Source organism: Pristiophorus japonicus, chromosome X, assembly GCF_044704955.1.
Source record: "Pristiophorus japonicus isolate sPriJap1 chromosome X, sPriJap1.hap1, whole genome shotgun sequence".
In the NCBI taxonomy this organism is placed as follows: domain Eukaryota; kingdom Metazoa; phylum Chordata; class Chondrichthyes; family Pristiophoridae; genus Pristiophorus; species Pristiophorus japonicus.
In genome coordinates, this window is record NC_092010.1 from 31,634,659 (window position 1) to 31,706,747 (window position 72,089).

At 48.3% G+C, this 72,089-nt stretch overlaps 1 protein-coding gene across 1 annotated transcript; it reads right to left on the reverse strand.

Annotated features, from left to right (window-relative positions):
• Nucleotides 1-3,716: 3,716 nt before the first annotated feature.
• On the reverse strand, nt 3,717-40,542 carry prph (peripherin). Its single transcript, XM_070869341.1, has 10 exons — nt 40,028-40,542; nt 25,846-25,906; nt 21,023-21,118; nt 15,987-16,148; nt 15,016-15,141; nt 9,373-9,593; nt 7,182-7,233; nt 6,757-6,760; nt 6,353-6,426; nt 3,717-3,950 (listed from the first exon to the last, which is right to left on the reverse strand). Exons 1-10 carry the CDS (start codon nt 40,540-40,542, stop codon nt 3,903-3,905), a joined length of 1,359 nt encoding a protein of 452 aa, XP_070725442.1. The 3' UTR covers nt 3,717-3,902.
• Nucleotides 40,543-72,089: the final 31,547 nt, after the last annotated feature.

Sequence of the window (72,089 nt, forward strand, 5' to 3'; positions counted from 1 at the left end):
GGTATATCAGATTTGGGGATTTCTTATTTAAACACTGACATTAATTGCGTCACTGGTCACATCATCTTGGATTCCTTTACACACCTCCTGACTCCCCAAAGCCTTTCCACAAGGCACAAGTCAGGAGTGTGATGGAACACTCCCCACTTGCCTGGATGAGTGCAGCTCCAACAACACTCAAGAAGCTCGACACCATCCAGGACAAAGCAGGCCGCTTGATCGGCATCCCATCCACCACCTTCAACATTCCCTCCCTCCACCACCGGTGCACCGTGGCTGCAGGGTGTACCATCTACACGATGCACTGCAGCAACTCGCCAAGGCTTCTTCGGCAGCACCTCCCAAACCCGCGACCTCTACCCCCTCGAAGGACAAGGGCAGCAGGCGCATGGGAACACCACCACCTCCACGTTCCCCTCCCAGTCACACACCATCCTGACTTGGAAATATATCGGCCGTTCCTTCATCGTCGCTGGCAGCGATGCCCACATCCCGTGAGTGAATAAACAAAACCACAGGATAGTCAATCGTGTCGTGTGATTGGCTGAATGCCCTCGGGTTCATCCACTCAACAGCAGAGGGCTGTGAACTTCCATTCAGTGCCCAGCAGCTCCAGCGAGGTACGGAATCCCACAGCCACTCGTCGGGGGAGAATTAGCAAAGTGAGACGGCCGTGCTGTCTGATGTCCCAAACAGTGCCCCACCCTCCGTGGGGCTCCCCCCTCTACCTTCCCCCAAACCACCAGCACGTTCTCGTCTCCTCACCGCTACTCTCCGTGTCACGTCATGGACGTGACCTTCACGCAGTCTGCAATGGCCGTGGTTCGTGACACCATTTTGCACTCCGAGCCAAAGCGCCCTTAACCTGCCCCTTCCACCGTGGGGGTGCGGGGCTCCGCCACAACTGGCTGCACGTTTCGCAACAACATCGCTTTTTGATTTCAACTGGACCTCTTTTAGGAATCATCTGCGGCCACTTGCTCTCCTCTGAGGCTTCCCCCCTAGGTTTCTCCCTTCCTCAAAGCCCTTCATGTATCTAACACACTTAGTGTCGGCCCTGTCACTACAGCGGGGGGTGCTAACGAGCGCACGCTCAACTGAAATTCCCCTCGGTGCTTTTACAGCGGAGGTGTGAGCCCCTTTGGTTTAAACGTCTCAACATCTCCGCTAAAACAGCAGAGGGATATTTCAGTCAAACGCCATGTACAACAGTAACAACGCGCGTTCAAACACAATGTGACACTCGTACCCCACGGAATCACTTCAGGGCCGATGAGGCTCTGCTTTAACCGCTTGCGTCCAATGTTCCCTCTCATTTTTTTCCCGTGCGCAGTCCCTTTAAGTCTGCCGCGCGGTATCTTTTCCAGCGGCAGGAGCTGGTGAGCGGACTGCACGGGACCTCCTGATCGATGTGTGGCCGGGAGGCGGGGAGCGTTGGTTGCATTGTGATTCCCCATTCCAGCTCAAGCCCAGAGTCTGACTGTAACACACTAAAATGTCGTGAAAAATGTCTAAAAAGTACTTGGATATGCACTTGAAGTGCCGTAACTGACAGGGCTGCGGACCAAGAGCGGGAAAGTGGGATTCATTGGATAGCTCTTTTATCGGCGGTGGGGACACAATGGGCCGAATGGCCTCCTTCTGTGCCGCAAACATCGATGATTCTGTGAAAAGCAGCACTTCATTCATGATGAATGTGACCTTTCGTTTGTTTATTTGCTTTCGCAACTAAAATTCCACTTAAACCGGACACCACATAAATGTGTACGTCACTCAAAAACGTAACAAAGCTAAACTGAGCGGATTCATTAAAGCAACATAAACTCTTAAAGGCTTTTTGCTACGTTCAAAAGCACTCTCCAAGCAACAGCAAGGCAGAACGTTGTCCCAACGCACTGGCTGCTGCTGGTTGGCAGTGCTCAGCTTCTTAGCTACAATCCTCCAATTTGACAATTCCCCGATTTCCGTCAAAGAATCGTCGGAAAACACCGAGACATTTCCTCCCCCGGAGAGGAGGGAGGGACCCTTTTTTTTTTGTTTGCTATCTCCTGAAGACACTGGCCCTTGCTTGGGATATGGTGCTATGGGGATACGGGAGCATAGTGATGATGTTACTGGCCTTGTAATCCAGAGGCCTAGACTAATCATCTGGAAACCTGAGTTCAAATCCCACCAGGGCAGCTGGGGAATTTAAATTCAATGAATTAAAATAAATTTGGAATAAAAGTATCAGTACTGTTCCTGTTCCTGTTAATGTAAAAACCCATCTGGTTCACTAATGTCCTTTAGGGAAGGAAATCTGCTGCCCTTCCCCAGTTTGGTTGATTTGTGACTCCAGACCCACAGCAACGTGGTTGACTCTTAGCTGCCCTCTGAAATGGTTGAGCGAGGAGACACTTAGTCAAGAAGGCGGGTTACCACCACCTTCCCGCGAATGAATTTTAAAAAAAAATGGATCCTGTCCGCTCATGGCATGTGAGCCTGAATGTTGGGTGTCAGTCAGTTGTTAACCAGAACAAGGGGGCATAACCTTACAATTAGAGCCAGGCCGTTCAGGGGTGATGTCAGGAAGCACTTCTTCACACAAAGGGTCGTGGGAATCTGGAACTCTCTCCCAAAAAGCTGTTGAGGTTGGGGGTTAATTGACAATTTCAAAACTGAGGCTGATAAATTTTTGTTAGGCGAGGGTATTAAGGGATATGGAACCAAGGCGAGTCGAAGAAGTTAAAGTATAGATCAGCCATGATCTAATTGGATGGCGGAACAGGCTCGAGGCACTGAATGGCCTTCTCCTGCTCCTATGGTAACAGGCTCAAGAGGCTGAATGGGCCTCCTCCTGTTTCAAGGAAACAGGCTCGAGGGGACTGAGTGGCCTCCTCCTGTTGCTAAGCAACAAGCTCGGGGGGGTGAATGGCCTCCTCCAGTTGCTAAGCAACAAGCTCGAGGGGGAGTGAATGGCCTTCTCCTCTTTCAATGCAACGGGCTCGAGGGGCTGAATGGGCCTCCTCCTGTTTCAATGAAACAGGCTCGAGGGGGCTGAGTGGCCTCCTCCTGTTGCTAAGCAACAAGCTCGGGGGGAGGTGAATGGCCTCCTCCAGTTGCTAAGCAACAAGCTCGAGGGGGAGTGAATGGCCTTCTCCTGTTTCAATGCAACGGGCTTGAGGGGCTGAATGGGCCTCCTCCTGTTTCAATGAAACAGGCTCGAGGGGGCTGAGTGGCCTCCTCCTGTTGCTAAGCAACAAGCTCGGGGGGGGGGTGAATGGCCTCCTCCAGTTGCTAAGCAACAAATTCGAGGGGGAGTGAATGGCCTCCTCCTGTTTCAATGCAACGGGCTCGAGGGGGGTGAATGGCCTCCTCCTGTTGCTTGAGGGGCTGAATGGCGGCCTCCTCTTGCTAAGCGACAGGCTTGAAGGGGCTGAGTGGCCTCCTCCTGTTCCTATGGTAACAGGCTCGAGGGGCTGAATGGCCTCCTCCTGTTCCTATGGTAACAGGCTCGAGGGGCTGAATGGCCTCCTCCTGTTTCTCGGCTCCTTCCTGTGACTGTTCTGCACAAGTTGCAAGCGGAATATCCACCTGCTCTTTGAAATTAGCTGCTGAATTCGTGACATCATTGAGCGGACTAGTTCATCGGAGATGAGGGGAGCAACATATTTTGAGAATTCCACTTTTTTTTTTAAAGTGTTTGAATAAGGAGCCCATTAGCTGCTTGAGTGTAAAGTGTGTGTCGGGCCTTGGGTTGACTTGCTGCCCAGGGTGAGTTTCCAGGGTTGCAGTGCAATGGAGTGATTGGGAATTGTTACCATTCTGAGCTTTAAATAAGGATAAATGGAAACGAAAAATCAGTCTTCTCTTCTGCTTTGCTCAGCCTGCAAATTCAAACTATCGCTGGAGGCTGTGGCTGTTTAATGATCACGCTCGCTTTGCTGCTCCTTCCTGGATTCACTTACCACCTGCAGAACCATAACACAAAATAAATTACATTGAACAAAATAAGCACCTACAACAGGCAGCAAGTCAAATGAAAGAATCCCGAAACTGCACACAGTTCCTGTAAGGTCAAAAGTCAGGAAATGCTTGGCAGTGAGAGTTCTGATTAAAGAGAACAAACCTATTCATAATCCCAGTTAAACATGTGGGGGGTAAATATTCTGTCTGTGAAACAAAATCGTAAACCCTGTCATTCTTTTCAGCTGGTCAGCCAGAGGGTCCATTTTCTTGATGACTAAGTGTGAGTGTGTTTGTAATTATCTGTTGGAATTCTCCTCGCTACTGCAATGTATTTGCTTCATGGATTCTTTGCTTAAGAATTCATAGCAGCACATTGGCCCAGAAATTCCGGTTAGCCGCTTCCCGCGGGCGATCGGGTAAAAAAACGTTAAAAAGAAGCGCACTTACCTGTTCCTGCTGCGCCCACCCGAGTTTCCGGTCCTGAGGCCCCCACTGACTGCGCGTCGCAGCGCGTGCACATCAGGACATGCGCAGGCCTGGAGCTGCAGTCACATGGCTCTGGGCAGCCAATCAGGTCAAGTATGTTCTCAGTCATAGTAATGGGAACTCCGTAAGTTGGAATTCCCATTGTTATGAATGAGAAACACCGCCCCCCCCCCAAACACACAAAACATTAATAAAAAATAGAAAAAATACACAACATTAATTTAGATTAAAGTTAGTTAAGTATTATTAAAAATATATATTTTTCCGATTTTTACAAAAGGTTTTAAAAATTATGCTTTGAAATAAATCTAACGTAGTGGGCAGGGTTTTAAAAAATAAAATGTGTTTTAAAAATGTTATTGTTTACGTTTTAAGTGTGTTTTAAAACTCTTACGCCTGTAACAGTGGGTGATGCGCGGCTTTTATCAGGCGCAAGAGTTTTGAGGGCATTTGCTGGGCAAGATATGGGTAAATACCGCAATCTTGCCTTTGCGAATGTCCTGGCTGCTGAGATACAGAAGATCAATCAAGCTGGAGCTTGTCAGATCAGAAAAGCCAGTTTACAACGCATGTGCATTGTGCGCTGAAAACCGGCTTTTGCAATGCCTTCCCGGGTCCGTATACACTCCGTCCAGACCCAGGAGGCCTGAATTTCTGCCCCATTGCTATTAAGAACTAGTTGGTTTATTAGCAAAAGGTTTAACAATCACACTACACATTGCCGGTTCATCCACCAGGCTCACAACCACCTGCCTCATCGTGGATCCCCCGAACCCAACTGGCTGGGGTTTTATTGAGTCTTGTGAACATCATGTGACTGGCTAAGCCACTCCCAACTCAACAGCTCTACAACTATTTTGGTATAAAACAATAAATCAAGTGCCCCCTTATTAAAACCGACAAATTAAACAAATTAACCTTTTTGAACTACAGTCAAATTAAAACTTGGTTGCCGGGGGTGATGATGCACTCCAGTCCCTCCGGCGCCCACCTCTCGCGGAAGGCCGCGAGCGTACCGGTGGACACTGCGTGCTCCATCTCCAGGGACACCCTGGCTCGGATGTAGGCACGGAAGAGAGGCAGGCAGTCGGGCTGAACGACCCCCTCGACCGCCCGCTGCCTGGACCGGCTGATGGCCCCCTTGGCCAGACCCAGGAGCAGTCCTACGAGGAGGCTTTCTGATCTTCCCGCTCCCCTCCGCAGAGGGTGCCCAAAGATCAGGAGCGTGGGACTGAAGTAAAGCCAAAATTTGAGGAGCAGGCCCTTTAAATATTGGAATAGGGGCTGCAATCTCACACAGTCAGCGTAAACATGGAACACGGACTCCTCCAGACCGCAGAAATTGCAGGCGACCTGGGAGTCAACAGCTCTACAAACCTGTGAGCATACTCACAGGTGCATACATTGCACCTATCAAGCATCAGAGAAATGGATACCTATTCAAGGCACTCTTGTCTATATCCTGGAGTTTGGTTTGGTGAGTAGAGAGGTTTTGTCCTTTAAGATGCTCCTTAAAACCTACCTCCTTGACCAAGCTTTTGCAGCAATATCTCCTTATGTGGCTCGGTGTCAAATTTTGTCTGGTGACACTCCTGTGAAGCACCTTGGAATGCTTTATACTACATTAAAGGTGCTATGTAGAGGCAAGTTTTTGTTGCATCTACAGCAGGTATCTATCTTGCTGATGGTTGGTGGAGGTATATCTATATCCACATTTTGATGGGTGTGAATTAATCTGAACTCTCATCCCTAGTTTTAAGTTTTGGGTTTGGTTTTGCTGAAAAAGGAAGGCCCTATTCCAGGGAAACGAATCCGATTATTGACATCCCCCAAAAAACCAACATCACTTTTTAAGCATTCCTCGATTCTCCAATCAAAGACAGGAGACACAACAGCTCTTTCAACTTGTAATTCTCACCTTCCCATCGCGGGACTCAATGGTTTTAATTAACACAGTCTTCCTGCTTTGACTATCCGCATTGTGATCGTAGTCTAAAATAGGACAACCAAACACAAACAGGAATTAAGAAAGCAAATGGTACATTGGCCTTTATTACAAGAGGATTTGAGTATAAGAGTAAAGACGTCTTACTGCAATTATATAGGACCCTGGTGAGACCTGTGTGAGTATTGTGTACAGTTTTGGTCTCCTTTCCTAAGGAAGGATATACTTGCCATAGAGGGAGTGCAACAAAGGTTCACCAGACTGATTCCTGGGATGGGGGGATTGTCCTATGAGGAGAGATTGAGTAGACTAGGCCTATATTCTCTAGAGTTTAGAAGAATGAGACGTGACCTCATTGAAACATACAAAATTCTTACAGGGCTTGACAGGGTAGATGCACGGAGGATGTTCCCCCTGGCTGGGGAGTCTAGAACCAGGGGTCACAGTCTCAGAATAAGGGGTCAGCCATTTTGGACTGAGATGAGGAGAAACTTCTTCACTCAGAGGGTGGTGAATCTTTGGAATTCTCTGCCCCAGAGGGTTGTGGAGGCTGAGTCATTGAGTATATTCAAGATAGAGGTCAATAGATTTTGGACTCTAGGGGAATCAAGTGAGATGGGAATCGGGCAGGAAAGTGAGGTTGAGGTTGAAGATCCCTCAACCTCTTATTGAACGGTGGAGCAGGCTCGAGGAGCCGAATGGCCTACTCCTATTTCTTATGTTCTTATGTTATCAAACGGTCTCCAGACACGCTGATGTGAAAGGTGACCATCTTGAACATTTTATGTTTCTAAACCCTCACAGACTCACCTCTAAAGTTGAGAGAAGAAAAGGACTGCACTGGAACTGAAATCCTAGTGAGACAAAGAAAGAGACAAATTTGAGAATATTTTACCTCAAACTTAGCTTCAACAACAACAACTTGTATTTATATAGCGCCTTTAAAGTAGTGAAACGTCCCAAGGTGCTTCACAGGGGTATTATGACATAAAAAATTGACACCAAGTTACATCACATCGGAATTAAGGCAGGTGACCAAAAGCTTGGTCAAAGAGGTAGGTTTTAAGGAGCGTCTTGAAGGAGGAAAGAGAGGTAGAGAGGCAGAGAGGTTTAGGGAGGGAGTTCCAGAGCTTGGGGCCCAGGCAACAGAAGGCACGGCCACCAATGGTGGAGCGATTATAATCAGGGATGCTCAAGAAGGTAGGATTAGAGGAGCGCAGACATCTCGGAAGGTTGTGAGGCTGGAGGAGATTACAGAGATAGGGAGGGGTGAGGCCATGAAGGGATTTGTAAACAAGGATAAGAATTCTGAAATTGAGGCGTTGCTTAACCAGAAGCCAATGTAGGTCAGCGAGCACAGGGGGTGATGGGTGAGCGGGACTTGGTGCGCGTTAGGACACGGGCAGCCGAGTTTTGGATCACCTCTAGTTTACGTAGGGTAGGATATGGGAGGCGGCCAGGAGTGTGTTGGAATAGTCAAGTCTAGAGGTAACAAAGGCGTGGATGAGGGCTTCAGCAACGGATGAGCTGAGGCAAGGGCAGAGACGGGCGATGTTACGGAGGTGAAAATAGGCAGCCTTAGTTACGCTGTGGTCGAAAGCTCATTTCAGGGTCAAATATGACACCAAGGTTGCGAACAGTCTGGTTCAGCCTCAGACAGAAGTTGGGGAGGGGGATGGAGTATTGCAAGGAATTGGTGGGGGATCGGACATCTTTTGATGCTTCCGATTGTGCAACATTGTTGGGTCACAGGTGTAAATCCCCAACTACATAACAGGATCTGTGGTGCTCGGGGACACCCGATTATGATGTCCAGCATTGGCTCCCTTAGGTGTCAGGCCCATTCAAGTAGATTGTTCTGATATATCACAGCACCTTAGGGACCACAATCATGGTTTAATTCACAATCTTTACATTTTCAAACTTTTAGACTGTGCAGGGGCACTCCTGTTATCAACTCCAGCGCCCATAATCTGGGCTGACACTTCACTGCAGTACTGAGGGAGTGCTGCATTGTCTGGGGTGCCAGCATTCAAGTGAGACGTTAAAGCGAGGCCCTGTCTGCCTGTTCAGGTGGCTCAGGTGGATGTTATCGAACCCGTGCCACGATTTGAAGATGAGCAGGGAGGTGGCCTGGTGGTGAGCCGCCTTCTTGAACCGCTGCTGTCCATGTGGTGAAGGTGCTCCCACAGTGCTGTTAGGGAGGGAGTTCCAGGATTGTGACCCATCGACGATGAAGGAACGGCCGCTATATTTCCAAGTCAGGATGGTGTGTGACTCGGAGGGGAACGTGGAGGTGGTGGTGGAGGCAGGTGCCAAGTTTGAGCAGGTCTGTGCCGAGTTAGAGACAATAGGGGCCCAATAGTTGGCAAGCAATTGGAAATTTTGTGCCTCTAGATGTCAAATGGAGACAGTTTGGCCTCTCCATCGCCAACTAGTCTGCTGACACATATCACCTTGGCTCACACACGGAGAATGTCCTCTTAGGCGCGGTACTGGTACAAAGCAAGCGCTCTACTCGGAACTCCTTCACGGCAAATGAGCCAAAGGTGGGCAGAGGAAACGTTACAGGGACACCCTCAAAGCCTCCCTGATAAAGTGCAACATCCCCACTGACGCCTGGGAGTCCCTGGCCAAAGACTGCCCTAAGTGGAGGAAGTGCATCCGGGAGGGCGCTGAGCAGCTCGAGTCTCGTCGCCGAGAGCATGCAGAAATCAAGTGCAGACAGCGGAAGGAGCGTGCGGCAAACCAGTCCCATCCACCCCTTCCCTCAATGACTATCTGTCCCACCTGTGACAGGGACTGTGGTTCTCGTATTGGGCCGTTCAGCCACCTAAGGACTCATTTTTAGAGTGGAAGCAAGTCTTCCTCGATTCCCAGGGACTGCCTATGATGATGGAGTGGCCATCCCCATCGCAACGGGGGCCTGAACCACTAACTGCCATCTAGGATGAAGACAAGTGCAAAGATTGCCCCCAAGCAGCCCAGCTCACCTGCTCTCTTCCCCTTCCAGCAGCTTCCTGTAGGTGGCGATCTCAATGTCCAGGGCCATCTTGACGTTGAGCAGATCCTGATACTCCCTCAGATGCCTCGCCATCTCATCCTTCATGTGGTGAACCTCTTGCTCCAGGCGGCCGATGGTATCCTGGGAGCCAGACGCTTCGAGGGAGAACTGCTCCTCCATCTCGCGCAGCTGCCTCAGCAGCGACTCGTTCTGTGGACAAATACTCAATGCTGTCATCCAAAACGTACGAGGTAGATTCACCTCAGATCGCGCTCGCTGAAAGCATGTACCGCACCATGGGAACGGGACGGGCCTGAGAGGCTAGGAACCAATTGGAAGCCCCGATGAACTCGGGTTGAACTGATCCTATTAACATGCAAGTTGACAACAGCAGCTTCTTTGCGGCCTAGTTTCAATCTGGTGGACCAATAGGAAAAGGCGTTATTGCAGCCTGCGTACATGTTGCTGGTACTCGGGGCTAAATATTTGGTACCAGGGCGGCGGTCACACTCGCCAGGCGCAAAAGTCTTGGCTCTCGCGAGAAATTGGGGTTACCACACCCGCAAGGAAGTGTATCGCAAAATCAAGCGCCCCACTTCATTTCTGGAGCATTAGCGGGGCGCACAGCTCGGGAGCGGGGCGCACTGGGCCGCATCGCGCTGCCGCATAGGAGGGGCTCTTCCCTGAATGAAAGGGAAAGGCCCAAGCTAAATACTCGGCAGGAAAATCAGGGTCCGACCTGGACCACCGGGGAGTGCAGTCCCCAACTGAGCGATTTCCCCGTGCGCCCCCGTTACCATCAGCTGCCACTTCCCCTTTAACTTTCGCCCAGTTAGCGGCCAGCCGGTACGCACCCCCTGAACCTGTCGCTGCCATCGGCCAGAGCAGCTTCAGGGGGCGATGCCCAATATAGGGTCTGGGGCCAATAATGGGGCGAGGGTGCTACCCACTGAGCCATAGCTGACACTGATGACCCAATTTATACTGCCAGTGTGGAACGCTGCCCCCCCCCGCCCCCCACAGCTCGGACTGGTGCAGTGACCCCCCCTCTCCTCCCCCCCCCCCACAGCTCGGACTGGTGCAGTGACCCCCCTCTCCCCCCCCCCCCACAGCTCGGACTGGTGCAGTGACCCCCCTCTCCTCCCCCCCCCCCACAGCTCGGACTGGTGCAGTGACCCCCCTCTCCCCCCCCCCCCACAGCTCGGACTGGTGCAGTGACCCCCTCTCCCCCCCCCCCCCTACAGCTCGGACTGGTGCAGTGACCCCCCTCTCCTCCCCTCCCCTACAGCTCGGACTGGTGCAGTGACCCCCCTCTCCCCCCCCCTACAGCTCGGACTGGTGCAGTGACCCCCCCTCTCCTCCCCCCCCCCCACAGCTCAGACTGGTGCAGTGACCCCCCTCTCCCCCCCCCCCCACAGCTCGGACTGGTGCAGTGACCCCCCTCTCCTCCCCTCCCCTACAGCTCGGACTGGTGCAGTGACCCCCCTCTCCCCCCCCCTACAGCTCGGACTGGTGCAGTGACCCCCCTCTCCTCCCCTCCCCCACAGCTCGGACTGGTGCAGTGACCCCCCTCTCCTCCCCCCCCCCCCACAGCTCGGACTGGTGCAGTGACCCCCCTCTCCCCCCCTCCCCCCCACAGCTCGGACTGGTGCAGTGACCCCCCTCTCCCCCCCCCCCCCCATAGCTCGGACTGGTGCAGTGACCCCCTCTCCCCCCCCCCCCACAGCTCGGACTGGTGCAGTGACCCCCTCTCCCCCCCCCCCCATAGCTCGGACTGGTGCAGTGACCCCCCCTCTCCTCCCCCCCCCCCACAGCTCGGACTGGTGCAGTGACCCCCTCTCCCCCCCCCCCCCACAGCTCGGACTGGTGCAGTGACCCCCTCTCCCCCCCCCCCATAGCTCGGACTGGTGCAGTGACCCCCCCTCTCCCCCCCCCCCCCCCCCACAGATCGGACTGGTGCAGTGACCCCCCTCTCCTCCCCCCCACAGATCGGACTGGTGCAGTGACCCCCCCCCACAGATCGGACTGGTGCAGTGACCCCCCTCTCCTCCCCCCCACAGATCGGACTGGTGCAGTGACCCCCCCCCACAGCTCGGACTGGTGCAGTGACCCCCTCTCCCCCCCCCCCCCCCACAGCTCGGACTGGTGCAGTGACCCCCTCTCCCCCCCCCCCATAGCTCGGACTGGTGCAGTGACCCCCCTCTCCCCCCCCCCCCCCCCACAGCTCGGACTGGTGCAGTGACCCCCTCTCCCCCCCCCCCCCCACAGCTCGGACTGGTGCAGTGACCCCCTCTCCCCCCCCCCCATAGCTCGGACTGGTGCAGTGACCCCCTCTCCCCCCCCCCCCCCCCACAGCTCGGACTGGTGCAGTGACCCCCTCTCCCCCCCCCCCCCACAGCTCGGACTGGTGCAGTGACCCCCTCTCCCCCCCCCCCATAGCTCGGACTGGTGCAGTGACCCCCTCTCCCCCCCCCCCACAGCTCGGACTGGTGCAGTGACCCCCCCCCCACAGCTCGGACTGGTGCAGTGACCCCCCTCTCCCCCCCCCCCACAGCTCGGACTGGTGCAGTGACCCCCTCTCCCCCCCCCCCCCCCCACAGCTCGGACTGGTGCAGTGACCCCCCTCTCCCCCCCCCCCCACAGATCGGACTGGTGCAGTGACCCCCCCCCCACAGATCGGACTGGTGCAGTGACCCCCCTCTCCCCCCCCCCCACAGATCGGACTGGTGCAGTGACCCCCCCCCACAGATCGGACTGGTGCAGTGACCCCCCCCCCACAGATCGGACTGGTGCAGTGACCCCCCTCTCCCCCCCCCCCACAGATCGGACTGGTGCAGTGACCCCCCCCCCCACAGATCGGACTGGTGCAGTGACCCCCCCCCACAGATCGGACTGATGTAGTGACCCCCCCCCACAGATCGGACTGGTGCAGTGACCCCCCCCCCCCACAGATCGGACTGGTGCAGTGACCCCCCCCCCACAGATCGGACTGGTGTAGTGACCCCCCCCACAGATCGGACTGATGTAGTGACCCCCCCCCCACAGATCGGACTGGTGTAGTGACCCCCCCCCACAGATCGGACTGGTGTAGTGACCCCCCTCTCCCCCCCCCCACAGATCGGACTGGTGCAGTGACCCCCCCCCCACAGATCGGACTGGTGCAGTGACCCCCCCCCCACAGATCGGACTGGTGCAGTGACCCCCCCCCCACAGATCGGACTGGTGCAGTGACCCCCCCCCCACAGATCGGACTGGTGCAGTGACCCCCCCCCCACAGATCGGACTGGTGCAGTGACCCCCCCCCCCACAGATCGGACTGGTGCAGTGACCCCCCCCCCACAGATCGGACTGGTGCAGTGACCCCCCCCCCACAGATCGGACTGGTGCAGTGACCCCCCCCCCACAGATCGGACTGGTGCAGTGACCCCCCTCTCCCCCCCCCCACAGATCGGACTGGTGCAGTGACCCCCTCTCCCCCCCCCCACAGATCGGACTGGTGCAGTGACCCCCCCCCCCACAGATCGGACTGGTGTAGTGACCCCCCTCTCCCCCCCCCCACAGATCGGACTGGTGCAGTGACCCCCCTCTCCCCCCCCCCACAGATCGGACTGGTGCAGTGACCCCCCTCTCCCCCCCCCCACAGATCGGACTGGTGCAGTGACCCCCCCCCCACAGCTCGGACTGGTGTAGTGACCCCCCTCTCCCCCCCCCCACAGATCGGACTGGTGTAGTGACCCCCCTCTCCCCCCCCCCACAGATCGGACTGGTGCAGTGACCCCCCTCTCCCCCCCCCCACAGATCGGACTGGTGCAGTGACCCCCCCCCCACAGCTCGGACTGGTGTAGTGACCCCCCTCTCCCCCCCCCCACAGATCGGACTGGTGCAGTGACCCCCTCTCCCCCCCCCCCCCCCCACAGATCGGACTGGTGTAGTGACCCCCCTCTCCCCCCCCCCACAGATCGGACTGGTGCAGTGACCCCCCCCCCACAGCTCGGACTGGTGTAGTGACCCCCCTCTCCCCCCCCCCACAGATCGGACTGGTGCAGTGACCCCCCCCCCCACAGATCGGACTGGTGCAGTGACCCCCCCCCCCCACAGGTCGGACTGATGTAGTGACCCCCCTCTCCCCCCCCCCACAGATCGGACTGGTGCAGTGACCCCCCCCCCACAGATCGGACTGATGTAGTGACCCCCCCCCACAGATCGGACTGGTGTAGTGACCCCCCCCCCACAGATCGGACTGGTGTAGTGACCCCCCCCCCACAGATCGGACTGGTGCAGTGACCCCCCCCCCACAGATCGGACTGGTGCAGTGACCCCCCCCCCCACAGATCGGACTGGTGCAGTGACCCCCCCCCCCACAGATCGGACTGGTGCAGTGACCCCCCCCCCACAGATCGGACTGGTGCAGTGACCCCCCCCCCACAGATCGGACTGGTGCAGTGACCCCCCCCCCCCACAGATCGGACTGGTGTAGTGACCCCCCCCCCACAGATCGGACTGGTGCAGTGACCCCCCCCCCACAGATCGGACTGGTGCAGTGACCGCCCCCCCACAGATTGGACTGGTGCAGTGACCCCCCCCCCCACAGATCGGACTGGTGCAGTGACCCCCTCTCCCCCCCCCCCACAGATCGGACTGGTGCAGTGACCCCCCCCCCACAGATCGGACTGGTGCAGTGACCCCCCCCCCACAGATCGGACTGGTGCAGTGACCCCCCCCCCACAGATCGGACTGGTGCAGTGACCGCCCCCCCACAGATCGGACTGGTGCAGTGACCCCCCCCCACAGATCGGACTGGTGCAGTGACCCCCCCCCCACAGATCGGACTGGTGCAGTGACCCCCCCCCCACAGATCGGACTGGTGCAGTGACCCCCCCCCCACAGATCGGACTGGTGCAGTGACCCCCCCCCCACAGATCGGACTGGTGCAGTGACCCCCCCCCCACAGATCGGACTGGTGCAGTGACCCCCCCCCCACAGATCGGACTGGTGCAGTGACCCCCCCCCCACAGATCGGACTGGTGCAGTGACCCCCCCCCCACAGATTGGACTGGTGCAGTGACCCCCCCCCCCACAGATCGGACTGGTGCAGTGACCCCCCCCCCACAGATTGGACTGGTGCAGTGACCCCCTCTCCCCCCCCCCCACAGATCGGACTGGTGCAGTGACCCCCTCTCCCCCCCCCCCACAGATCGGACTAGTGCAGTGACCCCCTCTCCCCCCCCCCCACAGATCGGACTGGTGCAGTGACCCCCTCTCCCCCCCCCCCACAGATCGGACTAGTGCAGTGACCCCCTCTCCCCCCCCCCCACAGATCGGACTAGTACAGTGACCCCCCCCCCCCCCCCACAGATCGGACTGGTGCAGTGACCCCCTCTCCCCCCCCCCCACAGATCGGACTAGTGCAGTGACCCCCTCTCCCCCCCCCCCACAGATCGGACTAGTGCAGTGACCCCCTCTCCCCCCCCCCCACAGATCGGACTGGTGCAGTGACCCCCTCTCCCCCCCCCCCACAGATCGGACTAGTACAGTGACCCCCCCCCCCCCCCCCCACAGATCGGACTGGTGCAGTGACCCCCAGTTGCATTTATCGATCGGCAGGGTCGTTAGAAGACTTTTGTTCACTTACAGTCCCTCTCAGGGCGTCCAGGTCACAGGTCAGCGTCTGGATCTGACGCCGCGACTCGTTCAGGTCCTGCTTCGTCTGTCTGAGAGTTTCGCTGTTCCGGTTGGCGGCGTCCGTCAGATCGGTAAACTGTTGAACGGAACGAGGACAGAGGCAGTGTAGAGCTCTCCGGACACTCAAGCGAGACAGATAGGATGTGCACTGTGGGACAGCGCCAGGGAGGAAGGAGCTACCCATTGACCCTGGCCCAGAAATTGGGCATCTGTGGACAACGGGTGAGGAAAAGACTGGGCTCAGCCGTGCTGCCCCCCATAAAGAAAAAGACTTGCATTTCTATAGCGCCTTTCACGACCACCGGACATCTCAAAGCGCTTTACAGCCAATTAAGTACTTTTGGAGTGTGGACACTGTTGTAATGTGGGAAACGCGGCAGTCAATTTGCGCACAGCAAGCTCCCACACACAGCAATGTGATAATGACCTGATAATCTGGTTTTTTTTTGTTATGTTGATTGAAGGATAAATATTGGCCAGGACACCGGGGAGAACTCCCCTGCTCCTCTTCGAAATAGTGCCATGGGATCTTTTACATCCACCTGAGAGAGCAGACAGGGCCTCGGTTTAACGTCTCATCCGAAAGGCGGCACCTCCGACAGTGCAGCGCTCCCTCAGCACTGCACTGGGAGTGTCAGCCTAGATTTATGTGCTCAGGTCCCTGGAGTGGGACTTGAACCCACAACCTTCTGACTCCGAGGCGAGAGAGTGCTGCCCACTGAGCCACAGCAGACAAATATTAAAAAAATATCAATTTGAAACGTGGTCACTTTTGAATAAACTTTGCTGAAGTGATTCACACGGAGGTTTGTTGACCTCATGGAATCGCTTGAGGCCTGTCGTGATAGACTTTCACCACCGGACCCGCGGGCGGTGCTCTTCACCGCGGCCAATGCTTCGGGAACTCCGCCGAGTTTGTACCTTGGATTTGTACCACTCCTCGGTCTCCTGCACATTCTTGGTGGCGATGGTCTCGTACTGCGTACGGATCTCCTTCAGTGCTGCAGTCAGATCTGGCTTCGCCACCTCCATCTCGATCTGCACTTGTGAAGCCTGCATGTTCATCTGGAGGTCCCGCAGCTCCTGAAATTGGAAGGGGGCGAGGAACGTGGAAATTTAATTAAAGACAGACTTGCATTTCTATAGCGCCTTTCACGTCCATCGGACGTCCCAAAGCGCTTTACAGCCAATGAAGTGCTTTTGGAGTGTAGTCACTGTTGTATTATAGGAAACGCGGCAGCCAATTTGCGCACAGCAAGCTCCCACAAACAGCAATGTGATAATGACCCAGATCATCTGTTTTAGTGATGTTGGTTGAGGGATAAATATTGGCCAGGAGAACTACCCTGCTCTTCTTCGGAATAGTACAATGGGATCTTTTATGTCCACCTGAGAGAGAGCAGACGGGGCCTGGGTTTAAGGTCTCATCTGAAAGACGGCACCTCCGACAGTGCAGCTCTCCCTCAGCACTGCACTGGAGTGTCAGCCTAGATTTATGTGTTCAACTCTCTGGAGTGGCACTTGAAACCACATGCATCAATAGAATTGCACATGAAGCGTCCATATAGAATGGCTATTGATAATCTCATTTTGACTTTGGAATTCACTAACAAAAAAAAATCAATCACTAATCTATCAAAAATTGATAATTATAGGGACTGGATGTCACAGTGGGTATGACTACTGTCCATTTACATTTATTCAATGCCAACCCAGACAGATGGCATTTTTTTTGTTCACGGGATGTGGGCGACGTTGGCAAGGCGCATTTATTGCCCATCCTTAGTTGCCCTGGGTTGGTGGTGATGGGCCTTTCGCCATAACCACTGTAGTCCGTGTGGGGATGGTGCTCCCACAATCGTGTTAAGGTGGGAATTCCATTGAGCCAGCGACAGTGAAGGAACGACGTATTGCTGTAAAAGGTTCTTAGGGAAGTACTGTGGTTGAAACCTTTTCAGTGGATTCTGTGGCGAGTGTCTCACCTTATGACTCCCCAAAGCCTCTCCACCATCTACAAGGCACAAGTCAGGAGTGTGATGGAACACTCCCCACTTGCCTGGATGAGTGCAGCCCCAACAACACTCAAGAAGCTCGACTCCATCCAGGACAAAGCAGCCCGCTTGATCGGCACCCCATCCACCACCTTCAACACTCACTCCCTCCACCACCGGCGCACCGTGGCTGCAGTGTGTACCATCTACAAGATGCACTGCAGCAACTCGCCAAGGCTTCTTCGGCAGCACCTCCCAAACCCGTGACCTCGACCCCCTAGAAGGACAAGGGCAGCAGGCGCATGGGAACACCATCACCTCCACGTTCCCCTCCAAGTCACACACCATCCTGACTTGGAAATATATCGGCCGTTCCTTCATCGTCGCTGGGTCAAAATCCTGGGACTCCCTCCCGAACAGCACTGTGGGAGCACCTTCACCACACGGACTGTAGCGGTTCGAAACATATCAGATTATGAGGGGACTCGACAAGGTGGATGCAGAGAGGATGTTTCCACTCATAGAGGAAACTAAAATTGGGGACGTAGGGGCTGAAATTGATGGCCTTACCACCGATAGCCGACTGCCACCGAGAACCGACGATATTCCTCTCCGGGTTGAGCCCAGTGCCAGTTTGCACTTGGTCTGGAGCGGGCGGGAGGGGAGAGCCGCCGGGAACTGCCCGCTGACGTCAACGGACGGCCAAGTGGCACAAGTGACCTCCCGCCCGGCGAGATGCCAGATTGGTGCGGGCGGGAGTCAGTGCCAGCGGGGGGAAGGACCGCCGCGGGGAGGCTGGTCTAACCCCCAAGGTAAGTTTAAAAAAACTGGAAAAAGTGGTTCGTGAACCATTTTTTTCACAGCGGCTTTACCTTAATGGGTTCCCTTGAAGGTTTTCCGGGTCATTTTTTTTTTTCCCCAATCATTTTTATTTGAACATCTTCGACTCTCCGTGTGCCCGACTCCATCCTCAGCGGCACTTCGATGGCAAGAGCCTTTGCTGCCATTTGGGAGCTCCCGCCCGCTCCCGCCCCGTTTGACAGCATATGTCGCTCGTTTGTCGCCGGCCCAACTTTTAAATTATTTTTCAGCAATGTCCCGCCCAAAGTGCCGCCCGGTCTCTCGGCGGCCATCTTTTGGGCGGGCCTTTTGGGCGGGCCTTTTGGGTGGGACTTGGGCAGGACTTGGCCTTCACCAAGTTCAGCCCCTATCTCAGAATAAGGGGCCGCCCATTTAAAACTGAGATGAGGAGGAATTTCTTCTCTCAGAGGGTTGTAAATCTGTGGAATTCTCTGCCCCAGAGAGCTGTGGAGGCTGGGTCATTGAATATATTTAAGGTGGAGATAGACAGATTTTTGAACGATAAGGGAGTGAAGGGTTATGGGGAGCGGGCAGGGAAGTGGAGCTGAGTCCATGATCAGATCAGCCATGATCTTATTGAATGGCGGAGCAGGCTCGAGGGGCCAGGTGGCCTACTCCTGCTCCTATTTCTTATGTTCTTATAAGAGGACCTGCTCAAGGGCAATTAGGGATGGACAATAAATGCCAGCCTTGCCAGCGACGTCCACATCCCAGTGAATGAACAAAAAAATAAACATCACAGTGGGCAATGGTCCACAACAGAACAACTGTCCATAATGTGTTACTGGTGAGCACCCTTTGGGCAACGTCACTGAGAGGACCGTGACAATACAGGGTAAGTAGAAATGTCCCACTGGTGACTTATCATCCAGTCTGAGATTGGAGCTGAGGAACAGTGATGCTGTGAAGAGGAGTTCGATAGCTGTTGATACTGGAGATAAAGCTTTCTGTACTACAGCCTGTGTTTGGACAGATTTTTGTTGTGCTTTTACTTTTCATTGTACTTATTCTCAGTTTACATCACAATGGGGTGCGAGGGCCGGGGTGGGGGCATGGAGTCGGGGGGGTAGAGGATACGACACTTAATTTAATGTTCCTCTGTCTTTCATCGGTTGATGAAGATTTCACAAATGTGGTGCCGCATCTCAGGAAGGTTATATTGACCTTAGAGCGCAAATTCACCAAAGTGATGTCAGGGCGAAAAGGGGTAAATTATGAAGACAGGTTAAATAAACTTGCCTTGTCCTAACTCGCACCGAGTCCCGCTCACCCATCACCCCCCTGTGCTCGCTGCCCCGTGTCCTAACTCGCACCGAGTCCCACTCACCCATCACCCCCTGTGCTCGCTTCCCCGTGTCCTAACTCGCACCGAGTCCCGCTCACCCATCACCCCTGTGCACACTGCCCCGTGTCCTAACTCGCACCGAGTCCCGCTCACCCATCACCCCCTGTGCTCGCTGCCCCGTGTCCTAACTCGCACCGAGTCCCGCTCACCCATCACCCCTGTGCACACTGCCCCGTGTCCTAACTCGCACCGAGTCCCGCTCACCCATCACCCCCTTGCTCGCTGCCCCGTGTCCCAACTCACACCGAGTCCCGCTCACCCATCACCCCCTGTGCCCCGTGTCCTAACTCGCACCCAGTCCCATTCACCCATCACCCCCTGTGCTCGCTGCCCTGTGTCCTAACTCGCACCGAGTTCCATTCACCCATCACCCCCTGTGTTCACTGCCCCGTGTCCTAACTCGCACCGAGTCCCATTCACCCATCACCCGCTGTGCTCACTGCCCCGTGTCCTAACTCACACCGAGTCCCGCTCACCCATCACCCCCTGTGCCCCGTGTCCTAACTCGCACCCAGTCCCATTCACCCATCACCCCCTGTGCTCGCTGCCCCGTGTCCTAACTCGCACCGAGTCCCATTCACCCATCACCCCCTGTGCTCGCTGCCCCGTGTCCTAACTCGCACCGAGTCCCATTCACCCATCACCCCCTGTGCTCGCTGCCCCGTGTCCTAACTCGCATCGAGTCCCGCTCACCCATCACCCCCTGTGCTCACTGCCCCGTGTCCTAACTCGCACCGAGTCCCGCTCACCCATCACCCCCTGTGCACACTGCCCCGTGTCCTAACTCACACCGAGTCCCACTCACCCATCACCCCTGTTGCTCGCTGACCTACATTGACTCCCAGTTAAGCAATGCCTCGATTTCAAAATTCTCATCCTTATTTTCAAATCCCTCCATGGCCTCGCCCCTCCCTATCTCTGTAATCTCCTCCAGCCCCACAACCCCCCCGAGATGTCTGCGCTCCTCTAATTCTGCCCTCTTGAGCATCCCTGATTATAATCGCTCCACCATCGGTGGCCGTGCCTTCAGCTGCCTGGGCCCCAAGCTCTGGAACTCCCTCCCTAAACCTCTCCGCCTCTCTACCTCTCTTTCCTCCTTCAAGACGCTCCTTAAACCTACCTCTTTGACCAAGCTTTTGGCCACCTGCGCTAATTTCTACTTATGTGGTTCGGTGTCATTGTTTTATCTCATCACACTCCTGTGAAGCACCTTGGGACGTTTCACTATGTTAAAGGCGCTATATAAATACAAGTTGTTGTTGTTGTCTTCCCTTGAGTATCGATGATTGAGGTGTTTAAAATGATGAAAGGCTTCGATAGGGTAGATACAGAGAAACTATTTCCTCTGCTGGGGGGGGATCCAGACCAAGGGGACATCATCTTAAAATTAGAACCAGGCCTTGCGGGAGTGAAATGAGGATGCACATCTTCCCACAAAGGGAAATCTGAAACTCTCTCCCCCCAAAGACTGCGGACGCTGGGACAATTGGAGCTTAAGACTGAGTTTTGTTGGGGAAAGGTATCAAGGGATGTGGAGGAAAGGCGGGTAAATGGGTTTGAGGTGGAGATCAGCCACGATCTCACTGAATGGCGGGACAGGTTCCAGGGGCTGAATGGCCTCTCCCTGCTCCTGAGTTCCAGGTACAGAGCTTTGAACTGCATTTCGGCCCAGGCAGCAGGGCTGGGTGCAAAGAGGAAAAGGGTTCCATTCCATTTATCGGCCGACAACGAACAAACAAAGCCACACACACCCGGCTCACCTCATCGTGTATCTTCTTGAGAAATTCAATTTCATCCAGTAGGGATTCGATCTTCCTCTCTAGTTCCAGCCTGGCCAAAGTGGCATCATCAACGTCCTGTGGGGTTCGAGTGCAGGGGCAAGAACGGGCAAGGGCAGGAGGGAAGCAGAGCAAGGAAAAAGAAGAGGGAAAAAAACAAAAGAACAAGGGAAAAAGTCAAAATAAAAACATATCGTTAATCCATCTGTTCAAGCTTGTTGAATAGGATTGTTCTCAGTTTTCAGTGATGGATAAAATCATCTTCAGATTAAATTTTCTACCTATCCTTTTGCTAAAAATACAGGTTTGAACGCTCAAGTTTGATGTCAAATTTCTCACTTCAAGTAGCTAAAGTTACTCTGGTTTGGTGGGTTTTCAAAGTCTCAAGTTGGGCAAATGCCATGGACCTTGTGGAAACGGTGACTCTGGTTTCAGGCAGTAATGTGCAATACTCAACAATTCTTCGCATTTCTAACACCTCCGCTATTCCAGTGTCCCCCTTCCCCCGCTGCAATGGAAGTCGGTGAGAGCTCAATCAGACTGAGATGTCCTGTGTGGCTGAACTCTCTGATGGCCTTGAATTCAAGAGGAGGCCGTTCAGCCCCTCGAGCCTGTTCCGCCATCTCACCGAATGGCTGATCTGTATCCTAACGCCATCCACCTCCCTTGGCTCGATGTCCCCTTGGCCAGCAAAAGTCTAATGGTCTCAGATTTAAAATGAATCATTGAGCTTACATCTGCTGCCTTTTGAGGGAGAGAGTTCCACACTTCTATCACCATTTGTGTGAAGAAGTCTCTTTTAAACTCCCTCACGAAAGTCCGCGACCTCTCTCTCCACCTTCAAAACCCTTCTCAAAACCTATTCCTTTGTCCAAGATACTGAGGGGGATTGACAGGGTAGATGCTGGGAGGATGTTTCCCCCGGGGCTGGAGAGTCTAGAACTGGGGGGCACAGTCTTAGGATAAGGGGTCGGCCATTTAGGCCTGAGATGAGGAGGAATTTCTTCACTCAGAGGGTTGTGAATTGTTGGAATTCTCTGCCCCAGAGGGCTGTGGAGGCTGAATCATTGAGTATATTCAAGGCTGAGATCGATAGATTTTTGGACTCTAAGGGAATCGAGGGATATGGGAATCGGGCGGGAAGGTGGAGTTGAGGTCGAAGATCAGCCATGATCTTATTGAATGGCGGAGCAGGCTCGAGGGGCCGTATGGCCTGCTCCTAATTCTTATGTTCTTATGCCATCCCTCTTAATCTCTCCCTCCCTGGCTCGGTGTCCGTGTCCTCATTTATTTCTATTTAGTGACGCACCTTTCGGACATTTTTGCGCGTGAAAGCCAGTGTATGAATGTAAGCTGTGGCTGTTGATGTCACTCACTATCAAGGTCCACATGAAGAATGGCCACGTGGGCATGGTGCCAGCGGGTGGCTGGCACCTGTGGCACCGCATACGTACCAACCGCCAGCGTTGTGCACCGTAGCCGGTGCTTACGGATTGCTTTCACACATCAGCGTTTGCCGGCAAAAATCAACGCTCCAGCTACCATCTGCCCCCTCTTCCAAAGCGACCCGCCATCTTGCCCTGCGATCGTGCCCATCGCTAGCTTGCGCAGTGACGTGTGCCCCGTGCCGCCTGACTCCTCTGCCCAAGGTTCCCCTGGAGAGGCCCACGCCTCTCGTCTGCGCGTCCGTGATCATGGGGGATGGGCACGACAGACAAGCGGCCAGAGGTGACTGCAGCGACTAACCTACCAGCAGCTGGTCAGCTCGAAGCTGGCACTTGCTGGGAGCGCAAGGAGGGAGAATAAGAAGAACTTGCATTTATATAGCGCCTTTCACAACCTCAGGACGTTCCAAAGCGCTTTACAGTCACTGAAGTGTGGTCACTGTTGTAATGCAGGAAACACAGCAGCCAGTTTGCGCACAGCAAGCTCCCACAAACAGCAATGTGATAATGATCACAGATCAACTGGTTTTTTTTTTGTTATGTTGATTGAGGGATAAATATTGGCCAGGACACCGGGGATAACTCCCCTGCTCTTCTTCGAAATAGTGCCGTGGGATTATTTACGCCTGAAAGGGCAGAGGGGGCCTCGGTTTAACGTCTCATCCGAAAGACGGCACCCCCGACAGTGCGGCGCTCCCTCAGCACTGCACTGGGAGTGTCAGCCTAGATTTCAGTGCTCGAGTCCCTGGAGTGGGACTTGAACCCACAACCTTCTGACTCCGAGGCGAGAGAGTGCTGCCCACTGAGCCCCGAAACCAGGCCTACTGCAAATTAAAAATGGCAGGAACTTTCTTTGGGTCGGTCCACTAACGATTGCGGCCTCTGCCCGAAGTTCCATAAATATCCCGACCATGGGAAATGTAGCAGGCGCCTGGGGCCAGTGGGAGGATGTTCTGCCCAGCTCTGGGTACAAGAGTCCTGACAGGCCCCAAGGAAATTCAGGGCCAAAGTATAAAACCATCCCCATGTCCCCCAGGCACCATTCATCCGTTAGGACCATATCTTGCTCCCTCAGGTGGAAGGAAGCTTCGAATCCTGATTTCTTTTTTTTATTTATTCGTTCCTGGGATGTGGGCGTCGCTGGCAAGGCCGGCATTTATTGCCCATCCCTAATTGCCCCTTGAGAAGGTGGTGGTGAGCCGCCTTATACAATTGAGTGTCTTCCTAGGCCATTTCAGAGGACAGTTACGAGTCAGCCACGTTGCTGTGGGTCTGGAGTCACATGTAGGCCAGACCGGGTAAGGGCGACAGATTTCCTTCCCTAAAGAACAGTAGTGAACCAGATGGGGTTTTACAACAATCCGGTAGTTTCATGGTCACCACTACTGATACTAGCTTTTTTATTCCACATTTATTTAATTAATTGAATTTAAATACCCCAGCTGCTCATCGAGCCCGTGCCGGCTCTCTGCAAGAGCATTTGAGCTAGTCCCACTCCCCCGCCCTTTCCCTGTAGCCCTGCAATTGCTTTTCCTTCAGGTACTTATCCAACCCCCCCTTTGAAAGCCACGATTGAGTCTGCCTCCACTCGTTGTGTACAAGTTTTTCCTCATGTCGCCTTTAGTTCTTCTGCCAATCTGTGTCCTCTGGTTCTCGATCCTTCCACCAATGGGAACAGTTTCTCTATCTACACTGTCCAAACCCCTCATGATTTTGAACACCTCCATCAAATCTCCTCTCAACCTTCTCTGCTCCAAGGAGAACAACCCCAGCTTCTCCAGTCCATCCACGTAACTGAAGTCCCCATCCCTGGAAACATTCTTGTAAACCTTTTCTGCACCCTCTCTAAGGCCTACACACCCTTCCTAAAGTGTGGTGCCTAGAATTGGACACAATTCTCCAGTTGAGGCCAAACCAGTGTTTTATACAGGTTCACCATAATTTCCACACTTTTGTACTCTGTACCTCGATTCATGAAGCCCAGGATCCCGTAGTTCGTAATGTGAGAGTTTCAGAGTGTCTCTTGTATTTCTTTGTATATTCTGATATGTCTTCTTTTTTCCTCAACCGAGGATTCCCCTCCGCCGTGGTTAACATGGCCCTCGACCGTGTCTGTTCTATTTCCCGCACCTCTGCTCTCACCCCTTCCCCTCCCCCTTGTCCTCACCTTTCACCCCACCAGCCTCCACGTTCAACGGATCATCCTCCATCATTTCCGCCACCTCCAGCGTGATCCCACCACTAATCACATCTTCCCCTCTCCTCCCCTCAGTATTCCGAAGGGACCGCTCCCTCTGCGACACCCTGGTCCATTCCACAGTCACCCCCAGCAACCCCTCCCCTCCCCACAGCACCTTTCCATGCAAGCGCAGGAGATGCAACACCTGCCCTTTTACCTCCTTCCTTCTCACTATCCAGGGCCCCAAACACTCCTTCCAGGTGAAACAGTGATTTACTTGTACTTCTTTCAATTTAGTATACTGTATTCACTGCTCACGATGTGGTCTCCTTTATATTGGGGAGACCAAACGTAGATTGGGTGACTGCTTTGTGGAACACCTCCGTTCAGTCCGTAAGTGTGACCCTGAGTTTCCGGTCGCCTGTCACTTTAATTCTCCACTCCACTCCCACTCCGACCTCTCCATCCTCGGCCTCCTGCACTGTTCCAACGAAGCTCAACGCAAGCTCGAGGAACAGCACCTCATCTTTCGTTTAGGCACTTTACATCCTTCTGAACCCAACATCGAGTTCAACAATTTCAGACCGTAACCGCTGCCCAGACTTTGTTCCCTTTCCTCCCTTTATTTTACAAACCCCCCTTTTTATTTTTATTTTTTTCTCCGTTTCCCATGGCAGCCGGTGATGATCCTGCCATTCACACCCTATCTAGACTCATCTTTTGTTTCCTAACTCCTGCCATTACCATCTCAATTCGGCCCATCATTCCTTTTGTCTCTCTAATCTCTCCTACCTTCCACCCTATCACCGACCTTCTCTTTTGTTCTTTCCTCCCCTCCCCTCCTTCAGGGTCTCAGCACTTCCTCAACAATCTGTTACATCTCGAACTATTGCCAATTCTGACGAAGGGTCATCGACCCGAAACGTTAACTCGGTTTCTCTCTCCACAGATGCTGCCTGACCCGCTGAGATTTCCAGCATTTTGTTTTTATTTCACAGTATTTTGCTTTTGTATCTTGTATATCTTACTGTGCAAGTTATTTGGGTCTTGCAATAAGTGTTGCAGATGTCTGTTTTTTGCACGTGGCCATTTGTACAGGTTTCACTGTATACCCCTTAAGAGTCAAAGCCTGCAGGAGGGGAGGGGAGTTTGTGCATTGCCTGTGGGTCCGAGTCACTCACCTTCCTGAACAGTACCAGATTATTCTCCGCATCCTCTCTCTTCTGGGCTTCCTCTTCCAACCTGCAGCACAAGTACAGGTGAACGTTACTGAGGCTCCCAGCCAGACAATAAAACCTCCAATGCTCCACCCCCGTCTCCACTGAGTTCACCCCCATCTCAGCCATGCTTCTGCAGGGAGGTGTGGAACCTTGAGGCTTCTCCTCTCTCGGTATGGTGCGAACAGCGAAGTAAAAAACTTGGGGGTGGGAAATTCGGTTGGAGGCTTCCTGGGGGCGCTAACAGCGGCGGGTCGGTAAATTTTGCGTCGGGAAATGGTTTGCGACGGCAGCCAAAACATTCAGTTGCTGGGCCCCGAGTGTGGGGCGGAGCGCTAAGGGGGGGGGGCGTTCCACACCTCTCTGAGGGCGCTAGGCCGGGTGAGCAACTGAAAGTCCCCGGCTTCTGAGCACCGAGAGAGAGGCCTCCCTGCAAAAATAAATCGACACAAAAAACCTTCCCGATAAAGTACTCCCCCCCAAATAAAGGTGAATGGCAAAACAATTCAAAGAAATGCTAATCACATTTACCTCACGCAGTCACTCCTCCCCTCACCGCCCCCCGGGACAGCTCTGCACGCCAGCTTTCTCTGGCGGGGTCACTAGGGGGCGCTATGGGTGCCGCTCCAAGCAAATATCGCATCGCTGTCGATACCGGGGGCGTTGCACACCAGCGCAATGCTCCCGGTAATACTGCTCAGCACCGTCGGTACCGACACACTGAATGTGCCGAACGGCACCAATACTGGCGCTCGCGGCTCCGACCCCTTCAGTGCCCCTGTTCCCACCCTTCCCAGGGGCGCTAAGCGACCGAATTTCTCCCCCTTGCACTTTTATCACACCATAGCGCGTCTCCAAATGCTTCGTAATGAATGACTTCGAAGGCAGCAGGCGTTTTGCGCACAGCAGGATCACACCACAAAAATGCCATGTGGTTAACGGCTTTGGCGGTGTTTTCCAAGGGAGAAATGTTGGCCAGGACACCAGGTAAACTACCTGCACTTGTTTGAGCAGTGCCGTGGGATCTTCAATGTCCACCTGAACCAACGGAGCTCTGTTTTAACAGCCCGGCCAAAAAAGCAGCACCTCCGACAATGCAGCACTCCCTCAGTACTGCACTGGAGCATCAGTCTGGATTACCAGCTGATGTCCTGGAGTGGGACCCAACCTCCCATAACCTCCTGACTCAGGGGCAACCACGCTACCAACTGAGCCAAGCACTTGCAAGCTAATACCAGAGAAACCCATGTCTGTATTCCGAGGGTTCGTGTCAGATTAAAACAAAATTCCTCTTGTCAACCAGTAGGGGTCTCTGTTGGCCAATTGTTTTGGGAGACTGTTGCTAGGAGACCCGAGTACTCAGGATTCAAAATAGGCCCCCAAATGATGTCCCCCTCCTCTCCTGTGGGCACTCTATCTTGCTGGGGTGCAGGCTGTGGTTCCACGGGTGCCAACAGCCTTCTTGTACCTCACCCAAGTTGACCATTGGCGACATTTGAACTTCAGCAGCTCGTGACAGCGGGCTATTTCACCATGGAGGGCATCGCAGCCAACCCCATTCCTGTCCTCGCCGACACTCTCCAGTGGGAGTCACTGCTTAGCGACCAGGAGCAGGGATCCTGGCTGCTTTATCCCCTCCCTGGCCTAGATCAATTGCAGGGCCTCTCTGCAGGCTCAGCTAACTCGGCGCAGGCCAGGAATTGAATCTGGGGCCTACCTGATCTCTATGACTTGAGCACTGTAATTAAACCATCGAGGGGACTATTAGTGACAGGAACACTAACATCTTGTGATCTGAATTTAGTAGCACATCAATCCAGGCCCAGCTCGTTGACTTAACTAAGTTCCTACGGTACAGTAAATAGGATGCACCTCCAACTTTATTGGGAGAGAACTAATTTGGACCCCAAACTCCCAGACGTATTTATCAGTAGGACTTGGAAAACTAAAGGATCTAGGAAAAGAAAAGCTGTTCATTTACAAACAGCTCCCACCACTTAACAATGTTGCATGGTGTCTCTGGGTTTAAAAAAAAATAGTTTAACCTCTGAATCCTGACTGCCTAAAAACATGTTCCCACATAGTCAGACTACGGAAAAGAGTCAGCATTCGTGATGTAATTCCCGGAAGCAACAGCATGAAGGAAGAGTTGCTCTGGTTGCTGTGTGTAGTGGCACGTTCATTTTGAATGCATTTACAATGGAGCGACTCAATAGCGGCCTGAATAGTTCGGCCACCCACCTCTCATGTTTTAACTTGCTACCGGCTGAGTGGTTTCATATTAAAATTCAGTGTTCAAAAATGTGACCTCCCGCCTCGAGACTTCATCCTGCTAGCAATGCTTTGCATGTTCTGGGTCTCCAGAAGTAGTCATGCCACCTCATGTAGACTGAGGTTTCTGCCTCCAAAGCAGTATAAGTGGGCTATTAGATAAGCAGAAGGGTTTTGTTTGCCAGTACCCCTTCATCCCTTCCTCTCCTTCCTGGAATCTACTTCCCAGGACACCAGAAGCCCTCCACTACCACGGTTAAGTGACCATTCTTCACGTGTTAGCCTTGACAATGAGCTTCAGCGGCTTATCCAACCGTGGAGGGCAACACAACTGACCCAAAACCCTGTCCTCAACCAACAACAATAATTTGCATTTATATAGCGCCATTAACGTAGTTAAAAAGTCCCAAGGCGCTCCACAGGAGCGTTATCAAACAAAATTTGACACCGAGCCACATAAGGAGATATTAGGGCAGATAAACAAAAGCTTGGTCAAAGAGGAAGGTGTCATGTATCTTACATTATTATTTATAACTGTATCCTAACATGCTAGACATGACTGTAATAAGATATGACCTGTAACCACCAGCATACCTTACCACCAGGGGTGCACTTGCAAGAGACAGGTATATAAGGACAGGTCTCAGGCAAGTGCAGCATTCCAGAGCTGTGAAATAAAGGTGCAGGTCCAGAGTGACCTTGACTTCACTACATGCCTCGTGTGAATCTGTACTGAGGGGACAGGACTTTACAGAAGGTTTTAAGAAGCGTCTTAAAGGAGGAAAGAGAGGTGGAGAGGCGGAGCGGTTTAGGGAGAGAGTTCCAGAGCGTAGGGCCTCAGCACCAAGATCTGTGGCTAACAGCAGCTTAATATGGGCTTAAACGTTATACGTGGCAATGAGGCTTCGTGGTACGTGCCTAAGTGGCTCACAGAGACAAAAAAATGTGGGCACTGCTGTGTTCGTTAAACTAAGGTAGGAAAGGTGTGCTCCTCTGCAGTATGAGCCATCTATGGCCGTACCCAGCGCAGGCTCAGAAAGGTAACTTTGTTGTGTTAACTCTTCTGCATTCAAGAGTAAAGCTGACTCAATCACTCTGGATGGTTGTCTATATGGACAAGCAAGGAGCCTCAACACTCTCGGAACCCGGAGAATGGGAGGTGCGACAAATGTATTTATTTATTTGCCAGTGTTATTCTAAGTCCTGTTGCCCTTCTTTTTCAATGTGGATAATTCACGTTTAACTTTGTGTACAACAGACCCTGTGCACAAAAGCCTCAGTGATCGTGTCAGGAATCACTGGTGGGTTGTTGCAAAGGCCCAACAATGGGGAACTGTGCTGCCTGGTGAAGTACCGGGCCACACAGACCAGGGTGGTCTTGGCTGAGGAAGGAATGCTCGCTCGGAGATCCGACCAAAGGCAATGAAATGAATAACCAGTCAGTAACTGGGCCTTAGCTGGAGTGGAGGTAGAGGTGCCTCAGTGATCGCCAGGCTAGAGAGAAGAGAAAAATAATCCTATGGTCCCACTCCTGATCCCGAAAAAACAACACCTCGAGTAATGCAGCAGAACTCCTGCAGTGCATGGACATGTCAGCATAGATTATGTGTATAAATCACAGAGCTCAACTTGCACCCACAATCTTCTGCCAACTGAACCAAGCTAAATCATCACCCCCGGCAACCAAATTTTAATTTGAATTAAGTTTACGGTTAAAAGTTAATTTGTTTATTTGTCGGTTTTAGTGCCCCTTTAATAAGGGGGCACTTGATTTATGGTTTCAACTTAAAATAGTTGTAGAGCTGTTGCACTGTGAGTGGCTTAGCCAGTCACGTGATGTTCACAAGACTCAATAATTGGGTCTGGGTCATCTACGATGAGGGATGCAGTTGTGAGCCTACTGGATGAACTGGTAATGTGTAGTTTGATTGTTAAACCTTTGTTAATAAACCAACTAGCTCTTCATTAAAAAAACATTTTTTTAAAACACACATCTCCCACTCAGTTCTTTTAACTTTGTATAACATTTTACAGTAATATCAAAATATGACAACAACAATAGAAAAATCCACACTGTCCCAGGAACCAGTACCCACTTTCCCTCCCCTACCAATGTCTCTGTCCTAAATGTTCCTTTCATCAGTTAAACAGGCTATGGGAAGCCTAAAAATATTTCAGTTAAAAACAAAGGTAAGAGTTTATGAAGCGATGGTTGTCCCATATTATTATACGGAGCCAAGGGTTGGAACACGAGAAATGGTGACGAGGAAACGATACTAACAGCAGAGATGGGTTGGTTGAGAGGAATACTGGGAGTATCCAGGATGCAAAGAATCAAGAATAGTATAATGAGAACATGGCTTGGACAAGAAACAACGCTTATACAGCAGGTCCAAGAAAGATGGTTTGGGCATGTTACAACGGCTAGGATACCTCTCATCGTCCTGTGTGCAGAGGCACTTGGAGCAAGGAGCCAAGGAAGACCAAGGCAGCATTGGATAGACAATGTCAAGAGCATATTGTCACACAAAGGGATACAGATGACTGAAGCAGCCAGGCCAGTTCAGAACCCAGTGAATAGTGAATTAATTCGGCCCCATTGTCACTGCTGAGCTGACGGACAGGAACTGAGTAGCAGTTATAACCTGGTTCTAACATAAGAAATAGGAGCAGGAGTAGGTCATTCGGCCCCTCGAGCCTGCTCCACCATTCAATAAGATCATGGCTGATCTGATCATGGACTCGGCTCCACTTCCCTGCCCACTCCCCATAACCCTTTACTCCCTTATCGCTCAAAAATCTGTCTATCTCCGCCTTAAATATATTCAATGACCCAGCCTCCACAGCTCTCTGGGGTAGAAAATTCCAAAGATTTACGCCCCTCTGAGAGAAGAAATTCCTCCTCACCTCCATTTTAAAAGGGCAGCCCCTTAATTTGAGACTATGCCCTCTAGTTTTAGATTCCCCCACGAGGGGAAACATCCTCTCTGCATCTACCCTGTCAAGCCCCTTCATAATTCTATACGTTTCTATGAGATTATCCCTCATTCTTTATAAGAATGAGGGGTGATCTCATAGAACAGTATTGCCAAGGGTTCTAATATCCTGGCTATTAGAAGTAGTGCATAGATTAGTGCATAGATTAGCTTTATCTATGCCATTTAGCATCTTGCACACTTTTGTAAGGTCCTCTTTCACTCACCTCCTTTCAAGGATAATCATCACAGGCAGTCTCTCGGAATCGAGGAAGACTTGCTTCCACTCCTGAAGTGAGTTCTCTGGTGGCTGAACAGTCCAATACGAGAGCCACAGACTCTGTCACAGGTGGGACAGATAGTCGTTGAGGGAAAGGGTGGGTGGGACAGGTTTGCCGCACGCTCTTTCCGCTGCCTGCGCTTGATTTCTGCATGCTCTCGCCGTTGAGACTCGAGGTGCTCAGCTCCCTCCCGGATGCACTTCCTCCACTTAGGGCGGTCTTGGGCCAGGGACTCCCAGGTGTCAGTGGGGATGTTGCACTTTATCAGGGAGGCTTTGAGGATGTCCCTGTAGCGTTTCCGCTGCCCACCTTTGGCTTGTTTGCCGTGAAGGAGCTCCGAGTAGAGCACTTGTTTTGGGAGTCTTGTGTCTGGCATGCGGACAATGTGGCCTGCCCAGCAGAGCTGATCAAGTGTGGTCAGTGCTTCAATACTGGGGATGTTAGCCTGAATGAGGACGCTGATGTTGGTGCGTCTGTCCTCCCAGGGGAATTGTAGGATCTTGCAGAGACATCGTTGGTGATATTTCTCCAGCAACTTGAGGTGTCTACTGTACATGGTCCATGTACAGTAATAGACCCACAGTTTCTCCAATAAATCCTGTACACCATCTCCAGGGTTTTCCTTATATCTTGGTGACCTAAACTGAAGCCAGTCCTTGAGGTGTGGTCTGAACGGGGCACTGTATAGTTTTAGCTCGAATCCAATGGAACCCCATGCCCTTTAAACCCACCCTGAAGATCTCATTCATTTCCCAGAAGAGGACCCAGTCAATGGAGCAACACTAAAAGCATCAGGCTCCTGGAGCTATTTTGCTGATTTGATCCCAATGTCTCATTATCGTTCCTTATTTCATTGATTCCTATAAAAACGCAACAGGTAACACGTGGAACTACACTGCTCAGTGGCAAATGAAACCCCACTATTTAAAAAAAAGGAGGGAGAGAGAAAACAGGGAACTACAGACCGGTTAGCCTAACATCAGTAGTAGGGAACATGCTAGAGTCTATTATAAAGGATGTGATAACGGGACACTTAGAAAATATCAACGGGATTAGACAAAGTCAACATGGATTTATGAAAGGAAAATCGCGTTTGACAAAGCTACTGGAGTTTTTTGAGGATGTAACTGATAGAATAGATAAGGGAGAACCAGTGGATGTAGTGTATTTAGATTTTCAGAAGGCCTTTGATAAAGTCCCACATAAGAGGTAAGTGTGCAAAATTAAAGCTCATAGGATTGGGGGTAATATACTGGCTTTGATTGAAAATTGGTTAACTGACAGGAAACAGAGAGTAGGAATAAACGGGTCTTTTTCGGGCTGGCGGGCAGTGACTAGTGGGGTTCACAGGGATCAGTGCATGGGCCCCAGCTATTCACAATATATATATAAATGATTTGGATGAGGGAACTAAATGTAATATTTCCAAGTTTGCTAGATAGGTTGAGTGAGTGGGAAAACACATGGCAAATGCAGTACAATGTGTTGCCTGAGGAAAAGATTGTTCGAAGACCAGGCCCTCAAATATACCACCAAGCTCATGGTCTACAGGGTTGTAGTAATACCCGCACTCCTGTATGGCTCAGAGATAGGGACCATGTACAGTAGACACCTCAGGTCGCTGGAGAAATGCCACCAACGATGCTCCGCAAGATCCTACAAAACCCCTAGATGCACCAACATTAGTGTCCTCGTCCAGGCCACATCTCCAGCATTGAAGCACTGACCACACTTGATCAGCTCCGCTGGGCAGGCCACATTGTCTGCATGCCAGACACGAGACTCCCAAAGCAGGCACTCTACTCGGAACTCTTTCATGGCAAACGAGCCAAAGGTGAGCAGAGGAAACCCTCAAAGCCTCCCTGATAAAGTGCAACATCCCCATTGACACCTGGGAGTCCCTGGCCAAAGACCGCCCTAAGTGGAGGAAGTGCATCCGGGAGGGCGCTGAGCACCTCGAGTCTTGTCGCTGAGAGCATGCAGAAATCAAGGGCAGGCAGCGGAAAGAGCGTGTGGCAAAACTGTCCCACCCTCCCTTACCCTCAACGACTATCTGTCCCACCTGTGACAGGGACTGTGGCTCTCATATTGGACTGTTCAGCTGCCTAAGGACTCATTCTAAGAGTGGAAGCAAGTCTTCCTCGATTCCGAGGGACAGCCTATGATGATGATGACCACAGGGATCAGTGCTTGGGCCCCAGCTATTCACAATATATATAAATGACTTGGATGAGGGAACCAAATGTAATATTTCCAAGTTTGCTGACAACACAAAACTAGGTGGGATTGTGAGTTGTGAGGAGGATGCAAAGATGCTGCAAGGCGATTTAGATAGGTTGAGTGAGTGGGCAAACACATGACATACGCAGTATAATGCGGATAAATATGAAGTTATTCACTTTGATAGGAAAAACATAAAGACAAAGTATTATTTAAATGGTGATAGCTTGGGAAATGTCGATGTACAGAGGGACCTGAGTGTCCTTGTACACCAGTCATTGAAAGCAAACATGCAGGTGCAGCAAGCAGTTAGGAAGGCTGATGGTATGTTGGCCTTCATTGCAAGAGGATTTGAGTACAGGAGCAAGGATGTCTTACTACAGTTATACAGGGCCTTGGTGAGACCGCACCTGAAGTATTGTGTGCAGTTTTGGTCTCCTTACCTAAGAAAGGATATACTTGCCATAGAGGGAGTGCAGCGAAGGTTCACCAGACTGATTCCTGGGATGGCAGGACTGTCGTATGAGGAAAGATTGGGTCGACTAGGCCTGTATTCACTAGAGTTTAGAAGAATGAGAGGGTATCTCATTGAAACGTATAAAATTCTGACGGGGTTGGATAGACTGGATGTGGGGAGGATGTTTCCCCTGGCTGGGAAGTCTAGAACAAGGGGTCACAGTCTCAGGATACGGGGGAGGAAATTTAGGACCAAGATGAGGAGAAATATCTTCACTCAGAGGGTGGTGAACCTGTGGAATTCTCTACCACAGAAGGCTGTGGAGGCCAAGTCACTGAATATATTTAAGAGGGAGATAGATAGATTTCTAGACACAAAAGGCATCAAGGGGTATGGGGAGAAAGCGGGAATATGGTGTTGAGATAGAGGATCAGCCATGATCATATTGAATGGTGGTGCAGACTCGAGGGGCCAAATGGCCGACTACTGCTCCTATTTTCTATGTTTCAGTTTCTATGTTTCAGTGTCTGGGGGCGGACAAGCATTTGTCTAAACAGAGGTTAATATACAATTGGCATATCGACATTTGCCTTTCTGATGAGTTGATCAATTCACAGTCACGTATCTGGTATTATTCTCGACTGTCACATTACCATTACATTTTATTTTATGCAACAGTGAAGCTGAAAACAAACACATATGGAAGGTCAGTGTGCTGGAGAGACACGCCCGGCTTTAATGTGTCAGAACAATGATTTGCTTTGCTTTTTGATATTTGCACAGATGAGTGAGGTTGCAGGATGGAAAGCTGGACACTAAAAGGGAAACGCCTTCAATTAGTCTACACGTCAATAATGGAACAGACTAATAAATGAGAGAAAATGGTGCCTTTGAGAAACATTTAACAGGAGGCCACAGTTAATGGGACCACAAACGGGGTGAAAGATTAATGGTTAACGGGAAGTACTTGCCCAGGTCTGAATTCCCAATCCATAGAGTCCTTCAGTTAAGGATGAAAAACAATTTTAACCTAACTCGCAAGGTGGGAAACCCATGGGATTGGGTTTCAATGGAGAGTAAAATTGGGCGGGGTGTAAAATGAGCATTGCACCTAATCTCGTCAGTCTCCCAACAGGAGGGTTAGATTAAAATTGCCTCCAACGTTTCTGATTTCATGGTCAAGGCTAACGCACATAGAGAACTACTGGCTCTTATTTCGAAGTCAATGGCCCAAGGGTGGATTTTTTTCATGGCTGCTCAAATTCGACTTTAGATATAGTTAGTGGAATATGCTTATGACAGACCTTGATTATTTTGTCGCAGTTTGTGTAACCATTAGTTACCCAACAGGAAAGGTCTATCTGACAGATGAGATGAAGAATTAAGTCAGGCTCGTTCAAGCCCTTGTTAATATGGCTTCCCTCGTTTCCAAACTGTGGAACTGAGAGAGCTTGATGTGCCTGCACCCTGCCAAACACCAAGTACCTCAAAATGTCTGCTGTGCCAAGTGTTGACCTTCAGCTGTCTAGCTGTCAGCCACATCTCTTGACAAGGTTGAGAATTGTGGGCGGTCCCTCAAGCTGTTTATACCGCACCTTTTACATCCTCAGTACGTCCCAACGCGCTTTGCAGCCAATGAATTACTTTCGAATTACAGTTATATAGGAAAATGCCAATTTGCACCCAGCAAGGTCCCACAAACAGCATCTGAGACAAATCATCAGTAGTGTTGGTTACAGGAGAAATATTTGCCAGGACAACTCCCTGTTCTTCTTCAAGTAGTGTTATGGGATTTTTTTACGTCCACCTAAACAGGCAGATGGAGCCTTGGTCTCATCCAAAAGATGGCACCTCCCATAATATAGCGCTCCCTCTGTACTGCACTGGATTGTCAATCTAGATCACGAGCTTAACTGCGAGAGGCTTGAACCCTCAGCCTTGTAAGTGCATCACCAACTGAGCCAAGCTTACACTTTACCAACAGTTCTCTAATGACCAAGTGTGACCATTAGTAACCATGGGTAGCCACACTGTGGAGTTGGTGATGCTGCTCTGGGTGTGAGTGGGAAATGATTAAATAATAGAGCGGTGGATGCAATCAGTCCACTTCATCTTGACAATAAAAGAGATCAAGAATCCCAGATGTGGTTATTTGATATCTCAATCTATTTTGCGTACTGGAACGAAAACACTAACTATTTGCCCTATCAAACATCTTCAATGATGAGCAGAGCATTTCCATGGAAACGATACATGCACTAAACCTGAAGCCAGTTATTGTTTTTAGCCTCATTGACTGAGTGCCAGAAAAGCAGAAGCCTTCGACCATTCGCTTTTACAGTACTTTGCCTTTGAAACCTTTTGATTTATATGGTGTCCAACTGAAACATAGTGGCCGGATTTTGCGGTCATGGGCAATCGAATAGCGGCAGTCGTTCATTACACCTGCCCACGGACTTTCTGTGGGCTTTTCTATGGCACTTGCAGTGATTAGAAATCCATTTCAGCGCCGCGCCCTTTACAACAACAACTTGTATTTATATAGCGCCTTTAACGTAGTGAAACGTCCCAAGGCGCTTCACAGGAATATTGTAAGACAAAAAATTTGACACCGAGCCACTTAAGGAAAAATTAGGACAATTGACAAAAGCTTGGTCAAAGAGGTAGGTTTTAAGGAGCGTCTTAAATGAGGAAAGAGAGTTAGAGAGGCGGTGAGGTTTAGGGAGGGAGTTCCAGAGCTTGGGGCCCAGGCAACAGAAGGCACGGCCACCGATGGTAGAGTGATTATAATCAGGGATGCTCAAGAGGGCAGAATTAGAGGACACCTGTGTGAACAGGACAAGCAACTGTGTGTCTCCTTAACCAATCAGATTGAAGAACTCTTACTGAGCTATGCAGAGTCGGAACCAGAAGTGTAAATTAAAATAGTTAATTCAATGCCTAATCATGTACAGAAAGCGAGATAAAGAGAGGGAAAGAAAGATGGGATTAAGAGAAAGAGTGATAAAAGAGACAGATGAAAAAGTTAAAACAAAATGTATTTATATTCTTTTATTTTTTTAAATCTCCAACAATAATTACAATCGGAAGGAATGAGACTCCACACTTGTAAAAGTTGATTTTCAGTCCCAGAGAGGTTATTTGGCAGTAATTAGGACTTACCACGCCGTTAAACATGTACTTATGCTGGAAAGGACAAGCCCTAACTTTTTCTGCAGTGTTTAGTGGGTATCTGGTGGGTAAGTACCCCAACCTCATGCCCTTCCATATGTTTCAATGCCGAGTCTCTCGTTATTTTGACCGCAAAATATGGGCCACTGTATTGGGCAACACCTTGAAGAGTTGACTTGTGGCCACAAAGTTGCTTCATAAAGATGGTAGATAGCACATCTCTTTTCAACATGAAGTCTGTGGATCCCTGACCCATTGATGTAGCATATTCTACACTGAGTTCCCTCTCTGTTATATTCTCCCTGTCTAGTCTCCCAAGTCAAACCTATCCTGTAAATGAGAGAGTAGATCATGTACTCCCAGGCCTCCACCAATGCTGTTCTGTAATCAGCCACTAGGAGGCGCTGGAAAGCAGCCCTGTGATTACTTTCCCTGTAATTTTCCCTCCCTGTGGCGAAGCATCTAGTTTCTTCTTCCCTCAATCCCCACCACCTCCGCAATGTTCCCCCTTCCTTTCCTGAACTCATGCTGGGAATATTGTTCCACTTACTCTTCCAGGTGCCCATTCTTCATGGGTCCGCGTTGACAATCAGTGGCAACAGTCTTTTCCACCATGAAGGGCATCACAATCGAGCCTGGTCAGATCTTCATCCAATGTCCACATAAACACATCTTCCAGCAGGGACAGCAATCAGGAATGGGAACCCTGGCCGTGATCAGTTAACACAGTGCAGAGCAGGGAATCAAGCCTGGGACCTTCTGGTCTGCATAGCTCAGGTGCAAAGATTCCTCCCCGCCCCCCCCCCCCCTCTCCTTTCCTCTTTCTTGGTTCCCGCATACCATTGACCAAGAGGGCAGGTGGGTGAGTTGCTCTCAGACCATTCTGAGACAAACCAATGGAATATGGCGGGGGGGGGGGTGACGTTCCACCTGACTTTTGTTCCCTCCTTGTGAGGAAGCACCTGAACGCCACTCTGTGTCTCCCTACACTGGCCCGGCTGAGATAGGGAACTCGCCAGGACTCACCAGGTGGAGAATCGCTGCCAAACATTCACATCTTTCCGCTCTGTGGCACAATGATCGGTGTACCAAGCCCCCTATGTCATACCATTTTTCTTATCACTGCTGGAAAATATGACTGGGAAGGATTGTGGAAAATAACAAGGCCCATGTTATTTGCCCATTTTATTGTTGTTGAAAGGTTTTGTTGGGTTTTGTAAATTAAGAATTTTTATCAACAGCAAAGATCATTTGGCCCAATAAACCTGTCCCTTTTTCATAGATCAACCTTCTGACCATATCCCTTAATCCCTTCTTCAGACACACATAGCTAGACATTAGAACACAGAAAGGTAGAAACATAGAAAATAGGTGCAGGAGCAGGCCAAAAAAACAACTTTCTGTGGTAGAGAATTCCACAGGTTCATCACTCTCTGGGTGAAAAAGTTTCTCCTCATCTCGGTCCTATATGGCTTACCCCTTATCCTTCGACTATGACCCTTGGTTCTGGACTTCCCCAACATCGGGAACATTCTTCCTGCATCTAACCTGACCAGTCCTGTCATATTTTTATATGCTTCTATAAGATCCCCTCTAATTCTTCAAAAATACAGTGAGCATAAGCCTAGCCGATCTAGTCTTTCTTCATATGTCAGTCCTACCATCCAGTCCATGGTTCAACCTCCATCTGAGCAAATAGTCCTAACCACATTTACCCACCCTGTTCCCATATCCCTTCAACTCCTTTTCCCCCTCTCCAATCTAACCTTGAACGTGGACATCGTTTCTGCCTCAACCACGAACCCTGAAAGTGAATTCTGCAGACTCACAACTCTCTCTGTGTGAAGAAGTTTCTCCCACCCTCTGTCCTGAATCTCTCACATTTACTTGTCTCTTGCCCCCATTTATACTGCCCCTTTCATTGTCCTTCCCACAACCCAATTCCGAACTGACTCCAAACTTCCTTGCATTTAGCTCGTGCCCCCTTTGCCACGCTGAACATTTTGCCTGGATCAACTTTATCAATTTCCTTCACAATCTGCAAAACTTCAATTCGGTCACCTGGATCTCTCCCCTTTTCCGAAGAAAACAAGCCCAACTTTCTTAACTTGTCTTACCTTTTATTTTCGATCATTTTTATGCCATTTAATTTCTTACCATCTCAACTGGCCTTTTAAACTATTCCCTTAGTTTATTTCAGTCTGTTGGAAGTCACTCCGATGACCACCTTCAGAACTCTGGTTTGTCAGATCTCCCAATCCCAAACGTTTTCTTTCCGCACTTTCTATCATTTTTTTATTGCAACATTCTAAAAAAAAATGTGCCCAATTACTTGAAAGGGGGTTGTACAAAAATGTCTGTCCCAGGCAAGTTCAGAGATCTCAGGCCACGTGTGAAATAAAGCTTGACCTTTGTCCATCTCCCTGCTTTGTGCTACTTTCCCATTTGTAACGGTTCTGTATTGTGCTCTCAGCCCCTCCCCTTCTTACAATTCGATTGGTGAAACATTCTAACCCTTTCAAAAAAATCCTGGAAAAAAAACAGATATTCTATTGCATATTTGCAATCCCATTGTACTAAAGCATCTCACTGGGAGAACACGTTGCAGAAGACATGCAGATTACCTTTGCAGGGAGATTTTGTTCTTAAATAAAAATGGTTTTGGGACAAGACCAGTCCCGCCCTTAGATCCTGTTTTAAAATGCAGAAAATGTGAGGCTCAGATTTTTTTTTTTTGAAAAGCCTCGTTCCTTTGTACCACGGTCTCTTACCGTTGCCTGAAGTTGTGCAGATCTTCGGCCAGGTTGTCCTTTTCCACCTGGACACGGTCTCTATCCTTGACCACCAGGTCCAGCTGCCTCTTCAGCTCCCTGATCTCCTGTAGGTAGACATCTCCAGCCCTGCTCGGCTCCTTGGACCTCAGCTGGGTGAGCTCGGCCACCAGCACGGCGTTCTGCTGCTCCAGGAACCTCACCTTGTCGATGAAGTTGGCGAAGCGGTCGTTCAGCTCCTGCAGCTCCACCTTCTCGTTGGTGCGAGTGGTCAGGAACTCCTGGTTGAGGGCGTCCGCCACCGAGAAGTCCACCTTGTCGTAGGAGATCCTGGTCGCGGCTGGAGTGCTGGACCGGTGGCGGTAGGAGGTGCTTCTGGTCGTGGACAGAGAGGATGGAGAGCTCAGCAGGCGCCCGGAGCTGGACAGCCTGGAGACCGAGATGGGGGACACGGAGGGACCCCCGAATGTCCTCCTGTAAGAGGCTGTGTTGCTGGAAAGCCGATAGGAAGACATGCTGTGGGATGGGAGGGTGTTCTGAGCGCAGACCAAGGCTGGGAACAGGCTGAGTGGAAAAGAGCCTCACCTCTTCAGGTTCTTTATAAGGACTTCACTGGATGGCTGACCACGCCTTCTGCGGTGAATCGCGCCCCTGTTCACACACAGCTCTGGCTGGCGGCCAGCCCCTTACACATCACGGCGCTTGAACTGTGAGATTTCAGCTCTGGCAATGCGATGGAGATTTAAACGGAAGAAAAAAAGGTTTTTTGGGTGGAGGTGGGAAGTAATATAAATCTGTCTGCTTCAATAAAATATTACAGATATGTATTTATAAATATATATATATATATAAAAGTAGGGAACAGCAGCTTTTCAAAAAGTTTGCAGTTTTTCTGTGAAACAACAAGTTATTAAACAGGACATCCCTGGGGAGGGAGCTCAAAAAAGGGTGAAATAGGGCAAGTAATGACTGGTGGGTGCTTTTGTGTGACAGCGTGGGACAGAACCCCCCCCCCACTGGCAATTAGCAAAGTTAAAATCTTAAAAAGTGAACAAAGGCATTGGAATAAACAGGAGCAGTGCTTGGAGTTCTTGTAACATCGCCTGTCTCCACCCTTGCCTCAGCTCATCCGCTGCTGAAACCCTCATCCGTGCCTTTGTTACCTCTAGACTTGACTATTCCAACACACTCCTGGCTGTCCTCCCACATTCTACCCTACGTAAACTTGAGGTGATCCAAAACTCGGCTGCCCGTATCCTAACTCACACCAAGTCCCGCTCACCCATCACCCCTGTTGCTCGCTGACCGACATTGGCTCTCGGTTAAGCAACGCCTCGATTTCAAAATTCTCATCCTTGTTTACAAATCCCTCCATGGCCTCGCCCCTCCCTATCTCTGTAATCTCCTCCAGCCCCACAACCCTCCCCCCGAGATGTCTGCGCTCCTCTAATTCTACCCTCTTGAACATTCCTGATTATAATCGCTCCACCATCGGTGGCCGTGCCTTCAGCTGCCTGGGCCCCAAGCTCTGGAACTCCCTGCCTAAACCTCTCCGCCTCTCTACCTCTCTTTCCTCCTTCAAGACGCTCCTTAAAACATAGTTATTTGACCAAGCTTTTGGTCACCTGCGCTAATTTCTACTTATGTGGCTCGGTGTCAAATTTTATCTCATAATACCCCTGTGAAGCGCCTTGGGACATTTCACTATGTTAAAGGCGCTATATAGATACAATTTGTTGTTGTTGTTGCTGTACACTAAAGAGGTTCTGACACAGTCTGTATGATTAGAGATCAAAGATAAAAGAGATGTTACATTAGCGGGACTGTACTACAGAACCCCTCATTGTGGGAGGGAAATCTTTAGACCAATCAGGGAGATGAATAGCAATAACATAACTGCTCTGAGAGATTTCAATTATCGCTCATTGTTTGGGACAGGGAGGGAATAAAGGAGAAAAAAGAATGGAATTCCTGAAACATGTGTAGTGCTCTGCCTTCCCCAAGCAGTATGTCCACATGCCTACAAGAGGTGTTGCTAGTTCTGAGCAATGAAATAGATCAAGTAAAGGAGTTAAATTGGAGCGAGCACCGCGGGAGTAGTGACCATAATATGATCAGGTTTAAGGTCCAAATACAAAGGGGGAAAAGTTGCCACATACACAAGGGCACCAGATTGGAATAGGGCAGATTTTACAACGGTGAGGAGTGAGCTAGCTGAGGTGAGGTGGAAAATGATATTGGCACTTAGGGCTGTAGATCAACAATGGGATATTTTTAAAGAGGACTCAGCTCCACTTCCCTGCCCGCTCCCCACAACCCTTTATTCGCTTATCGCTCAAAAATCTGTCTATCTCCGCCTTAAATATATTCAATGACCCAGCCTCCACAGCTCTCTGGGGCAGAGAATTCCACAGATTTACAACCCTCTGAGAAAAGATTCCCCCTCATCTACGTTTTAAATGGGCGGCCCCTTATTCTAAGAGATGAGGAGAAATTTCTTCTCTCAGAGGGTTGTAAATCTGTGGAATTCGCTGCCTCAGAGAGCTGTGGAAGCTGGGACATTGAATAAATTTAAGACAGAGATAGACAGATTTTTGAGCGATAAGGGAGTAAGGGGTTATGGGGAGCGGGCAGGGAAGTGGAGCTGAGTTCATGATCAGATCAGCCATGATCGTATTAAATGGCGGAGCAGGCTCGAGGGGCCGAATGGCCGACTCCTGCTCCTATTTCTGATGTTCATATGGCCTCTTCAATATTAGTTTGTTTCTAATCTATTTATCCGCAGCATTCTGAAACTTGAGCTAGTCTCCTTTATCAAGATATATTCATTCTGCAACTTTCCAACCTCCTCTTTAAAAATATCCCATTGTTGATCTTCAGCCCTAAGTGCCAATATCATTTTTCACCTCACCTCAGCTAGCTCACTCCTCACCGTGTGGGGTCTGTTACACTCATAATAAATGGTGAGACTGAGTACTGTGTGTAATGAGCAAGTGTGACCTTAGCTCCTTTATTAAGGCTCCAGAGTGCAGGTACCTTGTGGGTGGCCTGCTTATATACTGTGCTCCCAAGGGATGCTGGGATCCCTTGGGACTCCAACAGGTAGGCCCTCTGGTGGTCAGGTGTGATGCAGGTTACAAAGGGTTAAATACATAACATCACTCCCCCGTGAAGTCAACAGTACACTTACTTACAAGGTGAGATGATCAGGGGCTTTTCGTTCCCTTGTCAAACATCTCAGTACAAATGCTGGTGTGGTGGGTTGGTCAGTTCTTCACTGGGCTGCTGGGGATGCTGAGTTCGGTTTCGTGATCAACTGTGATGTCAGTTGCCACTTGTATGTGTGTTGGAAGGTCCTCTTTGGGTTGTTCGTAGCTGTTGGTGAACCGCAATTTGATTTGGTCCAAATGTTTTCTGTGTGTTTGCCCATTGGTCAGTTTGACCTGAAACACCCTACTCCCCTCTTTGGCTGTGACCGTGCCAGCGAGCCATTTGGGACCATGTCCATAATTGAGCACAAACACAGGATCATTGATCTCAATATCGCGTGACAAATTTGTGCGGTCATGGTACACACTTTGTTGATGCCGCTTACCCTACACGTGATCATGGAGATCAGGGTGTACAAGAGAGAGCCTTGTTTTTAGCGCCCTTTTCATGAACAGCTTAGCTGGGAGAACCCCGGTGAGTGAGTGGAGCCTGGTGCAGTAGCTGAGCAGCACTTGGGACAGCCGGGTCTGCAGGGAGCCTTCCGACACATGTTTCAAGCTTTGCTTGATGGTCTGAACTGCCCGTTCTGCCTGGCCGTTGGGTGCAGGCTTGAACGGGGCAGATGTGACATGTTTGATCCCGTTGCGGGTCATGAATTTCTTGAATTCAGCACTGGTGAAGCACGGCCCATTGTCGCTAACTAGGACATCAGGCAAGTCGTGCGTGGCAAACATGACTCGTAGGTTTTCAATAGTGGCTGTGGACGTGCTTACAGACATTATTGCACATTCAATCCATTTTGAGTAAGCGTCCACGACAATCAAAAACATTTTGCCTAGAAATGGGCCCGCATAGTCCATGGATCCTCGACCACCGTTTGGAGGGCCACGACCACAAACTTAGCGGTGCCTCTCTGGGTGCATTGCTCAACTGAGAGCAAGTGTTGCACTGGCGCACGCATGACTCTAAATCTGAGTCGATGCCAGACCACCACATGTGAGATCTGGCTATGGCTTTCATCATTACGATGCCTGGGTGGGTGTTATGCAGTTCGCAAATAAATGTGTCTCTGCCTTTCTTGGGCAAGACCACGCGATTGCCCCACAACAGACAGTCCGCCTGCAGGGACAACTCATCTTTGCGTCTGTGGAACGGCTTAATCGCTTCCTGCATCTCCATTGGGACACTGGGCCAGCTCCCATTGAGGACACAGCTTTTTACCAAGGACAGTAAAGGATCCTGGCTGGTCCAGGTCCTGATCTGGCGGGCCGTAACGGGGGACTTCTCATTCTCAAATGCCTCCATTACCATGAGCAAGTCCGCTGGCTGTGCCATTTCCACCCCGGTGGTGGGCAATGGTAGCCGACTGAGAGCATCTGCGCAGTTCTCTGTGCCCGGTCTGTGGTGGATTACATAGTTGTATGCCAACAGCGTGAGCGCCCATCTTTGGATGCGGGCAGAGGCATTGGTATTAATCCCTTTGCTCTCCGAGAATAGCGATATGAGCGGCTTGTGGTCAGTTTCAAGCTCGAACTTGAGGCCAAATAAGTACTGGTGCATTTTTTTTACCCGGTAAACGCACGCCAGAGTCTCTTTTTCAACCATGCTGTAGGCCCTTTCGGCCTTGGACAAACTCCTAGACGCATAAGCGACCGGTTGCAAAATCCCCGATTCATTAGCCCGTTGTAACACACACCTGACCCCGTATGATGACGCATCGCAAGCTAGCACTAATCGTTTACATGGGTTATACAGGACAAGCAGTTTGTTAGAACACAATACATTTCTGGCTTTCTTAAAGGCAGCCTCTTGTGAATTCCCCCATACCCAGTCGTCTCCCTTGCGCAGTAGCGCACGTAGGGGTTCCAGCAGGGTGCTTAACCCGGGTAGGAAATTACCGAAATAGTTAAGGAGTCCCAGGAACGACCGCAGCTCCGTCACGTTCTGTGGTCCAGGCACGTTCTTGATGGCCTCCGTCTTGGCATCGGTGGGTCTGATGCCGTCTGCTGCGATTCTTCTTCCCAAGAATTCGACGTCCTGTGCCAAGAAAACACACTTCGAGCGATTCAACCTGAGCCCCATGCGATCCAACCGACTAAGAACCTCCTCCAGGTTCTTCATGGTGTCCTGACCTGTAACCAATATGTCGTCCTGGAAGACCACTGTGCAAGGAACCGACTTTAGCAGGCTCTCCATGTTCCGTTGGAAGATCGCTGCGGCCGACCGAATCCCGAATGGGCACCGGTTGCAGATAAATGGACCTTTCGTGAGGTGAGGCCTTTCGAAGACTCCTCCAGCTCCTGCGTCATGTAGGTCGAGGTCAGGTCCAGCTTGGTGAATGTCTTCCCTCCAGCCAGGATCGCAAATAGATCGCCTACTTTGGGTAGCGGGTACTGGTTCTGCAGCGAAAAACGGTTAATCATTATTTTATAGCCCCCGCAAATTCTAACAGTACCGTCCTCCTTGAGTACCGCGACAATCGGACTGGCCCAGTCGTTGAATTCCACTGGCGCGATGATGCCTGTCAAGCTCGATTTCCTCTTTTTCACGCATCATGTACGGTATCGCCCGTGTCCACTTCCATGAAGACTGGAACGCCATTTATCTCGACTTCCATTATCACTGGAGGACAATCTGTGGTGCAGGTATAGACTCCATACACTTCGTCCTGGGACTGAGCTGCCTCTCTAGCCATCTCCTCGTAATCCGCGCTGGATTCACAGCCATCTGCTGACTCCTCTTCCACGTGGTGAGTCACAGCTCTTTTGCACATTCACTGGAGGTGGCCCTTTGTGCTGCAGCCTTTGCACACAGAGTCTCTGAACCGACACTGATGAGCTCTGTGATTACCTCCGCAACGCCAGCATGATGCTACACAACTTACATTTGCACCCCTCAGCAGACTCTGAGTTAAAGGACTCGGGGGCCTGCACGCTCTGCCCTGGGCAGATTCATGTTCAACAGTTCTATCTGTGAAAGGCGCCATTCTATTTACAGTACTTGCCGGGTTTGAGTCCTGAGAGTGAGTCATCATCTGCTTGGAGCTGCAGCTTGAGGTCATGAACGCCTGGCTGATGCTGATGGCCTTCTGCAGAGTGACGATGGTTTCGGCAGACAGTAGCCTGTGAAGAAGGGTCTCATGACCGATGCCAATTACGAAGACGTCCCGCAATGCATCGGCGAGGGATGTGCCGAATTCACACGGTCCTGCCAGCCTCCTGAGGTCGACAGCGTACTTCGCGATTTCCTGGCCCTCGGAGCGGCAGTGTGTATAAAATCGATTCCTGGCTGTGAGGATGCTCTCCTTCGGTTTGACTTGGTCCCGAATTAGTACTTTCAGCTCCTCGTATGACGTGGTCGTTGTTTTCTCTGGTGCAAGCAAGTGCCTGACGAGGCCGTAGACCGCGGGCCCACAACTGGTCAGCAGGATAGCTCTGTGTTTATCTGCCAGCGTGGCCGGTTCATCGCCTACCAGGTTGTTTGCTACAACATATTGGTCGAGCCGCTCCGTAAAGGCTTCCCCATCTTCACCCTCTGAGAACTTTTCTAATGCACCAACGTTAGTCATTTTTGCATGAAAGTTCGTAATCTCGTCGCCAGTTGTTATGTCTTTAATACTCTTATGAATGACTCCACGAGGTCTAGTATTATACTTGAGCTGTTGTGACAGTCCCATTTATTGTAACTCCAGAATGAGGCACAAGCATGGTGGGCAGTCTTTTATACTGGGCCCTGCACACCTATGCAGGTGACCCTCAGGTCTCCCACCGCAGTGCCCTCTGGTGGCACACCTTATGTGACCATACAGTTAGTATACATGGTCTACATACATGACAAAATCAGCAAAAAGAGAATTGTTAAATGTGAGGTGGGCCCTCTGAGGAGAGAGGAGTGTGTTATATTTCAGGGTTCTGTTGAGAGTGGATATGTGTCGGAGGGCTGGAGAGTGGCCAATGTAATATCTATTCTCAAAAAAGATAGACAGAGCTAAATCAGGTCATTAGTTTAACGCCTGTGCGGGGGAAAATTTCGGAATCTTTAATTAAAGATGACGTTGTGAAATATCTAGATGAAGAGAAAATAGTTGGAAGCAACCAACGCAGATTTCAGAGAGGAAAATCCTGTTTCACAAACCTGATCGAATTCTTTGAGGAGGCGACGGATGTGGTAGATGCAGTGGATGTGGTGTACAGGGACTTTCAGAAAGACATTGACAAGGTACCAGACAGGAGACAACTAGAAAATATCACAGGCATGGAATTATGAGGAGGTAGAAAACTGGATTAAAAATGATTTGAAGAGAGGAAGACAATAGCAGTTAAAGGCAGTTTCTTGGAGTGGTTGGAAGTGAGTAGTTGTGTCCCACAGGCTTCTGTCTGGCACTGCTTCCGTACACTGTGTACAACAATGATTTGGATACAGGGCTAGATGTCAACAAGAGCAGACATCGACGACGAGATTCAACACCGCCTTCAGTGCGCCAGCCTGAGGAAAAGAGTGGCCCTCAAATCTGCCACCAAGCTCATGGTCTACAGGGCCGTAGTAATACCCGCCCTCCTGTATGGCTCAGAGACGTGGACCATGTACAGCAGACACCTCAAATCGCCGGAGAAATACCACCAATGATGTCTCCGCAAGATCCTACAAATCCCCAGGGAGGACAGACGCACCAACGTTAGCGTCCTCGACCAGGCCAACATCCCCAGCATTGAAGCACTGACCACACTCGACCAGCTCCGCTGGGCAGGCCACATCATTCACATGCCTGACACAAGACTCCCAAAGCAAGTGCTCTACTTGGAACTCCTACACGGCAGGCGAGCCCCAGGTGGGCAGAGGAAACGTTTCAGGGACACCCTCAAAGCCTCCCTGATAAAATGCAGCATCCCCACTGACAACCGGGAGTCCCTGGCCCAAAGACCACCCTAAGTGGAGGAAGAGCATCCGGGAGGGCGCTAAGCACCTCGAGTTTCATCGCCGAGAGCATGCAGAAATCAAGCGCAGGCAGCGGAAGGAGCGTGCGGCAAACCTGTCCCACCCACCCCTTCCCTCAACGACTGTCTGTCCCACCTGTGACAGGGACTGTGGTTCCCGTACTGGACTGCTCAGCCACCTAAGGCCTCATTTTTAAAGTGGAAGCAAGTCTTCCTCGATTTCGAGGGACTGCCTATGATGATGATGTGGATACAGGGCTAGAGGGAGTGGTGTCCAAATTTGTAGACAAAATACGAGGGAAAGTAATTAACTCTGAGGACCAAAGAAAGCTGCAATGAGAAATGGATAAGATGCTGGCATCAAGTGACAGATGGAATTCAATATCAATAACTGTGACGTGCTACATTTTGGTCAGAACAATAAAAGTAATACAGTAATTACACATTGAACGGGGGAAAGATGAGCGATGTGGAACAGCTGAGGGATTTGGAACATCATGTTTATACGTTATTGAAAGCAATACTTACAAGTGGATGAAACTATAAAAAAAGCTAATGGAAAACTGGGTATTATGCCAAGAGGTATAGAATATAAAAGTTGGGATATAATGGTGAATCTATATAAAGCCTTAATAAGACTACGGTTGCAGTACTGCGTGCAGTTTTGGGCTCCAATAGGAAGGATATAAGAACATAAGAAATAGGAACAGGAGTAGGCCGTACGGCCCCTCGAGCCTGCTCCGCCATTTTATACGATCTTGGCTGATCCGATGGACTTCCCTGCCCGCTCCCCATAACCCCTTCTTCCCTCATCGGTTAAGAAACTGACTATCTCTGTCTTAAATTTATTCAATGTCCCAGCTTCCACAGCTCTCTGAGGCAGCGAATTCCACAGATTTACAACCCTCTGAGCGAAGAAATTTCTCCTCATCTCAGTTTTAAATGGGCGGCCTCTTATTCTAAGATCATGCCCTCTAGTTCTAGTCTCCCCCATCAGTGGAAACATCTTCTCTGCATCCACCTTGTCAAGCCCCCTCATAATCTTATATGTTTCGATAAGATCACCTCTCAATCTTCTGAATTCCAATGAATCCCAACCTACTCAACCTTTCCTCATAGATCAACCCCCTCATCTCTGGAATCAACCCAGTGAACCTTCTCTGAACTGCCTCCAAAGCAAGTATATCCTTTCGTAAATATGGAAAACAAAACTGCACGCAGTATTCCAGGTGTGGCCTCACCAATACCCTGTACAACTTTAGTAAGACTTCCCTGCTTTTATACTCCATCCCCTTTGCATTAAAGGCCAAGATTCCATTGGCCTTCCTGATCACTTGCTGTACCTGCAAACTAACCTTTTGTGTTTCATGCACAAGTATCCCCAGGTCCTGCTGTACTGCAGCACTTTGCAATCTTTCTCCATTTAGATAATAACGTGCTCTTCGATTTTTTTCTGCCAAAGTGCATGACCTCACACTTTCCAACATTATACTCCATCTGCCAAATTTTTGCCTATTCACTTAGCCTGTCTATGTCCTTTTGCAGATTTTTTTGTGTCCTCCTCACACATTGCTTTTCCTCCCATCTTTGTATCGTCAGCAAACTTGGCTACGTTACACTCAGTCCTTTCTTCCAAGTCATCAATGTAGATTGTAAATAGTTGGGGTCCCAGCACTGATCCCTGCGGCACCCCACTAGTTACATGGGAAAGAATCATTTATCCTGACTCTCTGTTTTCTGTTCGTTAACCAATCCTCTATGCATGCTAATATATGACCCCCAACCCCGTGAACTTTTATTTTGTGCAGTAACCTTTGGCCTTCTGGAAGTCCAAATACACCACATCCATTGGTTCCCCTATATCCACCCTGTTCGTTACATCCTCAAAGAATTCCAGCAAATTTGTCAAACATGACTGCCCCTTCATAAATCCATGCTGACTCAGCCTGACCAAACTTTGCTTTTCCAAATGTCCTGCAACTGCTTCATTAATAATGGACTCCAACATTTTCCGAACCACAGATGTTAGGCTAACTGGTCTATAGTCTTCCACTTTTTGTCTGCCTCCTTTTTTAAATAGGGGCGTTACATTTGCAGTTTTCCAATCTGTTGGGACCTCCCCAGAATCCAGGGAATTTTGGTGCATCCACTATATTGAGGGAATAGAGAGGATATTGCATCAATTCACTAGAATACACACTCATTAGGATACACACTCACTATACACACTCACTACACACACTCACTATACACACTCACTATACACACTCACTGTACACGCGCACTATACAAACTCACTATACACACTCACTGTACACACTCACTGGGATACACACTCACGATACACACTCACTACACACACTCACTATACAAACTCACTAAACACACTCACTATAGACACTCACTGTACACACTCACTATACACACTCACCATACACACTCACTGTACACACTCACTGTACACACTCACTGGGATACACACTCACTATACACACTCATTGGGATACACACTCACTATACACACTCACTACACACACTCACTGTACACACTCAATATACACACTCAATATACACACTCACTGTACACACTCACTATACACACTCACTGGGATACACATTCACTATACACACTCACTGTACACACTCACTATACAAACTCACTGTACACACTCACTATACACACTCACTGTACACACTCACTGTACACACTCACTATACACACTCACTGGGATACACATTCACTATACACACTCACTATACACACTCACTATACACACTCACTGGGATACACACTCACTGTACACACTCACTATACACACTCACTATACACACTCACTATACACACTCGCTATACACACTCACTGTACACACTCACTATACACACTCACTATACACACTCACTGTACACACTCACTGGGATACACACTCACTGTACACACTCATTATACACACTCACTGTACACACTCACAATACACAATCACTATACACACTCACTGTACACACTCACTATACACACACACACTCACTGTACACACTCAATATACACACTCACTATACACACTCACTGTACACACTCACTATACACACTCACTGTACACACTCACTATACACACTCACTGTACACACGCACGATACACACTCACGAAACACACTCACTATACACACTCACTGTACACACTAACTATACACAGTCACGAAACACACTCACGATACACACTCACTATACACACTCACTAAACACACTCACTATGCACACTCACTGTACACACTCACTATACACACTCACTATACACACTCACTGGGATACACACTCACTATACACACTCACTGTACACACTCACTATACACACTCACTGGGATACATACTCACTATACACACTCACTGTACACACTCACTGTACACACTCACTGGGATACACACTCACTGTACACACTCACTATACACACTCACTATACACACTCACTGTACACAATCACTGGGATACATACTCACGATACACACTCACTAAACACACTCACTATACACACTCACTATGCACACTCACTGTACACACTCACTGGGATACATACTCACTATACATACTCACTGGACACACTCACTATACACACTCACTATACACACTCACTATACATACTCACTATACACACTCACTATACACACTCACTGTACACACTCACTGTACACACTCACTATACACACTCACTGTACACACTCACCATACACACTCACTGGGCTACACATTCACTATACACACTCACTATACACACTCACTGTACACACTCACTGTACACACTCACTGGGATACACATTCACTGGGATGCACACTCACGAAACACACTCACTGTACACACTCACTATACACACTCACTATACACACTCACTATACACATTCACTGTACACACTCACTATACACACTCACTGGGATACACACTCACTATACACACTCACTATACACACTCATTATACACACTCACTGTACACACTCACAATACATACTCAGTATACACACTCACTGTACACACTCACTATACACACTCACTGTACACACTCACTGTACACACTCACTATACACACTCACTATGCACACTCACTGTACACACTCACTGTACACACTCACGAAACACACTCACGAAACACACTCACTATACACACTCACTAAACACACTCACTATGCACACTCACTGTACACACTCACAATACACACTCACGAAACACACTCACTATACACACTCACTGGGATACATACTCACTATACACACTCACTGTACACACTCACTATACATACTCACTATACACACTCACTGGGATACACAATCACTATACACACTCACTATACACACTCACTGTACACAATCACTGGGATACATACTCACGATACACACTCACTAAACACACTCACTATACACACTCACTATGCACACTCACTGTACACACTCACTGGGATACATACTCACTATACATACTCACTGGACACACTCACTATACACACTCACTATACACACTCACGAAACATACTCACTATACACACTCACTATACACACTCACTGTACACACTCACTGTACACACTCACTATACACACTCACTGTACACACTCACCATACACACTCACTGTACACACTCACTGTACACACTCATTATACACACTCACTATACACACTCACTGTACACACTCACTGGGATACACATTCACTGGGATGCACACTCACGAAACACACTCACTGTACACACTCACTATACACACTCACTATACACACTCACTATACACATTCACTGTACACACTCACTATACACACTCACTGGGATACACACTCACTATACACACTCACTATACACACTCATTATACACACTCACTGTACACACTCACGATACATACTCAGTATACACACTCACTGTACACACTCACTGTACACACTCACTATACACACTCACTGTACACACTCACTGTACACACTCACTATACACACTCACTATGCACACTCACTGTACACACTCACTGTACACACTCACGAAACACACTCACGAAACACACTCACTATACAACTCACTAAACACACTCACTATGCACACTCACTGTACATACTCACAATACACACTCACGAAACACATTCACTATACACACTCACTGGGATACACGCTCACTATACACACTCACTATACACACTCACTGTACACACTCACTATACACACTCACTATACACACTCACTGGGATACATACTCACTATACACACTCACTGTACACACTCACTATACACACTCACTATACACACTCACTGGGATACACAATCACTATACACACTCACTATACACACTCACTAGACACACTCACTGCGATACACACTCACTGTACACACTCACTATACACACTCACTATACACACTCACTGGGATACACACTCACTATACACACTCACTAAACACACTCACTATACACACTCACTATGCACAGTTACTGTACACACTCACTGGGATACATACTCACTATACACACTCACTGTGCACACTCACTACACACACTCACTATACATAGTCACGATACACACTCACTGTACACACTCACTATACACACTCACTATACACACTCACTGGGATACACACTCACTATACACACTCACGATACACACTCACTGGGATACACACTCACTATACACACTCACTATACACACTCACTGTACACACTCACTATACACACTCACTGTACACACTCACTGTACACACTCACTATACACACTCACTACACACACTCACTATACACACTCACTACACACACTCACTATATACACTCACGATACACACTCACTGTGCACACTCACCATACACACTCACTGTACACACTCATTATACACACTCACTATACACACTCACTGTACACACTCACTGGGATACACACTCACTGTACACACTCACTATACACACTCATTGGGATACACACTCACTATACACACTCACTACACACACTCACTGTACACACTCACTCTACACACTCACTGGGATACACACTCACTATACACACTCACTGTACACACTCACTATATACACTCACAGTACACACTCAATATACACACTCGCTATACACACTCACTATACACACTCACTGGTGTACACACTCACTGTACACACTCACTGGGATACACACTCACTGTACACACTCATTATACACACTCACTGTACACACTCACTATACACACACACACTCACTATACACACTCACTATACACACTCACTGTACACACTCACGATACACACTCACTATACACACTCACTGTACACACTCACTACACACTCACTGTACACACTCACGAAACACACTCACTATACACACTCACTATACACACTCACTATACACACTCACTGTACACACTCATGATACCCACTCACTATACACACTCACTGTACACACTCACTGTACACACTCACTATACACACTCACGAAACACACTCACTATACACACTCACTATACACACTCACTATACACACGCACTATACACACTTACTGTACACACTCACTGTACACACTCACGATACACACTCACTGTACACACTCACTGTACACACTCACTGTACACACTCACTGGGATACATACTCACGATACACACTCACTGTACACACTCACTGGGATACACACTCACTATATACACTCACTGTGCACACTCACTATACACACTCACTGTACACACTAACTATACACAGTCACTTGGATACACATTCACTATACACACTCACTATACACACTCACTGGGATACACATTCACTATACACACTCACTATACACACTCACTATACATACTCACTATACACACTCACTACACACACTCACTATACACACTCAATGTACACACTCAATGTACACACTCACTATACACACTCACTGTACACACTCACCATACACACTCACTGGGCTACACATTCACTATACACACTCACTATACACACTCACTGTACACACTCACTATACACACTCACTGTACACACTCACCATACACACTCACGATACACACTCACCATACACACTCACTGTACACACTCACTGTACACACTCACTATACACACTCACTATACACACTCACTGTACACACTCACTGTACACACTCACTGGGATACACATTCACTGGGATGCACACTCACGAAACACACTCACTGTACACACTCACTATACACACTCACTATACACACTCACTATACACATTCACTGTACACACTCACTATACACACTCACTGGGATACACACTCACTATACACACTCACTATACACACTCATTATACACACTCACTGTACACACTCACGATACATACTCAGTATACACACTCACTGTACACACTCACTGTACACACTCACTATACACACTCATTGGGATACACACTCACTATACACACTCACTACACACACTCACTGTACACACTCATTGGGATACACACTCGCTGTACACACTCACGATACACACTCACTGTACACACTCACGACACACACTCACTCTACACACTCACTGGGATACACACTCACTATACACACTCACTGTACACACTCACTATATACACTCACAGTACACACTCAATATACACACTCGCTATACACGCTCACTATACACACTCACTGGTGTACACACTCACTGTACACACTCACTGGGATACACACTCACTGTACACACTCACTATACACACTCACTGTACACACTCACTATATACACTCACAGTACACACTCAATATACACACTCGCTATACACACTCACTATACACACTCACTGGTGTACACACTCACTGTACACACTCACTGGGATACACACTCACTGTACACACTCATTATACACACTCACTGTACACACTCACTATACACACACACACTCACTATACACACTCACTATACACACTCACTATACACACTCACTGTACACACTCACGATACACACTCACTATACACACTCACTGTACACACTCACTACACACTCACTGTACACACTCACGAAACACACTCACTATACACACTCACTATACACACTCACTATACACACTCACTGTACACACTCATGATACCCACTCACTATACACACTCACTGTACACACTCATTGTACACACTCACTATACACACTCACGAAACACACTCACTATACACACTCACTATACACACTCACTATACACACGCACTATACACACTTACTGTACACACTCACTGTACACACTCACGATACACACTCACTGTACACACTCACTGTACACACTCACTGTACACACTCACTGGGATACATACTCATGATACACACTCACTGTACACACTCACTGGGATACACACTCACTATATACACTCACTGTGCACACTCACTATACACACTCACTGTACACACTAACTATACACAGTCACTTGGATACACATTCACTATACACACTCACTATACACACTCACTGGGATACACATTCACTATACACACTCACTATACACACTCACTATACATACTCACTATACACACTCACTACACACACTCACTATACACACTCAATGTACACACTCAATGTACACACTCACTATACACACTCACTGTACACACTCACCATACACACTCACTGGGCTACACATTCACTATACACACTCACTATACACACTCACTACACACACTCACTATACACACTCACTACACACACTCACTATATACACTCACGATACACACTCACTGTGCACACTCACCATACACACTCACTGTACACACTCATTATACACACTCACTATACACACTCACTGTACACACTCACTGGGATACACACTCACTGTACACACTCACTATACACACTCATTGGGATACACACTCACTATACACACTCACTACACACACTCACTGTACACACTCACTCTACACACTCACTGGGATACACACTCACTATACACACTCACTGTACACACTCACTATATACACTCACAGTACACACTCAATATACACACTCGCTATACACACTCACTATACACACTCACTGGTGTACACACTCACTGTACACACTCACTGGGATACACACTCACTGTACACACTCATTATACACACTCACTGTACACACTCACTATACACACACACACTCACTATACACACTCACTATACACACTCACTGTACACACTCACGATACACACTCACTATACACACTCACTGTACACACTCACTACACACTCACTGTACACACTCACGAAACACACTCACTATACACACTCACTATACACACTCACTATACACACTCACTGTACACACTCATGATACCCACTCACTATACACACTCACTGTACACACTCACTGTACACACTCACTATACACACTCACGAAACACACTCACTATACACACTCACTATACACACTCACTATACACACGCACTATACACACTTACTGTACACACTCACTGTACACACTCACGATACACACTCACTGTACACACTCACTGTACACACTCACTGTACACACTCACTGGGATACATACTCACGATACACACTCACTGTACACACTCACTGGGATACACACTCACTATATACACTCACTGTGCACACTCACTATACACACTCACTGTACACACTAACTATACACAGTCACTTGGATACACATTCACTATACACACTCACTATACACACTCACTGGGATACACATTCACTATACACACTCACTATACACACTCACTATACATACTCACTATACACACTCACTACACACACTCACTATACACACTCAATGTACACACTCAATGTACACACTCACTATACACACTCACTGTACACACTCACCATACACACTCACTGGGCTACACATTCACTATACACACTCACTATACACACTCACTGTACACACTCACTATACACACTCACTGTACACACTCACCATACACACTCACGATACACACTCACCATACACACTCACTGTACACACTCACTGTACACACTCACTATACACACTCACTATACACACTCACTGTACACACTCACTGTACACACTCACTGGGATACACATTCACTGGGATGCACACTCACGAAACACACTCACTGTACACACTCACTATACACACTCACTATACACACTCACTATACACATTCACTGTACACACTCACTATACACACTCACTGGGATACACACTCACTATACACACTCACTATACACACTCATTATACACACTCACTGTACACACTCACGATACATACTCAGTATACACACTCACTGTACACACTCACTGTACACACTCACTATACACACTCATTGGGATACACACTCACTATACACACTCACTACACACACTCACTGTACACACTCATTGGGATACACACTCGCTGTACACACTCACGATACACACTCACTGTACACACTCACGACACACACTCACTCTACACACTCACTGGGATACACACTCACTATACACACTCACTGTACACACTCACTATATACACTCACAGTACACACTCAATATACACACTCGCTATACACGCTCACTATACACACTCACTGGTGTACACACTCACTGTACACACTCACTGGGATACACACTCACTGTACACACTCACTATACACACTCACTGTACACACTCACTATATACACTCACAGTACACACTCAATATACACACTCGCTATACACACTCACTATACACACTCACTGGTGTACACACTCACTGTACACACTCACTGGGATACACACTCACTGTACACACTCATTATACACACTCACTGTACACACTCACTATACACACACACACTCACTATACACACTCACTATACACACTCACTATACACACTCACTGTACACACTCACGATACACACTCACTATACACACTCACTGTACACACTCACTACACACTCACTGTACACACTCACGAAACACACTCACTATACACACTCACTATACACACTCACTATACACACTCACTGTACACACTCATGATACCCACTCACTATACACACTCACTGTACACACTCATTGTACACACTCACTATACACACTCACGAAACACACTCACTATACACACTCACTATACACACTCACTATACACACGCACTATACACACTTACTGTACACACTCACTGTACACACTCACGATACACACTCACTGTACACACTCACTGTACACACTCACTGTACACACTCACTGGGATACATACTCACGATACACACTCACTGTACACACTCACTGGGATACACACTCACTATATACACTCACTGTGCACACTCACTATACACACTCACTGTACACACTAACTATACACAGTCACTTGGATACACATTCACTATACACACTCACTATACACACTCACTGGGATACACATTCACTATACACACTCACTATACACACTCACTATACATACTCACTATACACACTCACTACACACACTCACTATACACACTCAATGTACACACTCAATGTACACACTCACTATACACACTCACTGTACACACTCACCATACACACTCACTGGGCTACACATTCACTATACACACTCACTATACACACTCACTGTACACACTCACTATACACACTCACTGTACACACTCACCATACACACTCACGATACACACTCACCATACACACTCACTGTACACACTCACTGTACACACTCACTATACACACTCACTATACACACTCACTGTACACACTCACTGTACACACTCACTGGGATACACATTCACTGGGATGCACACTCACGAAACACACTCACTGTACACACTCACTATACACACTCACTATACACACTCACTATACACATTCACTGTACACACTCACTATACACACTCACTGGGATACACACTCACTATACACACTCACTATACACACTCATTATACACACTCACTGTACACACTCACGATACATACTCAGTATACACACTCACTGTACACACTCACTGTACACACTCACTATACACACTCATTGGGATACACACTCACTATACACACTCACTACACACACTCACTGTACACACTCATTGGGATACACACTCGCTGTACACACTCACGATACACACTCACTGTACACACTCACGACACACACTCACTCTACACACTCACTGGGATACACACTCACTATACACACTCACTGTACACACTCACTATATACACTCACAGTACACACTCAATATACACACTCGCTATACACGCTCACTATACACACTCACTGGTGTACACACTCACTGTACACACTCACTGGGATACACACTCACTGTACACACTCATTATACACACTCACTGTACACACTCACTATACACACACACACTCACTATACACACTCACTATACACACTCACTATACACACTCACTGTACACACTCACGATACACACTCACTATACACACTCACTGTACACACTCACTACACACTCACTGTACACACTCACTATACACACTCACGAAACACACTCACTATACACACTCACTATACACACTCACTATACACACTCATGATACCCACTCACTATACACACTCACTGTACACACTCAATGTACACACTCACTAGACACACTCACGAAACACACTCACTATACACACTCACTATACACACTCACTATACACACTCACTATACACACTTACTGTACACACTCACTATATACACTCACGATACACACTCACTATACACACTCACTGTACACACTAACTATACACAGTCACTTGGATACACATTCACTATACACACTCACTGTGCACACTCACTGGGATACACATTCACTATACACACTCACTATACACACTCACTGTACACAGTCACTGGGATACACATTCACTATACACACTCACTATACACACTCACTATACACACTCACTGAACACACTCACTATTCACACTCACTGTACACACTCACTATACACACTCACTGTACACACTCACTGTACACACTCACTGGGATACACATTCACTGGGATGCACACTCACAAAACACACTCACTGTACACACTCACTATACACACTCACTATACACATTCACTGTACACACTCACTATACACACTCACTGGGATACACACTCACTATACACACTCACTATACACACTCATTATACACACTCACTGTACACACTCATGATACATACTCAGTATACACACTCACTGTACACACTCACTGTACACACTCACTATGCACACTCACTATACACACTCACTGTACACACTCACTATACACACTCACTATACACACTCATGAAACACACTCACTATACACACTCACTATACACACTCACTAAACACACTCACTATGCACACTCACTGTACACACTCACAATACACACTCACGAAACACACTCACTATACACACTCACTGGGATACACGCTCACTATACACACTCACTATACACACTCACTGGACACACTCACTATACACACTCACTATACACACTCACTGGGATACATACTCACTATACACACTCACTGTACACACTATACACACTCACTATACACACTCACTGGGATACACAATCACTATACACACTCACTATACACACTCACTGCGATACACACTCACTGTACACACTCACTATACACACTCACTGTACACACTCACCATACACACTCACGATACACACTCACCATACACACTCACCATACACACTCACTGGGATACACACTCACTGTACACACTCACTGTACACACTCACTATACACACTCACTCTACACACTCACTGGGACACACACTCACTATACACACTCACTGTACACACTCACTGGGATACACACTCACTGTACACACTCACTGTACACACTCACGACACACACTCACTCTACACACTCACTGGGATACACACTCACAATACACACTCACTGTACACACTCACTGTACACACTCACTATACACACTCACTGTACACACTCACCATACACACTCACGATACACACTCACCATACACACTCACTGTACACACTCACTGTACACACTCACTATACACACTCACTGTACACACTCACTGTACACACTCACTGGGATACACATTCACTGGGATGCACACTCACGAAACACACTCACTGTACACACTCACTATACACACCCACTATACACACTCACTATACACATTCACTGTACACACTCACTATACACACTCACTGGGATACACACTCACTATACACACTCACTATACACACTCATTATACACACTCACTGTACACACTCACGATACATACTCAGTATACACACTCACTGTACACACTCACTATACACACTCACTATACACACTCACTACACACACTCACTGTACATACTCACTGGGATACACACTCGCTGTACACACTCACTATACACACTCACTGTACACACTCACGACACACACTCACTCTACACACTCACTGGGATACACACTCACTATACACACTCACTATATACACTCACAGTACACACTCACAGTACACACTCAATATACACACTCGCTATACACACTCACTATACACACTCACTGGTGTACACACTCACTGTACACACTCACTGGGATACACACTCACTGTACACACTCATTATACACACTCACTGTACACACTCACTATACACACACACACTCACTATACACACTCACTATACACACTCACTATACACACTCACTGTACACACTCACGATACACACTCACTATACACACTCACCGTACACACTCACTACACACTCACTGTACACACTCACTATACACACTCACGAAACACACTCACTATACACACTCACTATACACACTCACTATACACACTCATGATACCCACTCACTATACACACTCACTGTACACACTCAATGTACACACTCACTATACACACTCACGAAACACACTCACTATACACACTCACTATACACACTCACTATACACACTCACTATACACACGCACTGTACACACGTACTGTACACACTCACTGTACACACTCACGATACACACTCACTATACACACTCACTGTACACACTCACTGGGATACACACTCACTATATACACTCACTGTGCACACTCACTATACACACTCACTGTACACACTAACTATACACAGTCACTTGGATACACATTCACTATACACACTCACTGTACACACTCACTGGGATACACATTCACTATACACACTCACTATACACACTCACTGTACACAGTCACTGGGATACACATTCACTATACACACTCACTATACACACTCACTATACACACTCACTGAACACACTCACTATACACACTCACTGAACACACTCACTATACACACTCACTGTACACACTCACTATACACACTCACTGTACACACTAACCATACACACTCACGATACACACTCACCATACACACTCACTGTACACACTCACTGTACACACTCAGTATACACACTCACTATACACACTCACTGTACACACTCACTGGGATACACATTCACTGGGATGCACACTCACGAAACACACTCACTGTACACACTCACTATACACACTCACTATACACATTCACTGTACACACTCACTATACACACTCACTGGGATACACACTCACTATACACACTCACTATACACACTCATTATACACATTCACTGTACACACTCACGATACATACTCAGTATACACACTCACTGTACACACTCACTGTACACACTCACTATGCACACTCACTATACACACTCACTGCACACACTCACTATACACACTCACTATACACACTCATGAAACACACTCACTATACACACTCACTATACACACTCACTAAACACACTCACTATGCACACTCACTGTACACACTCACAATACACACTCACGAAACACACTCACTATACACACTCACTGGGATACACGCTCACTGTACACACTCACTATACACACTCACTGGACACACTCACTATACACACTCACTATACACACTCACTGGGATACATACTCACTATACACACTCACTGTACACACTATACACACTCACTATACACACTCACTGGGATACACAATCACTATACACACTCACTATACACACACACTGCGATACACACTCACTGTACACACTCACTATACACACTCACTGGGATACACACTCACTATACACACTCACTAAACACACTCACTATACACACTCACTGTGCACACTCACTACACACACTCACTATACATAGTCACGATACACACTCACTGTACACACTCACTATACACACTCACTATACACACTCACTGGGATACACACTCAATATACACACTCACGATACACACTCACTATACACACTCACTGGGATACACACTCACTATACACACTCACTATACACACTCACTGTACACACTCACTATACACACTCACTGTACACACTCACTATACACACTCACTATACACACTCACTATGCACACGCACGACACACACTCACGATGCACACTCACCATACACACTCACTGTACATACTCATTATACAAACTCACTATACACACTCACTGTACACACTCACTGGGATACACACTCACTGTACACACTCACTATACACACTCATTGGGATACACACTCACTACACACACTCACTGTACACACTCACTGTACACACTCACTGGGATACACACTCACTGTACACACTCACTGTACACACTCACTATACACACTCACTGTACACACTCACGACACACACTCACTCTACACACTCACTGGGATACACACTCACTATACACACTCACTGTACACACTCACTATATACACTCACTGTACACACTCACTATACACACTCGCTATACACACTCACTATACACACTCACTGGTGCAGACACTCACTGTACACACTCACTTTACACACTCACGAAACACACTAACTACACACACTCACTATACACACTCACTAAACACACTCACTATGCACACTCACTGTACACAATCACTATACATACTCACTATACACACTCACTGTACACACTCACTATACATACTCACTATACACTCTCACAGGGATACACACTCACTATACACACTCACTGGGATACATACTCACTATACACACTCACTGTACACAATCACTATACACACTCACTATACACACTCACTGGGATACACACTCACTATATACACTCACTACACACACTCACTATACACACTCAATATACACACTCACTGTACACACTCACTACACACACTCACTACACACTCACTACACACACTCACTATACACACTCACTATACACACTCACTAAACACACTCACTCTACACACTCACTATGCACACTCACTGTACACACTCACTGTACACACTCACTGGGATACACACTCACTATACACAATCACTACACACACTCACTATGCACACTCATTATACACACTCACTATACACACTCACTGGGATGCACACTCACTATACACACTCACTATACACACTCACTGGAATACACACTCACTATACACACTCACTATACACACTCACTTTACACACTCACTGGGATACACATTCACTATACACACTCACTATACACACTCACTATACACACTCGCTATACACACTCACTATACACACTCACTGCACACACTCAAAATACACAATCACTACACACACTCACTATACACACTCACTGGGATACATACTCACTATACGCACTCACTGTACACACTCACTAAACACACTCACTATACACACTCACTATACACACTCACTGGGATGCACACTCACTATACACACTCACTATACACACTCACTACGCACATTCACTGTACACACTCACTATATACACTCACTATACACACTCACTATACACACTCACTGTACACACTCACTATACACACTCACTATACACACTCACTAAACACACTCACTGTACACACTCACTATATACACTCACTGTACACACTCACTATACACACTCACTATACACACTCACTGGGATACACACTCACTACACACACTCACTACACACACTCACTATACACACTCACTATACACACTCACTATGTACACTCACTGTACACACTCACTGGAATACACACTCACTAAACACAATCACTATACACACGCACTATACACACTCACTAAACATACTCATTATACACACTCACTATGCACACTCACTGTACACACTCACTATACACACTCACTATACACACTCACTAAACACACTCACTATACACACTCACTATGCACACTCACTATACACACTCACTGTACACACTCACTGTACACACTCACGAAACACACTCACTAGACACACTCACTCTATACACTCACTGGGATACACACTCACTATGCACACTCACTATACACACTCAATATGCACACTCACTAAACACACTCACGATGCACACTCACTATACACACTCACTATACACACTCACGATACACATTCTCTATACACACTCTCTATACACACTCACTATGCACACTCACTGTACACACTCACTATACACAGTCACTATACACGCTCACTGTACACACTCACGATACACACTCACTAAACACACTCACGATACAAACTCATTCTACACACTCACTGTACACACTCACTATACACACTCACTGTACACACTCACTATACACACTCACTATACACGCTCACTGTACACACTCACTGTACACACTCACTATACACACTCTCTATGCACACTCACTATACACACTCACTGGGATACACACTGACTATACACACTCATTGTACACACTGACTAAACACAATCACATTACACACTCACTTTACACACTCACTGGGATACACACTCACTATACACACTCACTACACACATTCACTATGCACACTCATTATACCCACTCACTATGCACACTCACTAAACACACTCACGATGCACACTCACTGCACACACTCACTATACACACTCACTATACACACTCACTATCCACACTCACTCGGATACACACTCACAATACACACTCACTAAACACACTCACTATGCACACTCACTGTACACACTCACTATGCACACTCACTGTACATAATCCCGAAACACACTCACTATAAACACTCACTATACACATTCACTATACACACACACTAAACACACTCACTCTGCACACTCACTATACACACTCACTATACACACTCACTATACACACTCACTGGGATACACAATCACTCTGCACACTCACTATACACACTCACCGTACACACTCACTATGCACACTCACTGTACACACTCACTATACACACTCACTATGCACACTCACTGGGATACATACTCACTATACACACTCACTGCACACACTCACTGTACACACTCACGATACACACTCACTGTACACACTCACTATACACACTCACTATACACACTCACTACACACACTCACTATACACACTCACTATACACACTCACTGTACACACTCACTACACACTCACTACACACACTCACTATACACACTCACTTTCCACGCTCACTATACACACTCACTGTACACACTCACTATACACACTCACTATACACACTCACTAAACACACTCACTGTACACACTCACTATACACACTCACTAAACACACTCACTGTACACACTCACTATACACACTCACTGTGCACACTCACTATGCACACTCACTATACACACTCACTGGGATACACACTCACTACACACACTCACTATACACACTCACTATACACACTCACTTTACACACTCACTGGGATACACATTCACTATACACACTCACTATACACACTCACTATACACACTCGCTATACACACTCACTATACACACTCACTGCACACACTCAAAATACACAATCACTACACACACTCACTATACACACTCACTGGGATGCACACTCACTATACACACTCACTATACACACTCACTATGCACATTCACTGTACACACTCACGAAACACACTCACTATATACACTCACTATACACACTCACTATACACACTCACTGTACACACTCACTGTACACACTCACTAGACACACTCACTCTACACACTCACTGGGATACACACTCACTATGCACACTCACTATACACACTCACTATGCACACTCACTAAACACACTCACGATGCACACTCACTGCACACACTCACTATACACACTCACTATACACACTCACTATCCACACTCACTCGGATACACACTCACAATACACACTCACTAAACACACTCACTATGCACACTCACTGTACACACTCACTATACACACTCACTATACACACTCACTAAACCCACTCACTATACACACTCACTGTACACACTCACTATACACACTCACGATACACATTCTCTATACACACTCTCTATACACACTCACTATGCACACTCACTGTACACACTCACTATACACAGTCACTATACACGCTCACTGTACACACTCACGATACACACTCACTAAACACACTCACTATACAAACTCATTCCACACACTCACTATACACACTCACTATACACACTCACTATACACACTCACTGTACACACTCACTATACACACTCACTATACACGCTCACTGTACACACTCACTGTACACACTCACTATACACACTCTCTATACACACTCACTATACACGCTCACTGGGATACACACTGACTATACACACTCATTGTACACACTGACTAAACACAATCACTATACACACTCACTTTACACACTCACTGGGATACACACTCACTATACACACTCACTACACACACTCACTATGCACACTCATTATACACACTCACTATACACACTCACTGGGATACACACTCACTATACACACTCACTACACACACTCACTATGCACACTCATTATACACACTCACTATACACACTCACTGGGATGTACACTCACTATACACACTCACTATACACACTCACTGGAATACACACTCACTATACACACTCGCTATACACACTCACTTTACACACTCACTGGGATACACACTCACTATACACACTCACGATACACACTCACTGGAATACACACTCACTATACACACTCACTATACACACTCGCTATACACACTCACTATACACACTCACTGCACACACTCAAAATACACAATCACTATACACACTCACTATACACACTCACTGGGATACATACTCACTATACGAACTCACTGTACACACTCACGAAACACACTCACTATACACACTCACTATACACACTCACTTTACACACTCACTGGGATGCACACTCACTATACACACTCACTATACACACTCACTATGCACATTCACTGTACACACTCACGAAACACACTCACTATATACACTCACTGTACACACTCACTATACACACTCACTAAACGCACTCACTATACACACTCACTGGTGTACACACTCACTGTACACACTCACTGGGATACACACTCACTGTACACACTCATTATACACACTCACTGCACACACTCACTATACACACACACACTCACTATACACACTCACTATACACACTCACTATACACACTCACTGTACACACTCACGATACACACTCACTATACACACTCACCGTACACACTCACTACACACTCACTGTACACACTCACTATACACACTCACGAAACACACTCACTATACACACTCACTATACACACTCACTATACACACTCATGATACCCACTCACTATACACACTCACTGTACACACTCAATGTACACACTCACTATACACACTCACGAAACACACTCACTATACACACTCACTATACACACTCACTATACACACTCACTATACACACGCACTGTACACACTCACTGTACACACTCACGATACACACTCACTATACACACTCACTGTACACACTCACTGGGATACACACTCACTATATACACTCACTGTGCACACTCACTATACACACTCACTGTACACACTAACTATACACAGTCACTTGGATACACATTCACTGTACACACTCACTGTACACACTCACTGGGATACACATTCACTTTCCACACTCACTATACACACTCACTGTACACAGTCACTGGGATACACATTCACTATACACACTCACTATACACACTCACTATACACACTCACTGAACACACTCACTATACACACTCACTGTACACACTCACTATACACACTCACTGTACACACTAACCATACACACTCACGATACACATTCACCATACACACTCACTGTACACACTCACTGTACACACTCAGTATACACACTCACTATACACACTCACTGTACACACTCACTGTACACACTCACTGGGATACACATTCACTGGGATGCACACTCACGAAACACACTCACTGTACACACTCACTATACACACTCACTATACACATTCACTGTACACACTCACTATACACACTCACTGGGATACACACTCACTATACACACTCACTATACACACTCATTATACACACTCACTGTACACACTCACGATACATACTCAGTATACACACTCACTGTACACACTCACTGTACACACTCACTATGCACACTCACTATACACACTCACTGCACACACTCACTATACACACTCACTATACACACTCATGAAACACACTCACTATACACACTCACTATACACACTCACTAAACACACTCACTATGCACACTCACTGTACACACTCACAATACACACTCACGAAACACACTCACTATACACACTCACTGGGATACACGCTCACTGTACACACTCACTATACACACTCACTGGACACACTCACTATACACACTCACTATACACACTCACTGGGATACATACTCACTATACACACTCACTGTACACACTATACACACTCACTATACACACTCACTGGGATACACAATCGCTATACACACTCACTATACACACACACTGCGATACACACTCACTGTACACACTCACTATACACACTCACTGGGATACACACTCACTATACACACTCACTAAACACACTCACTATACACACTCACTGTGCACACTCACTACACACACTCACTATACATAGTCACGATACACACTCACTGTACACACTCACTATACACACTCACTATACACACTCACTGGGATACACACTCAATATACACACTCACGATACACACTCACTATACACACTCACTGGGATACACACTCACTATACACACTCACTATACACACTCACTGTACACACTCACTATACACACTCACTGTACACACTCACTGTACACACTCACTATACACACTCACTATACACACTCACTATGCACACGCACGACACACACTCACGATGCACACTCACCATACACACTCACTGTACATACTCATTATACAAACTCACTATACACACTCACTGTACACACTCACTGGGATACACACTCACTGTACACACTCACTATACACACTCATTGGGATACACACTCACTACACACACTCACTGTACACACTCACTGTACACACTCACTGTACACACTCACTATACACACTCACTGTACACACTCACGACACACACTCACTCTACACACTCACTGGGATACACACTCACTATACACACTCACTGTACACACTCACTATATACACTCACTGTACACACTCACTATACACACTCGCTATACACACTCACTATACACACTCACTGGTGCAGACACTCACTGTACACACTCACTTTACACACTCACGAAACACACTAACTACACACACTCACTATACACACTCACTAAACACACTCACTATGCACACTCACTGTACACAACCACTATACATACTCACTATACACACTCACTGGGATACATACTCACTATACACACTCACTGTACACACTCACTATACATACTCACTATACACTCTCACAGGGATACACACTCACTATACACACTCACTGGGATACATACTCACTATACACACTCACTGTACACAATCACTATACACACTCACTATACACACTCACTGGGATACACACTCACTATATACACTCACTACACACACTCACTATACACACTCACTATACACACTCACTGTACACACTCACTACACACACTCACTACACACTCACTACACACACTCACTATACACACTCACTATACACACTCACTAAACACACTCACTCTACACACTCACTATGCACACTCACTGTACACACTCACTGTACACACTCACTGGGATACACACTCACTATACACACTCACTACACACACTCACTAT

Coding starts and splice junctions, on each gene's coding strand:
- prph (XM_070869341.1), bottom strand. CDS start 40,542: ATGTCTTCCTATCGGCTTTCCAGCAACACAGCCTCTTACAGGAGGACA. Junction 21,119..25,845: donor ATCTGGTACTGTTCAGGAAG/GTGAGTGACTCG, acceptor CGAACCCCACAG/GACGTTGATGATGCCACTTT. Junction 7,234..9,372: donor CTGGAAGGGGAAGAGAGCAG/GTGAGCTGGGCT, acceptor TTGTCTCACTAG/GATTTCAGTTCCAGTGCAGT.